Source organism: Dermacentor albipictus, chromosome 1 (genome assembly GCF_038994185.2).
Source record: "Dermacentor albipictus isolate Rhodes 1998 colony chromosome 1, USDA_Dalb.pri_finalv2, whole genome shotgun sequence".
Lineage (NCBI taxonomy): Eukaryota > Metazoa > Arthropoda > Arachnida > Ixodida > Ixodidae > Dermacentor > Dermacentor albipictus.
Window position 1 is genome coordinate 231,923,968 of NC_091821.1, and position 72,089 is coordinate 231,996,056.

Here is a 72,089-nt window from a genome sequence, read left to right on the forward strand (position 1 = left end):
AGGTACTACGCCCTCTGCTGAGTATGCTGCAGAAATTGTTATACTTGTTAATTGGACAACTGCAAGTTGCACAGGCACCGAAAGCGATACACCAGTTTCAGCGCCTTAAAGCCCATCGGGGACGGCACAGTGGAGGGCTCGAGATTATGTCCACCTCGGGTTTCGTAACGCGCGCTTGAATCCAACACGGTCGCTTGCCCACTCCTTCTCTATCGTGATTTGTTCGCCACGGCCGGGAGTCGAGCCCAGAACCTCCCGCGTCAGCAGAAGAACGCCGTTGCCGGCACTGAAGTCATCACTTGGCCGTATAGTACACGGTCTCTCCGTCCGCCAAAACGAAGCAGGCTCACGGCAGAGTATTGCCTGACGTATGGCTGAAACGGAAAGGAAGCAGAGCTAACTATATAGTACATTATATTTTGCCGATAATATATGTCGCCACTTCTTAGTATGGAAACGCGTTGGTTTATTTATTGTATGTTGGATGTATGTGTGTTTATTTCTCGGTATCTGACTCGGTGTTGGAAGCCCCAGGTTTAAACACCTCAGGTTGTTGTTGTGTTCCTATGCAGGCTTTGTTTTCCGCAGGTATTTCATAACTTGCGTTTCTTGCATTCCATCCCATGCGCTCCAGCTTCCTTCTATATTTATATCCACCACCTGCCCCCACTCCCGTTTTCTTTTTTTTTGTCCTTTTTTTTCAATTGTTGTAATTTCGTTGCTTTTGCGGCAGAATCTGCGCGCTGTTTCAGCAAGTGAATATAGCCACAGGCACCGCGCTGAGTACATATTGCTGAACGCTGAAGGTTTTGCGCGTTTCATGCCACGCAATACCCTCACGCGGCTCGAGCCCAGACGCAATTCAGCAGAATTGCTAACACGAAAAGCTCCCGCATGCACTGTGCCTTTAGAATGTAAAATTGTTTAGGCGATGGTTTCGCTGTAAACTGTGGTGCAGTAATTAAAGAGGAGAGAGAAAGAGAATATATATATATATATATATATATATATATATATATATATATATATGAGTGTGTGTGTGTGTGTGTGTGTGTGTGTGTGTGTGTGTGTGTGTGTGTGTGTGTGTGTGTGTTAGTAAAGTGAGACCACTATAAAGCAACATTAAATAAGTTTAGAGTGGCTGGTAAGCTATTCTTTCTCAACTTATATGCCTTTATTTGGCAGAAAAAGGCTTATTATCATTGTGGCAAAAATAACATCAAACGTCTATTTCTTGAATTTCGCACATCAACGCCAGCGCCGGTAGGTCAGTGTGACGTCACGGATTTAGAATGTTCTCCTATTTGAGCCGTTGCTATAGGATAAGCATTTGGTTTCGTTAGTAGGCAATGTTGGTCTTCTCTGGCGACAAATAATTTGGCGTCTTGCCAAGGCGTCTTGCCAAGTCTTGTTTTTCGCACCTCTTTGAATTAGAGTTGCGGAGTGGCAACTCCGGAGTTGCAATGATTCCGCAATCATTGCACATTTTCGAACACCTGGAATGGAATGGGAATGTCATGATGGCACCAGTTTGGCAAGTGGAATGGGAATGGAATGGGAGCCCGAGATTCCGGAATGGAGCTGGTATGAAATGGGCACATAGTCCCGGAGCGCTAAATGGTGATTTTAAGCGAGACTGCAAAACCGGTAAATTTGCCTGTTAGACTAAACTAGACTTGGCCAATTACAAGGGGGCTATTCTGTAAGTGTTCACCTAGTGTACATGTCCATTTCGTCTACTGCTGCAGTTCTGATTGGCTGGGCTGGCGTACGCGTCAGAAGGAGACAGGTGCCCCCAGCAAATCAGCACTTCAGAAAAAGACAAAATGGATATGTCCACTAGGGGCACTTTTACACAATAGCCCCCCTGTTCTCAGTCTTTACTCAGTACGGCTTTTTCAGTGTCTACATATAGGTGACTCCCTCTGCTGCGGCAATTATAAACGCGGTATTCTGCACATTCTACATTTATATTGACCTGGAAACATATCTTTGTTAAAGTGTCGAAGTGCATTTAAAGAGAGCAAATTTTAGTTGACTCCTTACTTTTAGTGAACTCCTTAGTACTTAGTTAAATAGCTAAGCTGCCAAGAATTCTTCAGTTTAACAAGAGCGTGTTTGACCTACGACGAAGGGATGCAGGCCAACGGTGATTTGGAAAGCGGCGCCATGTTTTTTACCACACTGTCGAGAATCCAGAAAGTGCAATAGCAGCCGGTCGGAGATGTATGCTGCAAAAAATAGTGCCCGCTATTATGGTGCCCACTAATAGCCACTTGAGCTTAGGAGATGTTTGCTTTCTCCGATACAGCCGAAGGCGGTCAGCAGCAACCTTGTCGAACAATCGTCAATGACCCTGAATCGAAGAAAACAGTGCAGGCGTATTAAGAACAACAGGGCCACTCACGCGTTTTGACTGGCTAGAAAATCTGCACGTACTGTACTTGCGCAGCTATAGCCGTAAGCTCCGGCTAGATTTCACTCCTCATGTGACCTTTGTAGTTAGAAGCTTGCAGCGTGTCGGGGGCAACAAAATGCGGCCACTGCAGTTGACAGCTGAAACCGGGAACTCCGGGTCAGTAACCAAATAGCACGCAGACGCCCCAGTACATTGATCACACAGACAGTCGCGGTCGTGAGCAAAAAAAAAGAAAAAAAAAAGAAACGGGAGGAGATCGAGCACGTTGCAGAGACGCGCAGAGCAAAACAAGTACAGAAGAAAGCCGAGAGCCGCGACGATGGAAGGGGGTCGGATGAGTAACTCTTGAAGACGCTGCACTGCGCCCAGTACGATAAAGATGAACGCTAATGACATCCCCTTTGAATTAGGGTTGGGACAAATGATCTGCCTAGTTAAGTTTTGCTACATCAATTTCAATCCAGCATTCTGCCTATCTCTATATCTTCCCAGTCCCCACTCATCCCCTCTTTTTTTTCTTTTTTTTTTCACCAAGATCCCAATCGTCTCCTTGCGTATCTCGACCGCTGACCAGTTAACGCTATTATCAGCTTTGAATCCCAGCGCTTCTGGAATGTGGACGTTCACTGCGCTCCTGACTGGATAGATACCTTTGCGTTCTTTTAGAACGTGCTGGGTCATCTCCCTTTTTGTTGTCGGAAAAATTTTCTTTTCTGATTTGTTGTATGCTGTGCTTAGAAAGATCTATTTACTTTACTGTTTTCATCCTTTGTATCCAATTTACCGCATCTGTTTCTTTCACGTTGTGTGTGTGTGACCGAGAGACTCCGGTTATCCTGTAATTGCAATCGTCTAAATTACACCTAAAGGACTTAGTTATCGTCTTTTCTTACTACTCTAAAAGCTAGATTGACGGCTGATACAGATGTAGCGCGCGTATACAGTAAGAAATATATATTCTGCCGATTCACAAGAAGAGCAAATTGGCTGCGAGCACATTCTCTTTATTCACAAATTCTTCCAGTTTGCTTACAGAAAACCAGGAGAGTCAGGACTAAAGGCGCTAGCATGCGCCTGACTGAGGCCCTGACCCCTGTACAATCTGCGCTCCAGCGAAACAATGAGGACAGCATACGAATGAGGAGGAAAGGAAAAAAAAAGAAGTGGGGGGAGGGGATTGTAACAAGGAATTCATGAGGCTAGTTCGAGAAAAGAATTACACACTGCAAGCTAAGAAAAAGAAGCACACGCTGTGCAACCATAAAAGCAGCATGAGCAACGCAGTTTGGGTGAATAATAAAAAACGTAATTAACCATATTTGTAGTACTGCTTTCAGTTCTTAACGTCACGATTTGCAACAGTGCGCATTCGGGAACAAACATAGGAATCAGGAAACAAAAACAGACATAGTACTTTACTATGTCTTACATATAAAAACGCTACAGTATTCATTGAGCTCAAACTGGCATGAACTGAGTAAGCATTTAGAACTCACTTCGTAAAAACACACAGCCGCTCGCACCCGATCGGGTTGCCGTATCTTGAAAGCCATCTACGACGGGTAAAGAGTCCGCGCTGCGCTGTGCTTACGCAGCTTAGTTCGCTTTGATGCGAGCAGCAGCACAAAGGTGAATTCACCCTGCTGCGTTTCCTCGCTGCAGCGTCTTGACAGCGAGTTTCCGCAGTCAACGAGTGATGCTTGCTTATGCACGTGTGTCACCAAGCTTGTTAAGTTAGTTAGTATGCCTATGCTTACGCGTTTATACGACCGATAAAACTACTATCCTTATTTCGTATAGCTGTCCACTAATTGACGATCGCAATCTATGCTTCGCCTTTCGGGCGGAACTGCGACTTATTATTATTATTATTATTATTATTATTATTATTATTATTATTATTATTATTATTATTGTCGTTGTTGTTGTTGTTGTTGTTGTTGTTGTTGTTGTTACATCACGCGCAGGGCATGAAAATATATGAACACACAGTGCTGGACATTCTATCACTACATACCAGCGTTGTCAGCGAAGTTTGCTCCATGCTTGGTTTATCAAGGTAAACGAACATTAGCAGGAACAATGTCCGCAATGCATGCGAAGGAGACGTCGCAAACCATGAGTAGATATGAGCTCGTTAACCCCCCCCCCAAAAAAAAAAAATAATAATTTGCGCAGGCACTGACCTTCCGGTCAAAGCAAACAGATCATCAAGGAAAAACCAATGATGAGCCGTACGAAGCTCGTAAACACGGCGCAGTCTTTTGCACTTCGAACGGCCGGAACACTGGCGTGTAATCTTGAGCAAATTGCACAGAAGGGTGATAAAAAGCCCGACGTCTCTTGTCTGACTATAAGGAGAGATAAGAATTTCTATATCCAGATAAGTATCCTGGTGTTAACGACGCAAAACGTAGAAGGGACACGACACGGGAAGACGACACCACACAAGCGCTGACTTTCAACAACGTTTATTTGAAAGAAACACGGCTTCTTCTACATTTGCCCATACGTGTCACAGACACGTCATTGCACATTATGTGAAACATGCACTTTTTCGCACTCAAGCTAATGATGGTACATGCAACAGTTCAAGTTCTTTTTTGTTAACAACAAGGACGGCGTGCTAACACATTGGTCACGAAGTCTGGCAATCTCGGCTGCCTCAATAATCTCCCGAACCAGCTGGTAATTGTGGGTGTGTGTGTTTCTTTTTCAGCACTTCATAGCGTCTGAATTCTGCGGCACAAGTAGGCAAAGATGAGCAAAGCGAGAACAAGGTAAACACGGGAGCCAACGTTTCGACAACTGGACTCGTCTTTGCAGTGCAGCTTGAAGCTTGCAAGTGCAGTTTAGTGTTCACGGGCATGAGCGTATAGAGGATTTGACTTTCGCTCCACGCATATGCGCCGCCATTTTCGTTTGTTATCTTACGAACAATCTTGCTGCTTTTTCGCGTGGTGCCGATGATTTGACGCCCTTGTGAAACGTCAAATGCGTTTAACTGTTCTGATGGTATACCAAATCAACGTTTTCTGATCTTGCTGGTAAATACTGTTAGAAAATGTATGCGTGCATAGCTCATGATACCTACACTCCAACGCTGAGGTTGTCTATATACACTCGCTGACCGCGTCGTTTAGCGCTTACACTCAAGAGATGCGAGAGCTGCGCACTTGGGTAGTATTACGGCATTGCTCCTGCTCGCGCAGGGAAACTGTGCGTTGAACTGTTTGTTGCATGGGGCGACGCAACCTGAACCACAGAGAACAACCATGCACTGCCGTGCTTTGACCGCTGTGCTAGCTCGCATGCATGCGTGTGCCGTGAACGATTGCGCGTGGATTTGAGCCGGGGCACCCGGGAGGGACAGGAGCCGTTTTGGAAAGGGCAGGTTGCCCTGCTGTTCGCGGAGCTGAGGATGAGGTGAAAGGGCACTGAAAGTCCCGGCCCCCACACCCGCTGGCGGCCACACCTCTGCCGGCACGTTATACTGCACAGCGTCCGACGCAGAAGAGCTATCTCTCTCTCTCTGTCTCTCTCTCCGCTCGCACTGCGCCTGAGGACTCGCTGCGTGCTCTCCAAACAAAACAAGGCCGGTCAGCGCTACAGAGGGCGGCAAAACTGGTTCAGTGTGCTCACCGTATAAGGGCGCTCTCTGAAAGCGGCTCGCTCACTTTTCCCTCATTTCAGCCAACGGCATGCATGCTATGGTACTTTGCCCTTTTCCAACTTTCTTTCATACGCCGATAGGCAAAGAGGAAAAGAGCGACGGAAGAAGAACAAAATAATAATAGGAAGGAAGCGTCTCACGATGCCTGGAGGCCTTCGTAATAAATAAAATCCAGAACGGATTTCCGTCTCCCCCCCTCCCTTCAACGTGCGCAGTAGCGGCGACAACGTGAGGCGCTAGCTACAGGTCTTGTCACTGAATAGCCAACCTGTGAGGTGCGCGACGAATGGCGCAGCCTGAGTCGGTTTTTCGACGAGCGCGCGCAGCCGGGTGCGATGGAGTGCTGGACAGCAAGAGAATAAAGCGTCACGGGATGCGAGTGCGTGACAACCAGTCAGTGCCGCGAGTCGCCCGAGGCCGCTCTCACTGGCGAATATACGACCGTTGTGCTTGTATAGGCCCAATGCCGAACTTAGGCTGGAAGTGCTATCCAATGAAAACGCCACGTCCGTACAATGCACGACTCACGTCGCTACATCATGTCCCACTTCGGAGACAAAAATGGCATTTATCAGAGCTTGTATCCTACTAAAGACATCCAGTGGATACAACACCTAAACTTCTTTCGACGCAGGTCTAAAAATAATAGCAATAACATCTCAGAAAATTGAGCTACAAGAAAGAAACATGTTTTGGAATATGTTGAAAAAACGGCCCAGCGCCATCACGTCTTCAGCCGATGTACGCACTGGGCTTTTGGTATTTTCCGACAACACTGGCTTTAAAGATATAGCTAAATTAAACATCCCGCCAGCACCAGTTGGAGGATCGGAAATATTGTTCACTGCACATTAAAGTCAAGAGCGAGCGCATGAACCTATATGTGTACGTATGTATGCACCTAGGCGAAGCGCTAAAAATTAAATTATGAGGTCTTACATGCTATAACTACGATCTGATATTGTGAGGCACGCCCTAGTGGGGAGGGGGGGGGAGGGGCTCCGGATCAATTTTGACCACCTTGGATTATTTCATTAACGTGCACCCAGAGGGCGAAGTGTGTATGTTATATTCTCAAGTGGACTTTATCAAAAAGGACTTTTTGATATTTTTGTCCGAAACAGACGCCACAGGCATGAAACATTGCATCCATCCCATAGAGTCTGGCGTGATTATTGTAATGTAACGCATCGACTGGCCTAAATACACGTTACTCACGGAGAAGAATTGTCAAAAATTCAACACTGTCTACCTGGCAACATCGAGTAGCTAATTAACGACGCTCCTCAAGAAGTCACAAGAGGTTTTAGACCTATTCCTAAATTTTCTGAATTTGAGGCAGAATTAGAGCGGCTCCAAGCAATTCCTCGTCGCGCGAAACGAAGGCACAGGCGCACCAAGTCCATCTACGACTTGGGGGAGGCGAGACGCACACAGAACAAGATCCAGCGTTGGATCAACTCACTGCAATATCTAAGGTGGAATATTTTCTGATTCCCTTGATCCACATAAGCACCTGTCACATATATGGAGAACGGTGCGCGGTCTTCGAAGATCACCCCAACAACGCCACTTCGTCAAATGCCTGGCTCCCTGCCAAGATCGCCGAGAGGTCCACATACGGATGACTTTTGTTTGAAGGTTGCTGGTCAATCGTCCTCGTTGCCCACACATGATCCCCTTGACGTTCGAATCTCCCGAGATTCTCGCATGGCCAATCTGTTTTCCATCGAGGAGTTGCAAGCGGCGTTGTCAGCGCGCATACGTTCCTCATCGCCTCGGCCTGAGGGGGGACATACGCAGCCCTTGGCAACCTCAGCCAAACAGCCCGGCATGCTCTTCTAGACGTGTACAACAATTCATGACGTGAAGGAGTGGTTCCTGCAGCGTGGCAGGCCAGCCACCTTGTGGCTCTGCTCAAACCAGGCAAATCACCTATAGACGTGGCGTCTTATCGACCCATTGCTCTGACCAGTTGTCTAGGAAAGGTGATGGAGAGGATGGTGCTGACACTTGTATAGTGGTATCTAGAACACTAGGTGATCTACCTGACGTTGTGGCAGGCTTCCGACGCGGATTCTCTTCTATAGAGAACGTTGTAGATCTTGTTTCGTCTGTTCAGCACGAGAAAAGCTCTCCGTTTATTATTATTATTATTATTATTATTATTATTATTATTATTATTATTATTATTATTATTGCCATCTTACAATCTTCGTGCATCAGAAGGCAGGCCCGTTAAAGCCAAGGAAGTGGGTTGCGTGACTTGGCCCAACACGTCGGCAAACAAAGACAAAATGGCAACATGTGCAGCGATGAAAAGCTGGTGAAGCTCATCACAACAACAATATGAAACAGAAACTCAGCTGAAATCAGTGACAACAGAAATGCAAGAAACGAGAAAAAGAGAACAGTATTTAGTTGATACATTGCTTATACTGCCTTCAACAATTTTTTTCGAGTTTCGCTTCGTAGATGCAGTAAATATATGATCAGGTAGGTCATTGAATATTCTCCAGACATAAGCATACCTACCAGCTTTACGAAATCTTGTGTTGCAGTAGGGTACTATAAAACGCGATGTTTTCCGTAGGGCACGGGGAACAATATATTCCTGTTTGAATTCGGGGTTCCAAAAATGTCTTATCTTACCACAACCGTTTGTGTGAACAAAGCTTTAAATGACGGAAGACCCAGATGTATAAGCAAGTTCACTATGTCAGCCGAGGAAGAGTTATACGCAGTGGACTTCAACATACATTTTGGGATTCTGTCAATTCGACACTGCCATCGAGAATAGCAAAACCGAACAATGTAATGCCATAACGTAAGACACGGGGGAGACAATGCAGAGACAATGTGGTCTAAACAAGAATGCGTTGTTCAGCCATTCACAACTTCTTCACGTGTGAAGGTGGTGACCATGCTTTCGAGGCCAAAGGCAAAAAGGGCAGGTAAATAAATGGACACTTGAGTTTTGCCTGGGTATAATACGTCAATATTTATATCACCGGTGAGGCCAAACACTTCCTTATAACCGAAACGCTTCAAAACAGTTTCTAATATGAAGCGACTGACACTGTTTGCAGGAGGCCGGTAGATCGCTAACAAAGTAAGAGTTATTTGGAAAAAGCTTACATTTAACCACAGGCTTTCCGCATGAGTTAAATCTACACCAATGCGTGATACAGTGTATTTTTCTTTCACAAAAGCTGGAATGCCACCCCCTCGGTGGTGCGAACGAGTCACAAATCCTGTTCTGCAACTTTTTATTACAAAGAACTGTGCGCTTGATTCGGGAATATTTATTTCGGTTAGCGCAAATACGTCTACGAAATTTGTTGCATCTTCTGCAATATTTCTAATTTCATCCCAGTATTCACGCAGACTGCGCATATTTATATTGACCAAAGTAGTCTAATTCAGAATTCGGACTCAAGCTGTGCTTAAATATTCAAAATTTCGGAAATTGAAGTAAAACAGACGGAGTCATATTCACTGGATTTTTTCAATATCCATTTCATATTTCATTGCTAATGCGAATGAGTGGAGAGTCTTCGCCCTTCTCTGTGAAGATTTTGCCTCTTCTCACCGAAACGAACTTGTACTTGTGTTGCTTGGATACGGCCCTGGCAAGCTAGAACAGATGCCGATTTGCCTTGGTTAGATTGTCGTTGAACTAGACCTTCGGAAACAGTTTCGATTCGCGGAGCTGTCGAAGTTTTCCACGAGCTTTGATCCAGTTTTATTTCGTGTTTACCGTTGAGAAACCAACTAAGACCGTAGGGATAGTGTCTATTTTGCCAGAAAGACGGTGGACAGCAACGAGATCAGCATCAACAGAAAATTCAGATAAATCAATTTTCTCAGCAAGATCATTCAGTATTTTCTTGAAATCTTCCTTATCGGCAACCGGCAAACCACGAGTTTCCAAATTTGCCTTTCTGCTGTGCCGTTCAGATTAATTGTGATCATGCTGCAATCGTTGCGATATCTCAGCCTGAACACGGACAGTCTCATTTAGCTTCTGAATTTCTTTGCAATTACAATAATTATTTATTTATTTATACACATCCAAAAGAAAAACAAAAAACACGGGCGTCTCTGGGAGCTTGTGCGACTAGGCACAGCAGAGTCGGTACAGCGATGTTTACATAATAACACATTTTTTACCAACTTTCAGACGAATAGTTGGTAGTTAACAGACAATGACATAGCAAATAAAGAGACAAAAGCGTAAATAACTAAAACGACGAATCAGAACAATAATTCAACTTCTCATCATTAATTTCTTCAACTTCTTTTTTGAAGTTGCAGAAAAGAATTCGTCAAATTCTTTTCTGTCGAATTCGTCAAAGAATTCGACATTTTTGGGGTGTATACAATTCTCGCTTCTCCATACTTAGTAACAGGATAGGGTACTGTAGAATAATAATAATAATAATAATAATAATAATAATAATAATAATAATAATAATAATAATAACAACAACAATAATAATAATAATGATAATAATAATAATTTGCCAAGAGCTCTTCGTGTGTTGGAGTCGGGTCACCATGGTATCGTTTTACAAGGGTACCAGCACTCGATTGTGGTTGCGACTATGGTGCCCTGGGTCATATCTATAAGCATAAACCCTCCTCCGCAAGACATCAACTACACTCCCTACCCCTAAAAAAATAAATAAATAAAAAACAGAAACGTAGCGGGGAGAAAAGGCAATATATACTAAGGTGTGTTCACCAAAATGAGTGCACAAGTGTACGAAATAATTAAACGCAGCCGTGAATGTTAAGATAAGAAACCCTTAAGGCAATATCTTGGCCTTGAAGCAAGCAACTCGGGATTGTTTGCACTTTCTGCTTCGACCGAGTCCACATATATACAGGTGGCTTTTCCAAACAAACCAGCTCCACTGGCGCAGTGGTTGTACCATCACGATCAATAAGCATCCGATACAAGATTTCTCACTTGACAACATCGTCCGGTTCGGAGCCTGTTGCCCTCGGAAGTGCCGTTGATTATATTAACAACCAACCGGCTAATCGGTGGGCAGTATTCTGCAATGTCTTTTGTCAGCCCTTCGTCGCGGGTATTGTGAACAACTCCTGTCGGAGATACGAGAAACGCACCATCATCGCGAAAGGACACGACGTCGTGTTTCAGTGGCTGCCGGGTCATTGCGGTGTCTCCGGCAGCGACCTCGCCGACGAAGCTGCCATAAGAAGCCACGAAGGAGCAAACCTTGCTTCTGTACCCCCTCATCCACGTGACATTTAATAAGTGGCACACATCTGAATTCACTCACCATCGACTGCATTCTCTTGGCCAAGCTATGCAACTGTGGTTGCTACCCGGGCTTCCGCAAAGTGCGCAAATAAAGCTGAGCCGCTTACTCCTGGGAGTTGCATTCACCAAAGCCTACGCATGTTTGATATATATATATATATATATATATATATATATATATATATATATATATATATATATATATATATATATATAGAGAGAGAGAGAGAGAGAGAGAGCAGAAAACTGAGAGAACTATTACTACATCGGTGAGCGTACTTTCTCATCTCTTGATCTTTCCCTCCCCTTTTCCCTTCCCCCAGTGCAGGGTAGCCAACCGGGCTCAGTCCTGGTTAGCCTCCTTGCCTTTCGTTTATCGTTTGCTGTCTCTCTCTTCAGGCAGTTTTTAACGTCTTCAGATGGCGACTGGAGGCCAGGCCCCTACCATTCTTAGCTTGGCCCTCCTAGACACGATAGGCAAGCAAGGACATAAAATTTGCAAGTATACTAGTACTGACTTATTATTATTTAAGAGCAGATAGTATATAGGCGAGTTTACAGCTCTTTCAAAGAAAGTCGGGTCGAGGGAAGCAAGTTAGAGCGAAAGGCGGTGTAATGCGGTGGTAAAATGAGCACATGGCTTATTTTGTTCTTGACAGCTTAGTTCAATAGGATACTACTTGTCTTAGCTCTTAGCTGCGTGCATTGATTCTCCTTACAAGAATGAAATCGGATATTATGAGAAATAGGTTGTCACTTTGAAATCAAACTTTGAGATAACATGTCCACGCGCATTTTATTTCTGTCGTTACCCGGAAAGTTAATTCTTTCACGATAGAGAGTGCATGCTCTTACAGCTGGGACGCCCGCTTACAAAGAACCAATTCAGTTGGGTTTCTAGGAGGTTGTAGATATAATTAAAGCTAACAACGCAGGTAGCGCACTCGCTTTGTGCTGGGGGAACCCTGCTCTAAATTTCACCAACAATCCATCCAGGACAAAAAGCTGCCCTACAGGGTCAAGTATAGGGACATGAACGTTCTGATAAAATTCGGGACAGTCCGGCCATATCTGGGACCGTAGGCAACCCCAGGGGGTAGCGGTGGAGGCAGCAGCAGCTAGCTGACAGATATCGCTTGACAGATCGAACAATTTTACAGCTCAAAGTTGGTTACCTCAGGAGGAAGACGTTATTTGCGCGAGAAACCATAGTATATACAAAGCTAATTGGAAAACGTTCATTCTATAACTTTTAACCGATCACTTTAGAACGCATCTTGGTATTGATATGGTTTAGGTAGGTGAATTTTCAAGGCACGTTCACTCGTAACAAATTTTGAACCTAGCACCAGTATTGAGATAACTGCCGCCAAATTTGCGACAAAATGTACTGTTGTTCCAATTCTTTAACAAAACGATTTCTTAAGCAGTTCAGGACAAATTCGACTGGAACACTTCGCGCAATTCGGGAAACGGAGCCCATATCCCAAAACTGGTGGCCAGCCTAAGAAAACTTTATGAGTGCACATGCCTTGCGAATTCCCACTCACGAGAGGCAGTTATGGCACTGCATTTTTCGCCTTTCCCATTAAAAGACACTCACACGGTTTTAATTTGTTAACTGCAGTATGTGTCCTAAATCAGTGAGTAAGAGAGTTAATAAACTACAATAATAATTCACTCACACGCACAAACACACATAAATTAAATTATGGGGTTTTACGTGCCAAACCACGATCTGATTATGAGGCACACCGTAGTGGGGGGACTGCGGAATAATTTAGACCACCTGGGTTTTTTTTTTTTTACGTGCACCTAAATCCAATTATACGGGCAGTTTCGCATTTCGGCACCATCGAAATGCGGTCGCCGTGGCCGGGATTCCATCCCGCGACCTTGTGCTTAGCAGCCTAACACCATAGCCACTAAGCAACCACGGCGGGTGCACACGCAAGCACGCACACACACAAGATCCAGCGTTTCCTCGTAGAATTAAACTGTTTCGACTTTTGTGACTCGCAAAATTAAGCTTTCATAGGCGCAAATCGTTCACAGGCAATGCTCAGCAAAATTTCTGCTCTTTATTGCTTTGTTCGCATTACAAGTCTGGGCAATCATTAACATGCTGTTCAAACATCGCTCGATAGGGGTTCAACGTCCCAAGGCAATGGATAACCTATGAGAAACGGTTAGCGACTTAGCGGAGGACTCCTGGTTAGTTTGACAACCTCGGTTCTTTAACATGCATTAGAAATAGGGCACACTACTGTTTTTGCACTCCGCCCTCATCGGAATACGGCTGTTCTAAGCAAACGACTCAAATTAACAAAACTTGGAGGACATCTTGAGGTTCGCCTTTAAGAGTGGAACGCGATAGCATTCAAAGATCTCTGACTGCTTCTCACGCTTCCCGAAAACTGCAGGTTATGTAACCGTAATGTTTACCGGAAACAGGCCGGCGGCGAACGCTATGCACGATGCCGAGCTTTCTGGTAAAAACGCGGCTTCTTGCGTAGGCTGATCCCGAAGGTAGTGAACAGCCACGAAAGAAAAATAATCATAATAATAACAAAAAAAACAGTCATTTTCAAGTTTCCGTTATTGTTTCGCACTTTCAATATTTAATTCTGAGACGATTTAACATAAATGGCATGCGCTGTCGGTGTTTTGTTTCATGACATTTGTTTGCGTGCTGTCATTCTCGAAGTTCCGAGGAATAACTTTGTCAAGAGTGTAAGACAAGGTATGAGCAAATTTAATGATGTAATGGTGAGGCAATAAAACCCACGTATACCACATGTCATATAGCATGGCGTGGCACATACATACGCCTGATTATATACGGAAACGTTTGCTCACGGACAGCTCCGCCGACGCCGGATTTTCTGCGACACGGGTACCTTAGCGTTACCGCGTTAAAACACCGAAACAGAGTGGTTAAAACGGAGAAGCGAACCATTATTCGATGCACGCAATACAAGTAATAAGATTAGCTTCCTAGTACAAGCGACAATAGAGGGATCGAGGCGCAATAACTTAAAGCTGCTAGCTTCGCTTATTGCAACCCTCAATCGCGAGCACCTGCGGGGAACACGCGTCGGACATCTGCCACAGGGCGCTCATCACAATGTTATCGAGCACAACAATAGCGACAGATCTGTCGAAACGTGACGACCTATACCCTCCATATGATTCCGCACTGAAGCATCCCTCGTCTACCAAAAGAAAGAAAAAGAACGATAACAGCAATAATCCCAGTAATAAAAGAGCGCAGCATACTGCGCTCTTTTATTACTGTGATTATTGTTGTTATCGTTTCTTGCGTTTCATTCGTTTCTTGCGTAGAGTAGTAAAAAATTTTCCTAAGATCAAACTACACAAACACGCTCATGTCACTTGAAAACATTTTATTTGTTCCTCCCTGATGTGGAGAAATAAAAATTGAACACACGCCCAGCGAACGGTATCACAAATATTGCTGATCGTTTTCTAGCCTTGGTTTTCACTGAGACAGACGTTGTACGGGTGACTCCTCTTGACGCTTCAGACTCACGCGCACTCTCGATATGCGCGCGTCGTGATTCACCACGCTCTTATCATTCATGTCTCTGTAGGTTGAAACTTTTCGCGCACAACCGACGTCACAGCGCGTGAGGCGGGACTCGCGAGAGCCGCCAGCGTCCCGGAAAGTCTAAGAAAATAGTTCTTAATATTGTGGTGGTTTATATTTCTTATTTGAAACAGAGAAATCATGTATTTTTTATTTACGCGCAGAAAAGTCAATTCATATTCTATACATTTGAGAAAGTAGTGCACAGAGCACCATTTAGTTGCGAGTGTTTATCGATCATTGCGCTCCATTTTCCGCTCGCTGCAGCTGCACCGCGCGGATGAACACAAACTAAACTCTTGCGTGCAGAGGCAAAGGCCATTACCGCTCCGTCCGCAGTAGGCTCCGTGTTGGGTGGCAACTTTCTTCTCCTGTTTTTTGTTCCCTCGGCGGGATAGCTTAACTGCTTCTGTTCACCATGGTGAATTCGTCAAAAATGGGATTTGTGAAGTACCTCCTCTTTGCCTTCAATGCCATATTTGTTGTAAGTACCGATTTGTGCTTATTTTCTAGGGCTGCTTCTGTGGCAGGGCGCGCCGTAGTGATAGAAAGCAGCTTGTAGCTGCTATGACAAGTAACCAAGAATGGGAGATTTGTACAATACATTTCCGAGCATTTGTGGTCTTCGCTATGAGCCTAGCTTTGTTGCACCTTCAGAGGCGTTTTGTCGTTTCAAGTTGGTACGCGCTACGGACTGCCCCTTTATTTTGGTCTATCCGCTTTCCGCAGAACTACGCGTTTAGACAAATAATGCATATTTGTGCAAGATTATGATATGTGCTTGTTTGTACTTCCGAAAGCGTTGACGCCGCACATTCTTTGTTGTGTAAACGTAGCTGCAGCTCCAGGAGCTGGATCATGACATGCCCGGAAATCTCGTTAAATGGCTTCCTCGCCTAACAGGCGTTGTGCGCAAACAGTTGTGTACCTCTGACATGTTGCTGTACTTCAAAGTTCAGCTTGTGACACTGTCGCAAAAGAGCGCTCAAAGGCGCCATTGTAGGGGCGTATTACCTGCGTTACGGTATATCCGTCGCATGCTGTGGGAAATGTCGCAATAAGTGGTAACGCTCGTCGCCGGTCTTGGCCTGGGTCGCATACGTCAGATGTGCGACCCAGGTCGATCACAGTACCGCGATCACAGTAGAAAACGAAAAGTACGTTTCGGCGCGAAGATGTTCGCTTTTGGGCATTCGTGTGACGACGTCGTACCTTGTTTTGCACGCAGCGGTCGCAGTTCTGGTTTTCGCCTTGCCTATCGTTTCGTCAGTAGGATCGCACTGAACGTTGGTATACTAGTATTGCCAAATGATGCCGGTTTGGTTTCGTTGTCTGCCTGTTACAAGATGCACTTCTGGGTTAGCTTATTTTACACTGTGCACGTCTGAATTACGTGTGTGCAGCCGTCCGGAACCAACTTTCCCGGCTCCGGAGCTTTGAAGCGGTGCGGCTTGACGTCGTAATTGTCTGACATTACGCTGAAGCCGTGCCACCGCAAAGATTGGTTGTTCTATGTAGGACCAAAAACTCATTCCTGCAAAATCTCTAGTCCACGATAAGTTATTCAATCCAAGCTTGGTATCAAACCTATGTGTAATTGACCTTGGTATTGCAGCAGCTTTCCTTGCTTAAGGTGATTAGCAGTAGTTTAGGAAGTTTAGGCCCCCGTGCAACATGTCACTGCACTTGAATAAAATTTTGCACTCCTCTATCTAGCCAATTTCTCGTGTGATCCTTTCCCATGGGTTTGTATTGCATGGACTATATTATGAAGTTTTGCTTCTGTGTAAACACATGCTTTAACGCTTTTATTATTTTATTACAAATGGCATTGCTTGTGTACGCGTATACTTCAGGAAAGCTACAAAAGAGAAAAATCGTCCTCCCCAAAGTAGCACCTCTGATAGCTCCAAGCTATAGACCAGAACAGATGTTTCAACTGTACAGCTTTCTGCCTGAGGAACCCACATGGGTTTCCTTTGTTGCTTGATGGCTTTGCAGTTGACAAATTCATTTCATTTTTTTTTTAAGGACCCCCATTTTAGGGATGTTATGTAAGTGGTGGGGGTTAACATTGGAAATTGTAACATTTACTTCGTGATGACAGGTGTAATGTAATTTTATCTAGGAATGCTGATGGGCAGGTGATTCCAGAGGCTTGCTGTTTGAAGGAAAAATGATCTGCAAAAAGTAGTCATATGGAGCACATTATCATGAGACTAAACGGATGACCAGTGCACTGAGACATGCATGATGAAATTATATTTTGAGCTCTAGTGCTGTATTTTACATGCGTGAGTTTGTATCACAACCTTCCCCCCCCCTTGTGCAATACCCTCGCATGAGGGCCCCACAAATTGATGCACAAATGGAGGCTGCAGCTTTGTGCTTACGCAGCTTTGTGCTACTTTTGGGGGTGACGTCTCCCTTTAATGAAGCTTCCTCCACCTTGAGTTCTGCACTATTTATTTGATTAGTCAGGAAAGCTATTGTGGAAGGTGCAAAAAATTATAAAACATGGCCTGTGCCATGCATTGCATTTTTTTTTGGTACTTGTAGACAAAAAAAATTGTCAGCGTTGACGAGCCCCTACTAAGATTCATGTCTTCTCATATTGCAATGTTAAGTACTTGTTCAGGGGATGCATATTGACATTGTAAATGAGTGGAGAAAAAAAAGGCTATTCTGCTTTTAGGTCACTTTCAGATATCATTTTGTGTACTGCACTACTACAGCTTTCACCCAAGTAGGTTTAATCCTAGCCTGCATTCACATTAACCTGCTGCACTGTTTGTTCAACTCTCTGCCACTCAGCAAGCACTACAGCCCCCACTTGTGTATCAATATTGTGGTTCACCATCAAGTAATGGTCTGCCACTTTCTTTTCTTTACAATACCCCTACAGGCCCTCATGCGAGGGTGGAAGAGGGGGGGAATACAAACTGCTGTATGTAAAATACAGCACCAGTGCTCGAAATGCAACTGTTAATGCATTGTTTACAGTAGAAACATGAAATAGATATGAATAGGGGCATATGTAGTAATTCTTGAAATCACAAGACATGATACACAATATGTTAATATGCATGTATCATAACAATAAGTAACTAATCTGCTAGCTCTGTTTTCCTGCAACAAGGCTTGGTAAGATTTTATTTGCTGTGCGTGATGGTATGTTGTTCCATTGTGCGAAGAATGAATGATCTTGCATAAAGAGATAAGCAGAACATTATGCGTTACACTTTGTTACTATGTTTACGGCGTGGGTAGACAACGGGGTGGCAAGGGGGTTCATCGTCCCGGCTTCAACCACATAGAAATTGTCTTTGCCATTTTGCAACAGCATGACAAGCTGGGGCATTGTCACCATAGACTACCACCAGCTCGGCATGGATCAGTTATCCTGTCCCTTAAAATGCTGAAAGTGAATCAATGCTCCTACTTGAACCAACTTTTCCTAAGGGTGCTGTTATTTTACTTTTGATGTCCTAGGGCTGTTTGGCGATACTCTATAGGACACAGTTTTTACATTGCACTAAAACGAGACGTGCTCATTTTGATGCCTATTTCTACCATTGTTACATGTTTATAGTGCAGATAATATGAACTTCATGAATTCTTCTTGTACTTGTAGACATTTAGCCGTAACCAGGGAGTTGCAGGAGCAGCAAGGCAGGGGAAGATTTCATGACAAAATTTGCAACCACGTGAAAGTTGCTGTAACTGCTTTGTAGCTCTGTGCTAGTTTGAGGTGGCTGGCAACATTTTATGAGAACATAATAGGAAGGCAGCTTTTTACTTGTTTTTGTTTATGTATTCTTAGTCTGTGTGTTTTCAATATTATGCTTCTGGCTCTGGCAGCTCTGCGGCATTGCCTTGATAGCTGTCGGTGCAGTGGTGCTCACAGCCCTAAGCCCACAGAAGCCTTTCTATGAGGGCTACCTGGGTGCTCCCGTGGCCATTGTGGTCTTGGGGGTCTTCGTCTTTGTGCTTGCCTTCCTGGGATGCTGCGGGGCCATCCGTGAGAACTACCATATGATCATGGCGGTACGTACTCAGGATTTGTCTAGCCTTTTTGGGACTGCTCTGGCCCCAGATATGGAACTGTGTGACTGCAAAAGGATGGAGGCAGTACTGTGTGATAGTGTTGCTCTGCCCAGCAGATATGAGTTTTATCATTTTCGTTTCTTATCACAAATACTGCTTCCTTAGGCTACATCATCTTGTTCCTATTTCCACAAAGTCAGTAGAGACTACCTATATGCACAAGCCATGACACTATTGACAGGGAGGAGTAGGTCCTGATAGCAAGCTATTTGCTCTCATATTTTCTGTGACAGGTGTTTGAAGATCCACCCGCTGTGGTGACTGAGTGGCTACGGCATTCTGCCACTGAGCACGAGGTCGTGGGTTCACTGCCTGGCCATGTTGGCTGCATTTAAATAGGGGCAAAAAGCAGAAATTTTTAGTACTTCGGTGTAAGCGCACGTCGAAGAACCCCAGGCAGCCAAAGTTGAAATTCCAGGGCCCTCTACCATTTTTTCTTATTTTATCTACAAATACCTTACGGGCCTTCAAGAAGGCATTGTTTAAGGGGGGAAGTACATTAGCATATTTGTAAGAAATCGGGAAGCAGAAAATGGCATCCCACATAATCCGCTGTTTAGTTTCAGGACGTTAAACCCACAATTAGTTTGCACTGCACCTGTTATTGTGTTACTGTCCTTTCACAACCTATTGCAATTTGTCCTGCACAATGTGTAAACGTAGGAAATTTTATGTGCAAATATTTGTGCGGTGAATGATGAAAATTTTGCAACTCTGGCCACTTGTTCGTGGATTCAGCATCTTTTAAAAGGTAATTTGTCTACTTTTTCCAATTTTAATGTGGCAACTTTGTTTAGGGTCATTTTAGAGCTGCAGTAGTCTGTTTGCTTACAACTGTTTTTACTAATGAGCGAGAAATCGCCACGCTTTTACATATGCAGGCAGTTAGCTGCTGTCAATAAATTGCTGTTCAAGTGATGTGGTTTAGATGCATACCTATGTTACCCGCCATGGTTGCTTAGTGGCTTTGGCATTACACTGCTAAGCACGAGGTCCCGTGATCAAATCCCAGCCATGGTGGCCGTATTTCAGTGGGGGGCGAACTGCAGAAACGTCCATGTACGGTGCATTGGGTGCACGTTAAAGAACCCCAGATGGTCAAAATTAACCCAGAGTCGCCCACTGCAGTGTGCCTCTTAAACAATTTGTGGTTTTGGCACGTAAAACCCCATAATTAAATTAAAATTAATGTATACCTATGTTTATTTCAATATCTGAATAAATGCATGCTGCTTCAGCTGGCCTTGTCTTTGTCTCTGCTGGAAGTAATCGTGTGTATGAAATAATAAAGATGTTTTAGGCAAGATACTTTTCTTTAAAATTTCCAGTGTTTTTAGTGGTACACCAAGTTTTAGGTCATTCGTGGAAAGTGGCACACAATACCTTGCTGTGGGTGTTGTCAATTTTGGCACAGTGAGTAACATTACCATGGGATGTCAAAACCTTGTGGCGTATTGGTCTGTGCACAGCATTAATACAAAACAAAAAATTGTCCTCTTTCTGAATTAATAACCTGTAATTGGGAGTCCTTGTATTGGGATTCACAATTGTAATATTAGTGATTAATGTCAAATGAAACGCAGCAAGAATGGTTTGCTGGGCATGTTGGTATTTGCCAAAAAACTTAAGATAGTGCCGTGTCTGTCTTTCTTTCCGTCACACTAAGTTTTCTTGCATTGCTTTCTCCGAGAAAAAATGCAGGAGCCAGTGAAATGTCCATGACTGTTTCAGTATCTGGTTTGTGTGTACTTGAATATTGTATAGCCGAAGAAAGCTTCCCCCCTTCTTTCTCCAGCACTTTATGTGTTGAACGTATTGAACAACCATTTTTGCTAATGCCAGTTGCATAATGGCACCATTCTTTTAACTTTCAGTTCAGTGTGCTGCTGACTATTATTTTGATCTGTGAACTGGGAGCTGCCATCGCCGCATATGCCTACCGATCAAAGGTACAGTGGTAGATTTTTTATATTTAGCAATTTTATTGTAAATTCGTGACATAATTCCAAAGGGGTATATATATATATTTTGGCTGTCATATTTCTTGAGTTAACTGGCCATTAAGCAAATAGTTAATGTAACTACCATCACTGATGACTTGGCACGCTTAGAAGAGTGATGCCTACACACACCATACAACCCTGGTTGTATATTGTTTGTTAATGCAGAAAGATGTGTGAAGCATGTTATTGGACTATTTTGAAATGAGTCTAATCTGGAACTCTACCCTAGTAGCCATTTATAGGCTATATGTATGGCTTTGGTACAATAAACCATATTATTTCAAAACAAAAATGCTGGTCAAGATTTGGAATAGAGACCTTGGGTAAAAAAATGTTTCGGGACCTTGCAGTATGGTGCGAAATTTTAGGACAAAAGGCCAGTCACGTACTTCAAGATTTTTTCATGCTGATCAGTTAAGTAACAATCACACATATTGACACTTTATTTGTAGGCATGTTAATTTTTCATCACCTTCTGTCATTGTTAGCTCTTTTATAAAGCAACCTTACACTGTTCAAGCTCTTCAAATATCAGCCAAATGATAACTGGCTTGATTAGTAATCCTTGCATTGCAGGCTCGTAAACTGTAGTATATACTGTGTACTGCAAAACTGTACTATGCTATATAAAGTACTTTTTTACATGTGTGGTGCCTAACATACATTGCACTTTTCTTTGCGCAGTCCAGAAATTTGTAAATTGGCATGTGACTGGTGTGGTTCATTGCTTCGTGGTCTTGTATAATCTATTCAGAAGAGTAAGTTCATTAGTTAGTTACTAGAGCAGTGCACCTGGAAGTGCTATGTAAAAAGGTTTTTCTTTTAGAACTACACAATTTTATGAAAAGGCACAATAGCGGTATACATGACAGTTTGCAGAGGGGTAAGCCAAGGTGGGCCTACCTTGCCACTGGAAATGTAACGGCCATAAGAATAACTAACCAAAGGTCATCAAAATTAGATTACAGCCTTGTGGGCAGTTCTACGTAATGTTAATTTGTAGGTAATTACCTTTTAAGACCACCTAATTCTTTTTATGGAATCCACAAAATTTCATTTTTGAAATATTCGTCAGTTTTGCTGCTCAGTCCAGGCAGTATTGAGAGTGCACAAGTAGTGCCAGGACAGTCTCTGGTATATTACTCTGGAAGGCCACGTGTCACGATGTGTGACCTAAACTTATGCAAGTAGTAGTGTCCTTTTTAAACTTGCTTTAAATGGAAACTAATAGAGGAACAGCTAGTTAGGCCGTATTACTAAATTAAGTTTCTAGGAAATCAAAAAGTATACTCATATTGTCAATGTAGGTGTGATAAACCAGAAAATACACAAAAATGTGACCGGTTGACACCTCTTTCAAGTTCCCTCACTAGATTTCCGGGAAGTCATGTCGTAAGTCTGTTCTGGCCCAGCTAATTATTGACAAAAATGAATTCATTTCATTCTAATTCAACCTGCAGCTTTACCTGGGAAGTTTTGACAATTTTGTGATGTAAAACTGCCCATGCATGGAAAAATACTTTGAAATTTGTGACATCACACTGGCGTAGCAGCACTACAGTTTGAGCGAGGAATATTAGAAAGCCACGTATGGCCTTCATTTTCTCCACTAGTAATAATTTTTCCTATGAAGGAAGGAAAATGAGTTTTAAAAGAATACATTACGGGGGTCTAAAGGAAAACATTGAGCTCGATCATCGGAGACATGTGACCGCGCTCCATGCGGTTATGTCTTTTGTAGACCCTTTATTCGGCTATGTATACCAAGCTACCAAGCATACTGCGTTACTGTCACTTGAGCCTCATGGCTGGAGCCGACAGGTTGGTCAATTGCCACACATTGCCGCCTGCCTCCACCGCCATTGTAAACAGAGAAAAGCAGATGCCATTGGACGTGGTGGGTCGTGGCTGCTCTCTGTGCATCAGAGGTGCTGATGCCACACGTAAGAGGCACCATAGTCGACAACAGATGGTGCCACTTCTATTTTCTATTCACATTATTTTCTTGCCGACAAAAGCTGCTTTCATTACGAAGAATTCATTATTGCAGAAGCCTAATCTTTCGGTCTAACTCGACTTGATATTTGCCTTTAGTTTACCTTTGACCAGTATAAATTGTTTAAGTGACCCTTTAACTGCAAAACTGATAAGACCCAGGCATTTTACACCAAATTTAGATGGTTAGTCTGCCCTTCAGATGGCTTGCAGTTCTGCCTGGCCAGCAAGACCCCTCACTATCTGCTGCGGCACTCCCTCATTCACTATCAAGGCACACACCTCAATATGGGGTTTTGCCCTCCGGAATTCATGCTTAATTTTGATATTGCCTGGATTGAGTGGAACATTTGAGAATCTCAGAATTCTTAAATGCAGAATGGTTCTAAATATTAACTGCTTCCATTCTTGCAATGTGCATAACTGCCCCCAAAGCTGTAATAAAAGAGTTGAAAAAAATTTGGTGTATTTCCTAGCAGTTGTTTATTGTGGCAAGGTATGTCCGCCTCCCTTTGAAAATAGTTTAAAAATAAACACCCTCTAATTTGTGAGTAAGAGCTGCCAGTGTAGCTTATGGCTGTTAGTTTTAAAACATTGTTTGTGCTTTTAAAATTGTCACGTTAGGTGCCCATGGAATACGAGAAACACGGTGCGCTCATTACAAAATATTGATGCACTGTGTTGTTTATACTTTGCTTGCTTACTATGTTAGTGTGCACAGCATTGTGTAAACTTTAGGGGTGTGTGTGCATGTGTAGACCACCAGGGGCAGCTTTATCACTTTTGCCAAACACTTAACTTTTTTCATTGTTTCAGAGTGGTGCAGGTTTGTGAAGAGTGTGTGCACTTTCATCGGTTAGAGTATGCAGTTCACCACGCATTGAGGCTAGTAGACAGTAACAAACAGCTTGCAGTGAGGGTCACTCACCTTTATTGAGCTGGCCATTATTGAAAATTGTGCGATGAGTTGGGGTATTTCATTTTCTTATATCTAAACAGCTGAGCCGCACTCAATGTTTACCTGAGAATGGTGATGCTGGTTCTAGTGACACTATATATAAAATATGTTAAAGGGCTGCTCTGGCAATTTTTTGATGTCCACGCACCTTCATAAAATTGTGAATATACTTTCTCTGTTACTCTTACCATCTGTGCCAAACAATATGACCGCAAGTCATTAATATTTATTTTCAGAAATACTAAGATTGGTTACGTGTTCCCGACCGTATTTGCGTGTTCCCGACCCATTGTGATGTCGGGAACTTCGCCGCTTTGTCCACAAACGCCGAAGCTGCCTCCTTTTTCTGTGAGGCAACAGTCGACAATCAGTTTTGACAGACGTGATAACCAGTGCCTCTCTTAGTCTTGCCACAGCACAATGCGTTGAACTTGGGCACGTCAGCTGCCTCGCTCAGTGGCGGTGGGTCAAAAGCAAACGGCGATACTTAAGTGCTCATATCTTCACTGAAATCTTCGCTGAAATCACCGCTGTCTGTTTCAAAAGAGCTGGAAAACCTCCTCGTGTTGTCAGAAGGCATCTTCAGTTTCACTTTTTTGGTGTTGCCACCATGCATACTGCGTGTTTTGCACACGATTAGCGCATTTACATTACAGTAGTGTAGGACCTGACGTCAGCGATTGATCATGACTTCACATGAAGCAGCTGCCTGTTTTGGTTTCGATACCTCGTTTATTGCTTATTTAAAATTATTAATGAGTTTCTAAGTAAATTGAACCACCCTACTGGTGATAGGACGGTCACTGCCATATGAAAATGACAGTATCCTTATGTGGATAAAAACATGCCGGAGTTGCCCTTTAAGTGTGTGAATTTGACTTGAAAATGAACATGTTACCGTTAATCTGTATGTTGATGTTAACTTGCCGAATACATTGGAATGAAGGATTACATCATGGCTAGTTCACTGAAATCCAACTGAGTAATTGAGAGGTGTTAGTTTTGAAAAGTGAGCTTATTCGGGCTAAGAAGAGCATGTTGCACTGCTGCCATGCTGGCTAAGTTGGCCATAAAGCTCTTGCTGTCCTCAAGTAGCGTCATACAGGCTCTCCAAAGTTGGAAGTGTGGAATCATTTACACAAGTTCAAGAAAGTTAGTTTCTGCACCGATTTTGGGTAAAAACAAACAAGAGTAACAGATTTCCTCACAAAATAAATGTCTGCTGATGCAGTAAACATTTTCCTTCTCCCTATTAAAATTCTCACATTAGTTCTGGCCTTGTCAAATTTGAATTGAAGAACTTTTACCATGCATTCTGTCTGTGCATCAAGAGGAACACTAAAGCCTTGAATGAGTTTAGTCTGCCACTTTTATTGCACAGAGGCCTAGTTTACCTCCGAACATTAAGTGTATTGACTCATTAAAAAGAAAAAAAAAAAGATAACCTTGGACGTAAATGAATTGCTAGTGTGTGTGGTGTGAAGTCGGCAGCTCACGTACCTGTTTGACTTGCCTAGATTCCATGCAATATGTACTAGTATACTTGGTGCATGCTGCACAGCCATTGTGGCTACTTCATGCCTCTCAGTTCGAAATGCGTTCAGTTCTTTTATAAAATCACCTTGCTGCTGTTCGAGGAAAGTCCATTGATAATGTATTTCTTTTCAGATTGAGCATGCCATCAGGACAGAAGCCACAAAGTCGATCGAGCAGTACCACAACGACACTGATGTGCAGCATCTGTGGGATGACATCCAGAGCAGTGTAAGGCCCAGTTATTTGGCAGCAGATACTTTGCCCATTTGCATAATGTTAGTTAGACAATGTTGTCGCAGGGTTGCCCCTGGCATTAAAATGCCTTTGTTTTAGATGGCATTCATTATAAATGCGCATACTAATATCGACATGACCAGATCTGCAATAGTCTATGCGAAACAAGGCCAAGCTGGCTGCTAGGCAAATGGATAGGGGACACTTTTAGTGTGCCATTGCTGGCCTGTGGTGCTAATAGACAGGTGACAAATTCTAAATAAAGGTGTGCTTTCCGCAGTTGTTTAGCAAGTAACTGTATGATACAATGCAGTGGCATAATTCGTGTGATCACATGAGGTCAGCTCGCTGAAGCGCAACTGGTATCTTTCATTGCGAGTGCCTGGCTAAAATAAGTGTGTGCACACAATGACACTTTTGCATGCCATATCAGCCAAACATACTGAAAACTACCATTGCAATTTGCTCTAGCTTAGGATCTGACGTTTTTGCTGCCAGAATTGTGCCAGAAACGTGTAGCAAAGTTAGTGGTAGATGACTGTCATTAGTGTGTAATGGCTGTTGAATTTGATATGCACCCATTATAGTACAGGAGCAGCATGGAATATAACAACTATGCTTGTGTTTCGTATTGACTTTTCTGGTCTCGCATAACGGCATTGTATTGTAGGCTTGTGTTGGTGTTTGTGTCTGAAGTGACCTGCATCCACAAACATTGGCAACTTGGGAAAATAGCAGTGCTGTACGAGGACCACAGCTTCTTTCATGCATGGGAATGCTCTCTTCACAATGCTCAAATGAGAGCACAGCAGTCATTTCAGTTATCTACACGGCCTAGGTATGCAGTTGAGTGCCTCTACAACGAGATTACCTGCATAACGAAGGAATAATTCTGTGTGACGTGCCACTTTTACAATGAAGTGACCGGTATGAAGAATAATTTTGGTCTGTCAGGTTTTCGTTGTAAAGGCATTCAACTGTAGCTTGCTAGTGTAAAACACCACTCTTGTATTCTATTGCCATTTATTGCAGGATGCAAGTCTTGGCTTCTTTAAAAGTTTATTCTGTCGCATTCGCTTCCTATTGTGTTAGCCTTTTAGGGTACTCCGATATCTCCAAAGTAATCTTAAACAGGCCTTGCACTAACTTTGATCATCAGTACATGTGCTGGCTGTTACTGCTACACGCATCCTCACATTTTGGACAAGCCTGTTCTCCTTTAAGGACATATATGATTGTACATTAGAGGAATTCTTTTAGTGCTGTGTCCTGTTCTCATCAGGATTTGTGAGGGGTGACACACCAGAGCATACAGTGGAACCTCTTTAATATGCTCTGGAAAAATGTGCGAGAAAATACTGCAACCGGAAGTATGTATACTCGAATTAGAAAAAATGGTGGTCAGTAGTAGTTGACATCTGTGTGATGCGAAGTGTATGCTGGTGTGACCTGAGCGGCCTGAGACTTGAGTTGTCATTTTTACAGCTTCTCCTCGAATTCGGCCTGGGTGAGCAGCTTCTTCGGGTCTGGGATTTCGGCAGAAAGTTTTGATGTACCCACTAGGCGAGAATCGTTGCAGCCCATCACTCTGAGGGGGGCTAAAGCTGCCGGACTTGTATTGTTGTTTTCCTATTGTGTAGTGTACAGTAAAGAGAAACCAAAACAAAATTGAGCTGGTGGGTGACACTCGTATAGATACTGCCAGAGAAAGACATGAGGTGGTGTATTTGGGTTATCGCCTATTAAAGGGGCTCTGAACCACCCCTCGGGCTTGGTGAAAAACGTCCGTGGATAGCTTACGCTACTGTGAACTGTGAGCAGTCACGTGTGGTGTGTGAATCTCTCAAGCTCATGGCAAAGTCTCCTTTCTCTCAAATGCTCTTTTCAACAGTAGTCTGCTCCTCGCTCTTCATGCTTTGTTTCGTAATATAGCACATTCCCATACGCAGCTGCTATTGGCTAACAGCTGACATCAATCAAAGGTGTTTGGATCAGTGCGCTAGTTCATACTGTTACTGTGCATATTTATTGGCACGGTTTAAAAAACAGGCTGAAGTAAACGAAAATCTACTTTCGAATTTCAATAATAATTACGCACTTCCAGATGTCTTCTCGCGCTCGGCTGCAGCAGCCCGCATAGGGATTCAACTTTGTCCACACTGCTTATCAGTGTCGTAGTCATCAGGTATCACTAACTTCAACTAGTTGAACACTTAACTAGCCTCGAACCATGCGAAACTTAAGGTCATACCACTTGCACGCTTCCCAGTGTGCACTCACTCCTGGCTGCTCCTGGTTAGACGCCTTGACAGACGTTGCTTCATACTGAGCTACTGATAGCGCTTCAAAATATGCAAGTCAGATGGGACTACTATTCGTTGGCCAAGCTGGTGCAGGACAAAGCCAGTCTGCACCACGTTGCCCAACCAGACGGGAGCATATGGGCGCCAGCGCACTCTAGCTCTGTCATGCACAAAGCAAACGCTGCAGTTGCATGTAGCTTGCGATCTGATATGTAGCATGGATACTGTGGCCGCCACGGGGTGCTACAATGAGTCTGCCGGCTTAGTGCACTGCAGCTCACTGAGTTCAACCATGTTTGGCTACGTTTGGCACGTTGTAGGTGGCAAAATTAGAAATGGCGTCTACGTGAACATCCAAAATCAAATTTGAACTGCGCGCCACGGTGACATTCACAGGGTGCGCACAGGTCCTTGAAAACCTTGAAAACCCTTGAATTTGAATATTTGGTTTTCAAGGCCCTTGAAAATCCTGGACTTTTTGCTGCTCCTTGAAAATCCTTGAATTCCTAGCATAGTACATGCAAATGACTATTAATAAAAAAAACGCAGTTAAAATATTTGTATTTGCAGTACCGTGTTTCAATATGTGCGTTTCAGGCGTAAAAAATCAGTGTGTGCTAATATAGCCAATATTGCGCGACGGTTAGCCACACTGGAGCCACTCGGCTCTGAAGCCAACTTGAGCCGATTCAATCCAATCTGATCTTGGCACTTTGTTATGGTGGTTCACGGCATTGCATTCTGCCGTCGCTTCTGCACCCGACTTGTTGCGGCTGAAACATCTTAATGCAAAGCAAATGCCTGGGAAAAGCAAATTTCAAGGCGCGTGGCTTCACAACGAGGCTTACAAAGACTGGATTGCACTAGATACGACGAGTGAGCACCGTGCAAGATGCAGGCCTTGCGGAAAGACCTTCGATATCACCAACATGGGCGAGTCGGCGTTAAAGAGCCATATGAAGAGTGCTAAGCATGCTGGCGTCATGGAGATTGCAGCCAACAGTTCGGTGCGAAGGTACTTAGTTCCAAGTACGAGGAAACAGTCAGCCGTCCCACCTCCTTCGCAATCGGGAAATCTAGACGATGCTTGCAAGGCACACGAGCTGGTGACGAACGCAGAGATTCTGTGGACTTTGAAAGTTGTCACATCGCATTTCTCCTATCGGTCGTCGTCGGAAGCAGGCCAGCTATTCCAGCGTATGTTCCCGGACAGTGGCGTGGCCAAAGCATTTTCTTGCGGAGAGAAAAAATGTGCGTATGTGACGTGCCATGGTCTGAGGCCCTTCTTTTTATCTGCTCTGCAACGGGATATAAAAGATTGCGATTACTACGTGGTACTCTTCGACGAGTCCACGAACGACTATCTCCAGCGGAAACAATTGGATGTTCACATCCGGTTTTGGAATTCGTCTCACAAGGTGGCAACGAGGTACTATACCTCGGTGTTTATGGGGCACTCGACATCCGAAGACATCCAAGGAACGCTGCTGACTGCGCTCGAGCCTTTCCCTCTTGAGAAAATTCTTCAGATTTCAATGGATGGTCCCAATGTTAACCTGAAGTTACTCAAGAATTTCCAAGAGCACCTGCATTAAGCATACCAAGTTCAATGTCTGGACATTGGGACTTGTGGCCTCCACACCATGCACAACGCCTACAGGGCGGGTGTTACAGCGAGTAAGTGGGGACTTGACTGTCTGCTCTCCAGTCTGAGCGCGCTTTTCCATGGTTCTCCTGCAAGAAGGGAGGACTTCTCAGCAGTTACCAGTCAGGAAACTTTTCCCCTGAACTTTGTTGCCCACCGGTGGTTGGAGAATGTGCCTGTGATAGAGAGAGCCTTGCTCTTGTGGTGTGACATTAAGAAGTTTATTGCAGCTGCAAGGAAGAAGGAAGTAAGCCCCCCAAAGTGTGGATCATTTCACAACTTGTGTGAGTTTGCCAGTGATGACCTACTGCTAGCAAAGCTTCAATTTGCACTGGGTGTGGCCATGACCCTCAAGCCATTCCTCACTGAGTACCAAACGGATCAGCCCATGGTGTTCTTTCTTGCAAGGGACTTGGAAACTGTGGTCAGGAAGCTACTGACGAAGTTTCTGAAGTGCTCGGTCTTGTCTTCAGCAAAAGGAGCCACTGGTCTGCTGATGGTGGACATTGAAAGCACGGAGAACCACACTCCACTTGAAAAGGTGGATGTAGGCCATGCCGCTGAGCAGACTGTCAGGAAAACTAAAGCAAGCCAAAAGGACGTGTTCCAGTTCCGCATGGAATGCAAACGCTTCTTGGTCAGTGTGACAAAGAAGGTGCTTGAGAGAAGTCCACTGAGATTCCCAATCGTGAGGAGTTTGTCCTCTCTGGACCCACGACAAATGTGTACTAAACCAGCTGAGTGCCTGGCCAGCTTCAGAAGAGTGTTGTATGCCCTCATTACAGCGGGCAGAATGTCTGAGCACCAAAGAGACACTGTACTAGGGGAGTACACCGAGTTCCTGCAGGAAGAGATGCATAACCTGCGAATGTTTGAGAAGAACGTAAACAGGTTGGACGAGTTCTTGACTGAGCTGATGCAGTTTAATTCATCATGTGGGGAACTGTGGAAGGTTGTCAAACTTTTGCTCGTGCTCAGCCACGGACAGGCCACTGTGGAGCGAGGGTTTAGCGTGAACCGCCAGGTTGCTGTAGAAAACCTGAAGGACCTGTCGTACATTTCACAACGTATTGTGTGCGATGCTGTGGACAAGGCAGGGGGCGTCCTTAATGTCCCTATTACAAAAGAGCTGAGGACTGCTGTTTCAACTGCCCGGCAGCAGTATGCTGCATATCTGGAAGCAGAAAAAAAAGAAGCAATGTGATGATGTAAGGGAATCAAAGAGGCGCTGCATTGACAAAGAGATTGACGCAATGAAAAAAAAGAAAAAGAAACTCGAGGCAACAATAGCTGACCTCCAGGCTTCAGCGGATACCTATGCCGGAAAGGCAGAAGCAGCAAATGATCTGAAGTATGTGGTCAGATCAAATAGTCTGAGGAAGGCTGCACGAAGCAAGACTGAGGAACTGTGTAGCCTCAACCAGAAGATTCAGGAAAAGCGGCAGGAGCTCCCCTGAAGTTGCCATTAGCACTTTTGCAGATTGGATTGCTGTTCGACATTGGTGCAGTGCACTGGAGTGTGTTTTTCAAGACGGAACATATATTATGTTGGTTTAGTGCAATACAATCTGTTCCTTGAAATGTTTTTCTTCGACTTTGTTCAGTAATATTATGCTGGTTTAGTGCAATACAAGCTGTTCCTTGAAATGCTCTTTTTTCGACTTTCTTCAGTAATATTATGTTGGTTTAGTGCAGTACAAGCTGTTCCTTGAAATGATTTTTTTTCGAATTTGTTCAGTAACATTATCTTGGTTTAGTGCAATATAAGCTGTTCCTTTAAGTGCTTTTTTTTTTCGACTTTGTTTAGTAAAATTTGTACCTGATATTGAAAACTGCTGCATGTAGCATTGTGTCGAGTCCTTGAAAATACTACCACTGAGCCTTGAAATTCCTTGAATATCCTTGAATTTTCCCCTTTTGAGTCTCTACGAACCCTGCATTCAGTAGGTGGAGCGTTGTGGGCACACCCCACTCCGTCATAGCCTTCACAGTGTAAATCATCGAAGCAGCGGAAGCAATGGGAACAGTATGTTTCGATTGCCAATAACTCCGCTTCTGCTGAACATATTGAACTTCTTGCGGCACAGTATTTCAGAAATAATTTAACTTCAAATGCATTACTTGACTTTCATAAAAAGTGGTTAGAGCCCCTTTACAAGCAGGCAGTGCATTTACAACGGCACTGTGCCAAACGCGCTGTTAAAGGGATGAATGAAGATGGTTGTCATGATTGGGATGGCGGCGATAGCTGTGACTGTGGCATGCGACAATGCGCAAGGTTATTTGCTGGTGTGCGAAGCCTGTCTCACGCGACGCACAGCCGTGTACTGCGAGGAATCTGCAGCAGTGAGTGGTTGTTCTCGATTGAACACGTCTTGCGCCTTTTCTTGTTCACATGGGATCTAGCAGCCAGAAAACATATCATGCGGTCACAGTTTGGTGATGGGAATATTGGTGCCGAAAGGTAGTTTTCCAGGAACATATTAACTGGATAAAAACTTGTAGCACTAAAACACGGACTTAAAAAAAGCAACACACCACACACACTTGTGAGCGCATGCGGTGTGTGTTTCTTTTTCTATGTCCTTTGTGTTTTTTAGCGCTCTAAGTTTATATTATGCGTTACCAACTAGCCCACCTATCCATCCTTTTGGGATCATATTGTTACGGAAGTATTAAAGAAGAGAGAGGAAGATCAGAGACGCTGGCTGCTGTGTGTTGTTGGTGGTCAGCCGTATTAACTACTCTATTGTAAATATAGTCTTTCTGTACTCGCAATATCCCTGTAACATATTGATGGGAGGTGCGGGGTACCACAGCTGGATACGGAGCTCCGCAGTGGACGTCGCATCACCGTCCGCACCATGAATGATGGTGAGCATGCGGGGTCAACGTCATTGCCGCCTCCAATGTCACCGTCGCCAGCTACATCGCTATCACCTTCAGTTGTGGTTGTGCAACTCGAGGATCCTCGAACTTTCTGCGGGACCAATGGCGCCGACGTCGAAGAGTAGGTGGATATGTATGAACGCGTGAGTGGAATCAACAGATGGGACCCTACGCTTATGCTAGCTAACCTGCTGTTCTACCTAAGAGGCATGGCAAAGGTGTGGTACAAAAATCACGAAGAGGAGCTAACCAGCTGGGACCAATGCAAACAGAAGTTGACAGAGTTGTTTGGCAAACTAGTCGGCTGTAAAATTGCCTTAAAGCAGGAACTGGCCTTTTGTGCCCAATCCCCCACGGAGTCCTATGTCTCGTACATCCCAGACGTGCTGGCACTTTGTCGTAAAGCTGATCACAACATGACAGAAGCTGAGAAGGTCGAGCATGTGCTTAAGGGCATTGCTGACAACGCCTTTAATCTGCTCATGTGCAAAAGCTGCTCTACAGTTGATGCTATCATTAAAGAGGGCCGACAACTCGAGCAGGCCAAAAGTCGGTGCGTCTTGCACCGATTCGCCAGACTTCCCAATACTGCTGCAACGTTGACGTGTGAAGATCAACCCGCACAGCAGCATGCATCGCCATCAGCGCACATGGTGCGAATCGTTCGACGTGAACTGGATGCAATGGCGCCCGCAGCTTTGTTTGCGTAGCCCTGATGCTACCACTTTTTCTGTTCCTCTCGTACAAGCCATCGTTCGCCAGGAACATGAAAACATTGGCTTACATTCTGTATGTGCTGTCGCCGATCCCAGAGCTGAGGAACGCCCTTCTACTATTTTCGCTCCACCCCGAAGCTTCTCTCCGCGTTACCGCAACCCGACTGAGTGGAGAACTGTGGACGACCAGCTGAACTGTTTCAGTTTGTGTATCTGTTTGTATATAGTTTTGTGTATCTATATATCTATATTGTTCGTTTTTCCTGAGCTGTTTCATGTGTGAAGCAAATTGTTTAAGTGAGATCTATGTACTACATGCCATTACTCTTTCCTTTCTCCATTTTCGTTGTTCCTCTTTTTCTTTCATTTTCTTCTTTTTTTTTTCTCGCTCCTTGCTGTCTGCTGCCTTTTGGACCTTCTGGTTATTAGGACCAGTCAAGTTGCTTCTGTAGCAACTTTTTTCCTAATGCCTTGGCACTTTGTACCACTTGTTTCTATGAATAAAGGTTATCACCTGTTGCCGCATTGGTCATGTCGCCCGATACTGTCGTAACTCGTGGCCCTCAACACCTCATACGCCGACCAACCTGAGCAGTTTTAATGCAAATGCCCGCAATGTTCCACCCACCGTCAAATCTAACAGCACCGACAACTCTGCTAGGAACACACGGTCCAGTCGCTCATCATCGCCGCGCGGGCACCAGTCTCATTCACCACAAACGCGTCGTTCATTGTCGTTCACCGCAGCCACGTCGCCTTTCGTCCCCTGTGGTGTTTGGCCTCACCCTTTCGGGAAACTAAGAAATGCAGCCCTCGGAGGTGGTGCGGCATTGTCTACTGCCGCAGCAAATCCTCTGTCTGTGCCCACAAGGAGAAGTGTAATAGACGTTAAAATACACGGTGTACCTGTCCAAGCACTCGTCGACACTGGAGCCCACATATCTGTGATGAGTGCTGGCCTACTTATACGTTTAAAGAAGGTCCTCACCCCAGCAGCTGCCGAGTGCTTCGTGTGGCCAGCGGCGGCGTGCTGGTTGTTCTTGGAATGTGTACTGCGCGCTTTATAGCCGGCCGCCCTACTTCTGTTCTCTTTGCTGTGATCCACAACTGCCCTCACGACGTTATCCTTGGATTGGACATTTTTTCCACTCGTTGTGTTCTCATCGGCTGGTGTTCTTCAGTTGGAACTGCCTCAACTCGCCGATGCTCCGAGCACTGCCCCACTGTGCTTGTGCTCGCTTCACCATGTGCGTCTGTCACCCGAGGCAGTTACTTACGTCACTTTGACCACCCAGCCACAGGTTTCTGACGGTGAATATGTGCTTCGCCCCTTTATCGATGTCCTTTTGAACTGGAACGTTGCTGTTCCGCGTACGTTGGTCACAGCTACTACATAATGACATCGTTCTACCCCTTCTGAATTTCAGCCTGTGCCCTCAAGTGATTCCGGCCGGCATGTTCTTGGCCAGCATTTATAGTGATTCTGAATTTGACATTGAGAGTCTGAACGTCGAGAGTGGCTTATTAGCGCCAATTGCAGCTCACAGCTCTGGTTCCTTAAAGTGCTCAGTGCAGTCTCATGTACGTCAGTAGACATTTTTTTTGTTGACTCTGACGTCCTTGACTTGATTTGGCGTCACTGCTTCAAGGAGCACCAAAACAGACTGTCTGTTAAGTCGCCTCAGGTTGTCGGTCTGGCACGAAATGAATCGTACTGACTGCAGTATTCAGAGTTGGTCCTACAGTCGATGTGCTTGAAGACAGGTAGGCTCTAGTGTTTCTTTGTTTCACCTTGCTGCTCCTCACAAGCTGAAAGTCATCGGAGAAGTCCTCACTGCTGAGCGAGTAGACACTGGTATCTTCATGGTCGGTGTCGCTCTGGAGGCCGGTCTGCTTCCTAGACACAGCCACCACTGAAGTTGCCATCCCCAGCACAGGTGCGGGGATGTCCACTTGTGTCCGTGCCACAACCCATGGCGACTCCCCTGAGATATACAGTACATCCCACTTATAACGATACCACATATATTGATATATCAGTTATAATGATGAGTTGACTTCAGAGTATGAATTTCTGCATTAGGGCTATGAGAAAAAACCCCATATATAACGATATGTTATTCACTGCATATCGGATATAACCATAGAAATTCTGCCTTTTGGGTGGCATTTTCCATGCAGAATAATCGTGAAATTTGCTTTGCTAAGTTCCCCTTAGCCGACACAGGGTGAAAAGTTTGCCTATGCGAGTTCGTATCTGGCACCATTACCATGCAGCATGCCCCACCAGCATGCAGATTCAGAACATTGCAAGTTGGTGCAACATGCTGCAAGATGGCGCCAGCTGCTTCGTGTCCGCGTCGCCGGTGAACATCCAGAGAGAGACAGAAAAAAGCAAGAAGCGAATCGCGCCTGCGCTCCCTTTCTACAATCTCCCTCTCTTCCTCAGGGGACGCAGAAATGTGCCGCGGTAGCAGCGGTCAGTGCGCCGACAAAGCGTAAAGCTGTGTTGCTTGCGACAAAGCTGCAAATTTTGCAAGACTCGCACAATCGATGATAGCGACGATTCTGAAAACTGCAAGCGCCACAATCATGAAGGCTAGAACCAGTGACCATGCCGATGAACGGAAACGGCAAGCTTAGTGCGCTAGAGCGAAACCCTTATGTGTGAAAACAATACGGTGGCGACCGCTCACATTGCCGAACTGTGGGAGCACGTCGCTACTGGCAATAAAATAGGTGGTGCTTCTTTATTGTAGTTCCTGAGTGCAGCTAGCACTGCCTCGTCTATGAAGAATCTCCGATGGAATGATTGTTGTCGCGACAGATGGCGGTGTTGTGTAATGGAGGCGACGAGGTTGACAGTGGCCCATCTTTGAAACCAACCCCAATGTTCACGCAAAGTGCGCCGTCGTCGATAGTAGCTCATTGATGTCATGCATGCTGAATTATAGCCGTGACTGTTCGCACAGCTGCTGGACGCGATGCACACTGCAGTTGTGAACCTGAAACTTCCGTGAAAGCAAGTGCAGATTTCTGACTATTTTAGTGTGCCTAATGCGTGACATGCTGTTTAGAGGTATAAATAAACATATTTTTCACAGCGTTTCTTTTTTTGTCATTTTTCCATTGTAAGTGGCAGATTTGGTGTCAGAGCTACAAGGGTATGTTTGGCAGCCTTTTTGTTTTTTTCTTTTTTTACAGCAGTCCAGATATAGCAATTGGTTATAACGATTGGATTTGTCGTTCTTCTTGATATCGTTATAAGTGGACTGCACTGTACACAGAAATCAGGTGAAAATCTCAAATCTAGAGAAATAGCATTCTGGCTTGCAGTCACTTCAGTGTTTCTGGAAACCAGACTATAATGCACACACAAAATAGTCAACCGGCTGTGCTTTTTGTGCAAGGAGTAACGCTACTTGCATATAAATTGAATAGCGGCTGGTTTTGCTTTCACCCGCTGTGGTTGCTCAGTGGCTATGGTGTTAGGCTGCTGAGCACGAGGTCGTGGGATCGAATCCTGGCCACAGCGGCCGCATTTCGAGGGGGGCAAAATGCGACAACACCCGTTTACTTAAGTTTAGATGCACGTTAAAGAACCCCAGCTGGTCAAAATTTCCGGAGTCCTCCATTACGGCGTCCCTCATAATCGGAAAGTGGTTTTGGCACGTAAAACCCCATAAGTTAAAGCTGGTTTGCTTTGTTCGTATGCGTCATAACAAGTGAAATACAGTCTTCTGAAGACTACAGATAGTTCACATTGACGTCATCATGGCGGCCATTTTGCAGTACTAGCAAGCCGAGAAGCTGAATAAACAAACGCGACAGCACAAGTCTTGTCTTGTGTCCAGCAACAAATCGCTAACTATAATCGGGTGGTAACCGGTCCCGGTCAGAAAAGATGTCTGGCGATTGCAATAACTCCCTAATGCAAAATTTGAGCGAACCTGTATAAATGTTTTCATTTCGCTATGTAGTGAGGCAAAGAATTTGTGACTGAAATCGCCGCACTGACTGGCAGTGGGTTGGTGCCTTCACAGAGCGAGGGGCAGTATGGGAAAGCTGGAGTGATAAGTGGCATCGGAGCCAGCTGTGAAAGAACAGACTATAACAACGGCACGAGCGTGGTTACGCCGAGGGATGGCGACACTCAACCCAGTAACGGCTCCTTAAGAGCTGCACTGTATGCGATGTATGCATGATATTGCGATACCATTGACAGATGCTCAAGAGATGAGCTGCTGCGAGAAGGACGAAGTGTCTGGGCTCTTGGCGCGAGTGTCTGCCTGGTGGTCTGGCTCCAGTGTAAATGCATAGTTTAAATAGTCCCGTTTGTCTGTCTTTCCACATGTAACAATATGGTTCACTGAAGTCATCGCTGCTGCCATCTTGGGGTACTAGTATAGTGAGATGCTGCATCCATGAAGTCTCATGAAAAAAATCCATTGATCGGTGGTGGTAAAATGTTGATATGGAATGTGCACATTAGCTCTTACAGGCTCGCACAAAAGGCCCTTTGTGCAGGTATTTTGCAGTGTTTTCTCCGTAAGGATGTCTGTTGCACGTGTTCATGTTCCTGTGGCCATTAAATATTCTTAAATTAAGTGTATTGTACTATTTCTTGCAGCTGCATTGCTGTGGTGCCAACAGCACTGCTGACTACGGAGACAAGCTGCCTCAGTCATGCTGCCCAGACAAGCCTGAAGACTGCAACGTGTCAAAGGCATACAAAAGGGTACAGTAAACTTTTTTCATGGCAGTGAACATTTAGCCAGTTGTAAATTTTCTGAGAAATGTCCTTAAAAAGGTGAGCTTTAAGCAGGTTTTGGAGGCATGTGAACTGATTTCAGTAGGGAAATTCTTGACTGGCAATTCATGTTAATACATGTGAGCACTGGAGTCTTAACTCCGCCTTTTCAGGGCAAATGCCAAGAAAGCCAGTTGTGCGAATTTGTGCTACCAGTTTCATAGAACTGGTGTAGTGCAGCCTAAGAGCCTTTCTACAGTACTGAAATGTTTGAGTGTAATGAAACATCAGCATTATGCACTTCGTCGTAGGCCAGGTGTTTGACATCGGTGCAAATTGCATTATTTTAATACTCGGGCAAATTTCTGTGTTGCACCAGAAGCAAGAAATTGTCAAAATTCTGCTAGGCTGTTTTGAAAAAGCAAAATAGTTGCTTCAAAATATGGGGATGGAAACATTAGGGGGGAGGGGGCTCGTTTATGATGTCAGAAGAGTGTGGCTCACATTTGTCTGAGCAGCGGGCTCCGCTAGCAGAGTCCTTGTGTTGCAGTTACCATACTTCCAATATCGCGACACTGGGCTACGCACGGTTAGGAACCTGTCGTTCTGTCTGCAGGCCCTGCTATCCTGGGCATTAATGCTGTGGCTTTTCCCGTATTTGCTCCCTCCTTATGTTATACTCTGGAAGGGGCTTTTATCGGATTAATAAATAATAAATGATGATACTAATGCCCCCCCCCCTCCGAACCTTATTGTGCAGCCAGTTTTTACAGGTTCAAAGTAGGGAAATTATGTATACCTACATCAAACACCGAGATGATTTTGTAACAAGATAAAGGTAGTATGTGCCCATTTTTTTTTTTTTGCAATCGGAAGTATTAAAACTTGTGAAATTTACCTTGACATAGCTTCTTGGAATGAAATCGACACTTGCTGTCCATTACTGTGAGTGACAGCTGGAACATGTGGTCCATGCTGACCACTGCATTTAATCCTTTTTTCATGGAACAACTCTTCAATCTTAATGAATGAGATGATGGCTCATGCCTTGACCAACCATTTTGTCACTTCTTATAGCAGCTTGTGCAAATCCATAGAGCATCACAGATGTGTGATGCAACTACAAGTTGCCACTAGCTTCAACATGTAAAATGGCAGCGTTAAAAGATTGCCCAAAGCCAGACATGAGGATCCATCTCCTAATTGCAGTTCAGTTCATGTTTGATGTGTGGTCAGAGATCCAGCCTTCTACTGTACAGAATTTCCTTAAGAAGGCAGGTTTTGTTTGCGATTCCATTACTGATAGAATCTGTAAACATCCTGCCCCTATGACGGTGTCGAAGCTGTGGTCCTCCATGGCTGTGGTCCTGCTGTGAATCGTGCCCCTATGCCGCTACTCACAATCTCCCGATAAGCGAGGCAGTTGTGCCACACATCGCTCTGTTCGCAACGTACCACACGAGACAGATTGTCAGTGCCAGCCAACATACCGTGAAATAAAAACCCATATATAGCTGCCCTTAAATTTCGTATTAGGGACTATCATAATCATCTATAAAAATCTTGTGCACTTGTTTCTTTATGGAGAAGATAGCTGAAGCAGCAGATTACAAGACTGAGAAAAGTGCTTTCTGCAGAGACCAAAATGGTGGTGTTCAGTTGCATCGTTCCAGAGATATTGTGGCTTGAAAAACTTTTATCTTTCGTGATTTCAGTGAAATTTTTTGCCACTTTAGCTGATAAAACTTTTTAGACTACTAGTACGTGGTTTTCAGGATCAGATAGAAAAAGGGTTATAGAAACTGAATATGTGATTTTCAAAAAAAACTATTTTCTAACCATTTTTCACTATGCGAAAGCCATGTTCCCCCTTGAATTGTCTTCGTGTAGTCTGACATTGAGGCATTGGCCAGTTTGTCCTATCTACTTAATTCTCCAAAAAAGGAGAACGTTATACACAATGTGAAAAAAAAATGTGCGCCGCTGCACCCGCCTGCATATGCTCTCACCTTTGCCACACTAAATTTTGTGCGGCGCGCCCCATACGGCACCCATTCGTCGCATCGTGCTACGCAACACTGGCTTTGCATGCCAGTCTCCCTTCCACCCATCCAATACAGAAGTCGACTGTGCCGACATTGGAGGCGTTGAAGAGAGATGGGGTAGCAATGCAACAAAGGTGTGCCGTGCGTGCTGCGAGGCACAAAGGCGGATGTGGTGAAGGTGTGCTGTATGCAGTTTTTTTTTTCAAGGATTTTGCATTTTTTCATATCGGTGCAAACACGCAGTAGGCAGATTTAATTGCTGTAACAGATAATGCATGGGAGCATTGCAGTAAGTGGCTTATTTTCACTTAGAGCGCATACAAACGTCGACAGTGCATCGACTGCTCATTGTTATACCTGATACATTAAGATCAGTATTGTTATAGGTGGTTCGACTGTGATGGCATACTTTTTATTCAACGGGCAACTGCTTCTGCAGAGGGGCACAAAACACATCCATTGTTTGTTCTTTTTTCTCGGACATCATCATTCATCGCTTACATTTGGTGCGAGCAGCTTCTTTAGTATATCTCTACATTTGCTTCATGACTGTAGAATGCAGAAATTAATTTTTGCACGAAGAGTGCGGCATTGACTGCAATAGCAAGGTATTCAAATGCTCTAGAGCCTCATTAATACAATCCCGTTTCATACAGTTTCTTGGCACCAAGCTTTGCGATCGAGAGCACAAAGGACCCAATACACTTACACTTCTTTTTTACCAGTTAGTATGTTCTTGGAAAACATGATCTTTTGGTATCGACATTCAGTACATTGCCAAACTGGGATCATGTATGTTTTTCGGCTGCTTGATTCCAAGTGAACAAAAGGCATGAGGTACGTGCAATCGAGAGCAGTAACTGCTTGCCGCGGCACCTTCCTCGCAGTACTCTCCCGCCCGTGTCAGGCGAAAATGCTGGCATGCACTATTTCCTCTTTTGGTACCAGCGAATCTCGTGGGTTGTCGTACGTTGAATTCATGACGCATTTGCGACAAGCATTTTCCCCTGTCCTGTTTCACTTTCACCTATCCTGTAGCGCCATTGGAAGCATGCTGCGGGCTGTAATAGGTGGTAATCCAAACACGGCATCGTTCCTTGCTGCAGGCCGCGTGAAGTGAGCTTCATGTTCTGCTCTGGCGATGGCGGAGCAGCATTGCCCGCCAGTATTTCTGAAGTGGTCTAATGTGACCTCAAAGGCCTTTCTCGACTTCAGTAAAAAGTTTCAGGCCCTCTTAAGCCCTACAATTTGATTTGATTTGCCATACTCTTTTAGAGTGACTCACTGCTGATCTTGCCCTATAGCAGGCTCATAATGGTTGCATTTTTTTGTGTACTGCTGCCACAACCTGTCTCTGAGTGTTTGACAGGAAACAGTGTTTTCAGTGCTACACAGTGTGTATAAGAACCTATTAAATACTGCAGCTAAAAGTAGTCTCTTATATTGTTTTACTGCTTTACTTTCAGAACTGTATTGATGTGCTTTTGGAGAAGTTTAATGAGAAGATTGTGTATGTTGGAGTGACTGGCATCATCATCTGCTTCATTGAGGTAAGGACTATCACTCTTTCTAATGCCACAGTTCAACAGAAGTGTGCAAAAAACATCAGTAACACACCTGTGTAAAATTTTACACTATCAGCCCCAAGTACTGCAGTACATAGACCGCGTAAGGGCCACACCCCCAACTTGGCAGCCCAAAATTTGGAAGAATTTCAACGGAGAAGTAATTGTGTACGGTACCCTGTTGCTGCATGCACATCTGGGTATTTTTGCTTGCTGCATACTTCCACATGCTGCTACTAGATAGTGAGCTGCGCCTTGACTTCTGGTGCAGTGCTACATCCGGGGTTTGCACAAGTCAAGACTGCGCCGGCACCATTTTGATGAAAAGGTCTGGTCCTGTATAAAGGCCATACCTTGCCAAAATTGTGAAAAACAGTGCAGCCCTTACGTGAGTCTATACGGTAACCTAGGTACAGCCAATTATGCACTACATTGAACACGCAGTACATGTTTTAGCAGTATTCATGCAGATAAATCCTCAACCCTTTCAGCTTCGTGGACGTACCGTTGTGTTCCTGCCCTGCCACGTTTCTTTCGACATTCCTTTTGTCAGATAGGAATGTGAGGACCACACTAAGAGAGCATTTGCCATTATACGTCGTTCTTACACTGAAGCTGTGTACCTCTACCCCCAATGCATTTGTTGTGCCCGTGGGCAAAAAATTTTGCCAATTATCGTACTCCCTAGTGCAAATTTTAAGTGCAGCTGTTTAGACGTTTTGAATTTGTGATATATTATGGCAAAGAATTTGATTCTGAAGGACAAGGTGCTCGCAGTGGTGGTGCTGAGTTTCTGCTCGAGCAGCTCGTTTAGCAGCAGTGGCAGACGAAGCATTTCCACCAGTTGTATCGCGCATTGTTCAGAAAGCGGGAACATGGAAACGCGTGGCCCGTGCAGTGCGAATTCTTAAGCAGTGCGGGATGTGAAGTAGCACATGCGCAATGGGTCCGAAGCCCACTCCAGTGCTTTGTTTCTGCACTGGCCATGTGCCAGGTCGTGCTGGCACTCCGCTTACCACCTCCTCGTTGCACTGCACCCTCCTCTCCGCTTCACTCCTTATCACATCGGTGGTATGAAGTGAAGCCAGCCACGCTTTCGCATTCACTTCGCTCCCATGGCTCATAGTATCGCCCACAGTGGGACAGCACTATCATGAACAGTGTTGCCATAATTTTTTAAAGCATGTCACTAAAGGGAGACAAATAAGTCGCCAAATTTCCACTGAATTTTCTGTAACGTCGCTAAATTGTCACTTGAACTTCTCAGTCAATTTTGGGTAACATACTAGGTGTTTTCGAAACACTATAGTTATGCTAGCATGACTTAAATCATTTACCAAAATGTCTCGCGTTTGCTGGGTGAGTGGGGAATGAACAGAATTCAACAGCAGTGGGGTCAGCTTTTACTTTACTGTTATGCTTGCATAACAACGGACAATGACAGCTGAAATTCTGCATTTATCTTTAGAGTGTAAAGTTTCAAATGCGGCACAATTAAAAAAAATACAAGCAATCTGATTTTTCTAGCATGCAAACGCACTTGGTGCACCTTATCCCTGAAAATGTTTGTTCTCGGTACTTTTGAAAGGATAAAAAAATTCTCCAAGACTTGCAAGGTCGCATATTTACATGTCGATGATAGTGATGCGACCTTTATGTAGGTCACATACAATGCTTCCACCCCTTGGTCTGCCTGAAGGCTCTTCATAATATTTATTTGTCAAAAACATGTGATAAGGAAGCAGTGTGTTCATGCTTGAGTGAATGGGCTCAACCGCTCCTATGTGTGCACATTTCAAGTGAATCTCTTATTATTCACCTGTTGCATTCTAAGATTCGCAGTTAAATTTGTAAATGTCTCCCAATCGAATGTATTTCGAGTAAGTACAGAACCCATAGTGATAAGACCCATTCAAATTTGTTTCATAAAAATAAAAAATGTTTCATAAAAATTGAGTCCACACCAGATGCCTGCGTTTAGATCTGTTGTGACATGCTAAAGAAAAGTGGCCAGTACAAAATTTAATATTTGTAAACCTCCTATAGTTATGGGTGAATGGTAAAAATGAAAGCACCATAAATTGGAGTATGGAATGTACTGCTTGACCAACTGTAGTAAGGGTGGGTAAATATTCAAAACTTTTACGTAACGAATCTAATATTAGGGAGTTTTAGAATAGGGGCCCCAATAGTTAGGGGCCCCAAAGAGCTTTGCGGGTGTTAGCGTTATGGCACGTAGGAGTGAAGAGTTTTAGAATAGGGTTTTACGTTTGCGGATAGCGTCTTGCGCTGACAGCGCCACTACGGCGTCAAAGAAAAGCTATTAGAAATAATAAATAAAATGTATACCATTTTATGATAGGAATAATAATTTTGGCTTTCGTGTATTCGCATTTAATTACAATTTAGAAGTTATTCTGTAAGCAGCAAACAGTTAGTTGCGCTTAGTTTTGAGCAAACCAACATTACTAGCCTTCACCAGCCAAGCTTAGCCGCGTTAGGCCTACGAGCCATAAAATCCACAAATGAATTCAAAATCAGCGGCGTCTAATGAGTCAGTATTCATAACACACGCTAGTTGAGGGAAAGCGATAACCGCAGTCACTTCTCCTAGCTTGCGAACTTCACGCGTTACCGCGAATCGAACCCAGTTTGGTGCTAGGTTAGAGCCGTCGCTTCGATGGGCGCCGCCATGTTTGCCGACGCAAAACTTTTGGGGCCGCTATTTGGGCTCCCGCTAAATCGGTGAAATAGCGTTCCCAACGCAAAACCCAAAGGCAGTTTGCGTCTTGCGCATGCGCAGTGGCTTCGACGCTATTTCTTTGGGGCCCCAAAACGTTTGGGGCCCCTATTCTAAAACTCTCTATTGACCTATTTGGTTTGCTCCATGAATCTAATAGCCAATATTCAACTCTGAAATTGAAAGTCACCATTTGAAAATTAGAATATTTTTAAAGAGTGATCATTTCTCACGTTGTAAACTGTGCACAATAAAACATGAAATTGGAGCAAAAATAACAAAAAATAATAGTATCCTGTGGACATGAGATTAGAGCACACTGCGCCACTCAGAAAGCCAGACATTTATGGCTAAACGTGATTAGTAAAAATAAAATGTTCTCTTGACATGACATTTGGCAGTCAGTATTGCATTAGTTATGTTGGCGTGGCCTCCATGAACATGTTGGGCACGCCGGGACGACGGCTTGTAGAAAGGACACGCAGACGCAGGCAGCTACTGAGGCAAAGAATCGATTTTATTCAGAAAGAAGCCATTAAAATAGGCCCTGCAGTACTACCATAGCACCCCCTGATGGCAAATTAGGTCGGTTCCAAAACCGAAACCTCGATATAACATCCCCCCCCTCCTTTTTTTAGAAGTCGGGGGAAGAAACCCTTATACATTTTTAATTTTTTATTACTACATAGTTACATAATACTACTCATAGTTACATTCCAAGGCCATTATATAATTCCAAAACTAATTCATAACTCTCTCCCAGCTTACTGAAAAACAGTAAACAAATGTGATGCAAAGTAGAGCACTCGGTAATTTTTTTTTTAAACGCAAACAATGCAAATACACATCCAAACACATCAAGAATGAACATGTAACAGTTACACTGCACCACAGACAATAAAAATCTGAACCCATGTTCAGTCACACATGGAGATGCAATGTAATAATGTAGTAATGAAGGATGTAAACACAACCATGAACTGTGCAACAGACAAAAAATTATCCGAACGCGTGTCCTGAGTCACTTAAACATGGAAATGCAATGCATAAATGAGGAATATAAACACGTGAATTTGTGTATATCAAGGAAGAAAATCTTTGAGGTGGCGTGGTTTCTGCCACGGCTTTTTTGACTGCCGAGGCAATTGCATTAAAAGTTCAGGCCGAGTGCTCTTTGTAGGTGCCACTACTGGCTCCGAAGCTACCTTTGAGCGTTCCGGCTCAGTTAAACACCCACCAGGCAAAACTGGGGGCTAGAATAAAGACTTGACATTTCGGCTTCCACGTTCACTGATGAAGCGCCCGCCAGACGACTCCGAGGGTGAAGAACAAGATTCGAAAGAATTGGAAGATTCATTGACACGCTCCTCGGGAACAGCTGGAAGCGAGGACTTGTGTAGAACTGCATGGAAGCACGAAGGCTGAGACATGAGCCTTATGTAGTAAAACACGTTGTGGGGCTAGTTGTTGCATAGCTTTCAAAAAATGAAGTGCCAACAGTAACAGCACACTAAGAAGTCCTGTCTTTGTACCTTCTTAGTTTGCTGTCACTGTTGGCGCTTCATCTTTTGAAATGAGCCTTATGTGTTTTAGAGAAAGCATTGGGACTGGGCACACCAGTCATTCGTTGTGAAGGTGCCTGCATTGAGCCACTAGGTTCAGTTACATGCTTATCAGGCGAAATAAAGACCATTTTGGCTGGGCACCACAGCTGGACGTACAACAGGTGCCTGAACAGAATCTTCAGGTTCCTTGAAACGCTCAGCAGTCGACGATGCTCGCTGAGAGCAGTATGACTGGGCACATCAGTCAGCACAAATAATTGTGCCTAACTCTCTTGCCTTACGGCCGAACATTGAACACTCATTCCAGCTACTTTACGAGTTATTTAAAAGCACTTGCGAATGAGAACTGCACTGAAATGCAGAATTCACTGAAGGAATATCTGAAGTAACTGCATCTCACTGTTTTACAAAAGAATTTGCAAGAGGGGTATATGTCTCGGCATGCATGCAACTATAGAAAAGCCTGGTAGGAATGTGCTCAACACGCTAATTTAGACGTGTTGTATAGTTCACCTGGGTTTCCCGTGGAGCTTGCCATTGACGCTTGAACTTCACTGACGCTCGCTGGCATTGAAGTTGGATGGAACTTCAGACGTGGTACAGTTCCAAAGTCCGATGTAGTGTGCAAGTCCACTAAGGTAGAATGTTCCAACACTCTACGCTGGTTCACTCTCACTGGTGAAGTCAAACAGGCGTTGGCCTGCGGAGCACTGTCAAAGTCCGTTGCACCATACAAGGTCACTAAAGTCTGTTGATATTCCGTGCAGTGGAAACCAATGTCATTGTCCAGTGTAGATGTGGCTTGCACATGAGACAGTCGCTCTATCGATTACTACCTTCCATGCCTTGATAGCATCACGTCTAAGAAATTAGAGTTCAGTCACGTGAAAGTTCACCGATGCTAACTTGTCTTGAAATTTCAGTTGTGTTGAAAAATCCTAAGTTCTTCACAACTTGTTACAAATAGTTCTGAATGACCAGATGAGACTGAAGGAGGTGGATGTGCGAGAAGTATCTCTTGTAATCCTGAACATTCATTGGACACAATCGCTCCGGTGTCATTCATCAGCTGTAGTCATGTTCACTTGAACGGAAACGCATTGGGGGCTTGTTCGCTGGCCACTATCTTGGAACAGGGACAGGCAGGACGGAGAAGACGGCCGCCATCTTGGACTGGAGTGGGACGGGGAATGTGACCGCCATTTTGGACTGGTGCCGGGTGGGGAAGGTGACCGCCACTTGACGATCTCCTAGAGTACGACGGTGGTCAAGTCAACTGGCTGCCAATGCTGTGATATGCCGTCTACTTGCAGAACGCAGAGTTGCTGCATCACTTTTTCTGTTCGCTCGTCTTCCTTGGCCACTTCCATCGCTTTTCTCACCGTAAAATTAGTGCCCATTTGTACGAAGTGGCAACGAAGTTGTGACAAAGCACAAAGAATTTGGTCTTGTAGCATTAGATCTGTTGCTGCGCCAAACTTGCATAGTTTGGCCAGCCGTTGCACGTCTTGTATGAATTCCACCGTAGATTCAGTGGCACTCTGCATCCTTCGCTTGAAGTGGAGACGACTGCAGAATTAGTCTTCTACAAAGCTTTTGTCCTCGGTATCTCCAGTTTCCTCTTCAGCACCTGCCTGCGTCCATTCTTCAAACTCTGAAGCAAATGCTGACTCCCTCCACCCCCAAAGCGTTGAGCAGTAATGCTTTCTTGTGTTCCGGCATGGTATCCCTGGCGGCATCATCGACCTAGACCTGTAAAACGTGTGGCCATTTAGGCCAGGGAATCGCCGAGATGCCGGGACATGACAGAAATTTTGATTGGGGAATTGCAGCATTCATGGCGAAGGAGACGGGAGACGAAATGAGGCGGAAGGTGATGCCACAGTAACGTTAAAGCAAGTCATTATGAATGAGTTTTTGAGGAGCATGGCTGAATTAAAGGTAGTAGGCAGCAGTTATGAGGGCGTAATGACCGTTGAAAGTAACGTTGCGAGTCCTCGCTTACATTCGGCCTCGATGGAAATCGATTATCCTCGTCGCCAAACTGTTATGTCAGAATGGCAACGGAATGCGTTTCGCAGGTGCAACGCTGATAGCGTAAGATATGGCATCCACAGCAGCAGAATGGCTCATCGATAATTCTTGTAGGCATCATGGCAGCAATCGTGATGTGCAGCCCGCATGGAAGGATAATCCTTGTTGCCAAACTGTTATGTTGGCGTGGCCTCCATGAACGCCACACCGGGCACGTTGGGCACGCCAGGACAGTGGCCTGTAGAAAGGACACGTAGACGCAGGCAGGTACTTAGGCGAAGAATCTTATTATTCAGCGAGCAGCGACTTAAATAGGCTCTGCAGAACTACCTGATCCCTGAGGGTGAGTTAGGTCAGTTCCAAAACCGGACCTCGGTATATTAGTACTATTTGTTATGTCCTTTCATTGGGTTAAACATGAATACGTTTCATTGCAACATACTTCACACAGTAGTGGCCTCATTCAAGCTTTTTTTTTTTCCTCTGCCATTGCGATGAGATGATGCTCATGTGATCTAATTGCGTAGGTGCAATCTTTTTGGTCACGATTACCTTCATAAACTTTATATAATAATGCATGACCACGTATGCTTCAAAGAGCCCAGTGCTTGCAAAAAAAACATTGTTTCTAATGCTTCATTTGTGCTTCTAATAAAGCATGCTTTATAATGTGTAATGTATTGACACTTAATGTGAATGCCACGATGATAAGAATAATGTGATTGGTAAGAAAGCTGTACATTAGCAAACTGCCTATTAGAAAAATGTTTGGTATTCCATTTGATTTGCTTCTGGCACTATTTCATTCATATTCGATTCACTTACATAACTATTTGCTTTGGTCTCTACCTACTGTTTGCACTTTCCTAATCTGTAATGCTGGTATGGAAATCATGCTGGATGCACTCCATTTATGCTTGGGGATATGCTTCCAAATGCGTCGGCGATTAGTTGGAATAGGAAAACATTCATTGTGAGTTCACAAGTGCTTTTGTGAGAGCGAAAGGGATGCACTTTGGCTTCATATCGTCATGCCATTTTCTCATCCCAAACAATTTTACCCCGATTGTAGCCCATAGTAAACAGTAGCAGCCTAGTTGGATGGCTGTGTTGATAGCCGAACCTCGTTATAAGTCTCAGTCCATGAAAATACCTTTGTTACATATGATATTCATTATAACCATACATGCAGATAATGGCGGAAAGAATTGTGATAAGTTCTATGCAAAAAGAAAAGCAAGCAGTGCTTCCGACGGGCCAGCAGAACGGTCTCCTGCGTAATTTGATGGCACGTCGGCATCTTGCTATGCTGCTATGAGGCACTTAAGCAACAAAACTATTTTTCATGTGTAACCAGTGCCTCTGATTACAAGGGGGAAAAAAATTGCATACAACTGACACACCACTGCATGCAACAGTGCTCTAATAGTTATAATACAGTCTTGCAGATTCACAACTCTCCATATTGTATCTTCAGCCAGCAACTTTGTTCCCACCTTTTTAGTGACACTCATAATCTTCTGTGCTGTAAAGAGCTGCTATTGAGCACAGCTATCGTGATCAGTCCTGGTTTGCTGGCACCGTCAGCACTATTTGTGAACTGTAAACACAGCAAAAAGGCAAAATGGCAATCCGAAAAGAGAATAGGTGACCATCAAAGAGAGAAGAGCAAGCTTCAATGCATTGATGTTGGGTTCCCCAGGAGATGATGAAACCTAAGATGGTAGAGATCTTGGCCTTGAGGTGTGGCTTCACATAAGTGCCATGTGCACTGCTGTGAAGCCACACCTCTAGGTTCAAATATTTGGTGTGGGGTAGATGTGCAAAAATACGATACAGTGAAACCTCGTTAAACCGTAGTTGGCAGAAGCTCGGAAAAAGTACGTACTAAATGGTAGTACTGTTTAACCGAAATAGCATGATATCGCCCACTTACCTGTCAAAAATGGAACTCGGAGAGAGTGCGATGACACGGGAAAAAACATGCAGTATTTATTCACTTCGCGCGACAAGTGTCATTTTTGTTTGATGCCGCGGCAGCCTAGCATGACGACCGTGGCCTCAAACTTGCTGAAGCTGCGTGCCAGCTTTTCAGCCAGCCCCCTCTTCTTGGCAAACACTCGCATGGCAGATCCCTTGTTGGCGTTGCATGTTCTCCATGCACGCACGCGTTAGTGCTGCAATAGTCCCGGGGCGCCTTTTTCATTGTTAGGTGCTGTTCTCGTGGCGACGATTGCATTCATGAGGCTGGCGTAACACGCAGCTTCTGCCACTGTCGGGCTTGAATCACCCGTGTTGTTGCCTTCCGTGTCGTCCTCATCACTGTCGCTAGTCGACACTTCGGCAACAACAGAGGTAACGATGGCGAAAAGTCGAACCTCATAGCCGGCATCTCTTCGCGGTCGCTGTAGTGCTGCCGAGCAACTTTTTCGCATTCTAAATGTCACACACAGTAGTCAACAGCAGATCCCTGTCACGTGCCAGCGCTGACTTCGTGTCACATTTGACAGCACGGACAATGTCTAATTTTTCTTCTATGCTGAGCACTTGGTGTCTTTTTTATCCGAGCTTCGGCATGACGCGAGTCCTCTCTTGCACGACGCTCGATGCTCTCTGGCAAGGCACTGAAATGATGTTGATGTGGCTTCATGCGCAAACACACAGGGCGCTTGGAGGCTGTTGTTCTGATCTTTGAGGCTTGCGTGACGAAAAGTGGAAATGCTACGTTTTCACCGATGCGTACGCAATAAGCTGGTACGGTTTATGCTGATGCAAAACACATTATGTTCAATGGCTACTGAGTCGGGGATTTGACTTCACTACTTTTAAAACGAATCTACTGTTTAAGCAGGTACGGTTTAATGAGGTTTTACTGTACATGAACACGCTCTGCATCCCCACAAATGCACAACCGTGCCATCGATGTTCTCGTGCGGGATTGGCACATTGGCTTGCCAAATGTGGTCCAACCAGCCAAGCTGCTGGCTTAAACGCATGTGCGTCCGGTATGTATCATTTCAAGTTGCTATTGCCAAGTTTCATTGCTGGCAAACATTTTGGATGCAGAGTGGACCACACGTGGATGCACATTCCATTACTAAGGCTGTCGGTCTAGCCTGTGCATTTGGTTTATGCTCGATCACTGATAAGATCTGAGAGTGCAACAAATTGACAGTGAGCTTCCTGCGATAGCTTGCCACCAGTGACTGCTGGCCATGCTGCTTAGGCCACTAGGCGTAGCCAGTGCCATTCCATTGGCAACCAAAGTTGCAGTTTTGTACTACTTAACATGACTGGACTATAGCTTTGTTCGTGACCACCATGCTTGTCGCATTGCGCATGCAGTTGATGCCCGAAACACCACGTAGCATCTGAAAATTTGGTTATTTTCAGACGGTACATGGCATTGCCACAGGGAAGTCCAAATAGTCTCATTCCAATACATTGGCCCCCTGAAAAATCAATCAGCAATGTTAATGGACATTTTCATTGCCAGAATATATAGGGGGTGATCATTCTTAAGCTTCCCAGAATTTAAAAAAATTGTCTGTTGCGGATAACATTAGTTTTTGAGCTAGATTGTTCAGAGATGCAGACATTACTTGCACGACAAATCGAAACACTTCTGTTTGATGGTGGCTGCTAGCACTAGGTGCAGTCTGTGCCTAAGCGTTGTTCTTGACACATTTGCTACTTTACTAGTCAATGCTTTTGAACTTGTAATTACAGTAGCCAACCAAATATATGGGCTTTATCACGGCATTGCCGCAGGATCCTTAAGGCCGCTATTTTGGAAACTTAACGTTCGGACGTTGTGCTATGGCTTGTTAAGGTTTTCTGTTCAGTTTTGATACAGCATATAGCTAAAATTGCCGTTATAAACAACTCAACTAATTGCATTGCTTGAGGGAAGGCAATTCGTTGGCTTTGTGAATGCTGTTTGTCTGCTAAGTCTAATGGCAAAGTGAATTCTGATTGTCAGAACCAAACATTAATTCATGTGCAGTGTCAATCTCTTCGAATTGTAAGTAAAACTTGCATAACACATGATTAATCACCTAAAGCTGTTTGCCAAGGAGGTGAAATATTTATCTTCATTGTCTGACCAATGATAGAACTGTGTGCTCCAGCTATCATTCCACTTTACGATGCATTTTACTATCTCAGATTTTGGAATTTGACTGTTTACACATCTTCATGTAGTATACATATTTCTTTGAAAATAATTGTTGATAGTCTGTGCTCATATTATCTAATCTTGTCTCATCTTTATGTGCTGTCCCCTAATTGTTCTCGTTGATATGTACCAACAAGCTAATTTCTGATCCATTCAGTAATTTACTAGTACAGCTCAAGTTATTTATCTTTAGTATCCCTTTAACGAGGCTTCCAGTGGAGGAACAGCTGCACCAATTTGTGCCCAGAACTGTCCTTTGCACTGTCCTGCTCCAAAACGGCACTTTAGTGGAAAATTGTGCCAAGCCTGTACCAAATAAATTGTTAGAACAAAAGCCTCCTTCACTTGATGGTGCCTTAGTAGTAAAGCTGAAACTAAAATTCAGTTCTCGTCATAATTCTGCAAATCAATGGAGGGGCCACTGTTGTAGATATAGCAGACGCTGTCAATTCTCCAGTCGGTGTTTTCGTGCTTTTGTTGCGCTTCCCTCTGGCTGATGCTTCAGTGTAGTGCATTAGTACGGTCTTTCTGTTTGAGCCGTTTGTGCTCCAGTTCAGCATTCCTCATATATGCGTGGCACAGAGTTCTCTCAAGGACGTTGATCAAAAAGAAGCCTCGGACGAATTCCTTGTCACACATGGTTTAGCATAGTTGTTGATGGCGAATCACTTTAAAAATATTGTCACAGTTTCTACCACAGTATCCTGTAAGATTTTTAATCAACTTCTGACGTATAATTTGGTTCCAAGTGGGAGACCTTCTTTGCCAACTTGCAGAATCGGTAGAGTGGATTCCGTGGTTATGTTCTTCCTCGTCCTGCTGCCATTTTGTAAACAAGCCCCGTGCCACATCAAGCTGCTTCAAAGCAGCTGTTTGTCCTGGGCATTTTTCTCTTGGAGAAATGAATCTTGACTTTATTTAGCTTTCACATGTTCCTCGGCACACTTATCCAGAAGAGATTGGGCACATTAGAACAAAGCCATGAAAGTCTGTGCTGTAACCTTGATTTAGTCGCACATGTGTTATGATGGGGTCTTCATGATATGCCCTATATTTCTGAAAACTTTTCTTGCTCATTTTATAGTCGCAAAACACTCAGTGCTCCTTGCAAGTCAAAGTGGTAGAAGCAGCTTTATAGCGTGATATAGGCTCAAGGAAAGCCATTATTTCAAAAATTTAGCTACTGTGGTAATTTTAGTCCGAATGCCTCATTGATGCACGTAATCGGCTCCACTATATTTATGGACTGTTCCAATGGAGCTTGAGACCATATCAGGTCTACGCATGCATGTTTGACACTGCACCAAAAAGTTATGACTGTTTGGTGCAGGTCTGCTGGCAGAGTAAATGCATTAAAACAAGTCTTATTTATATATGTTTTTGGAGGGGGGGAGAGGGGGCTGCACGATTTTTGTCACTTTCCCAGTTCAGGACTGAACTTGGTTTGCTCCTGTATGCTCGAGCTTCTTGTAGGATTTTCTTCATAAGTTGCTTCTGAAGGGACATTCTATTCACCAGGACGGTTCTAGAATTGCGAAGTAATTTTCAACACAGCTTTAGAAGCTGTGTTATGGTAGCTTGACTGGCCTTGCCAACCCAGCACACAAAGGCAGCAAAGAGAGTTGCAGAAATTTCAGATAAAATCCAAGTACACATATTTCAAAATTACAAAGAAAAAGGTAGCTCATTCAACACTTTTTAATATAGCATTTTTTTGACAACACATAAAGTTCAGCTAGTTTACACCTATTTAGTACATATGGAAAGACAATGTTGCAGCAGTTGAGAACCTGTAATTTGTATGTGGTTGTGGAATACACCAATGGTCTGTCTTGTTAAAGCAGGATTGGGGAGAAAGCTAGCTAAACAGCCTGCCATCTTGAATTCAGATCTGATGGCTGTTCAGTGATGACCATTAAGGTTCATTATCTCGGAAATTAATATAAAGGTGTGTTTGTTCTACCTAGACCCCCAATAGAATGCAAGGCTTTTCTTGTAACATCACTAAATTAGATTAAATGACTGTAATGTTTGTATAGCACGAGCTTTTTCGTACAGGAAATATTTGCTCATACTTCTGTAGCACACCCTAGACTTTGCTAGTGCATTCAGCATGACGTGCTAATGAAGCAAACTGCCCAGTGTTTTCACAAATTGAAAAATTTACTGTTCAGGCTTCGTGAGTGGGGCACACTAACCTTGATTTGTTGCAAAAAAGAACAGGATTTATTTTCTTAAATTTCATATATAAGGAAATAATTTACTGACGAATTATATAGTATATTTTGTTTTGTGTGTTTTTGGCTAATATGTCTTCAGCATTTGTGTCTGCAGAGCCAAACTTGTCATTCACATAAATTACGTATTTGGCAATACCGTTGACTCAAAAATGTCATTTGTCCATTTCCTGATTGAACAGCAGTGCTTAATGAGACACACAAGCTTCAAAACAGAAGCACGTCCTTAGTGGTGAAAAATTGAGGGACTGACAGACTCCTTGGTGTTGGAGTCTGCACCCACACACTTGTAGATGCTTTGCAACCAGCCCTACATAGCCTTTTAGGCTTAGCATTGTCATGAGTAATTGAATATGGATTTCAACTGTAGTGCAGCATTTTTGTAGTGCAACTGTAGTGCAGCATTTGTATTAAGACATAAATTTTATGCCTATGTGCCACTTTGTTTTTTGCACACACATTTTTGGTGATTAGAAATGTAGCTGCAGTGTCACCACAGGTTTCGCATGTTTGTGGAATTGTCTCATGCTGCTGCACTGTGTCCAGTATTGTGGCGATTTGCACCTTCTTAGGCAGATTTCTAGATGAAAGGTATGTTGCAGTGCTGTGAAGAATGAAAATTTCAGGCTCACTGCAGTGATGGCTTATTGGTTACATTTCCAAGTTCTTCCGGCTATATAGTCTAGGCATTAAAGCCAAGTAGGGAACGTTTAACTGATTTCTGTTGAGAAGTGTTGAAATTCCCGTGTTACTCGACAGCACTATCCTGTGTGCATATTGCTCTCTCCACTGCTGTCTTGATGGTATTAATGAGATGTAAAAGCATGGCAATATTGTGGTGTCTAATTCCAGTACTGCATATTTATGAGGATCATAGTGAGGCATAACAATTGCAAAGCATGAGAAGGATGTGTACTTACGGTACTCTGGAAGTTTGTCAATGTCACTTAGCTATTCATGTTCTCAATATCTGTTAATTAGAAAAGCATTCTCCACAGGAGGGTCTGAAAGTAAGCATTGAAAATCTTTTTTCAAGAGACCCTAGATATTTTATTGCACTGTGCTGTGCTTGAATATATTGAACAGGAAATCTGAAAAATATCATACTGATGCCAGTATTACCTATTAATACACTTTGCTGTACATGGCTCATAAAAACATCAAGCTTCATACCAATCTTAACATGGCTGGCTAAACAGTCATGTTGGTCTTTTTATTTTCTAGATGTCAAAATCATTCATCCATAGCTGCCATAACTCGGGAGAATCTACCTGTATACTCAGAGAAATGCAGAATAACATTTTGTGCAACTGTGCCTTTTACGGTCCTCTGTATATTTTACTTGTCTTTTTTTTAGTTGCGACGTTTTGCTCCAGAGGCTTATTGCAGACTAGCCCTGCATGCTACAGGTAAACTGCTGGGCACTTATGGATGTTTTTATTTTACAGGTTGTCGGCATTGTTTTTGGCTGCTGCTTGGCCAAAGCTATCAGAAAATACGAGGTGGTGTAGGATGACATTCTACGACCGTTCTGTTCTGGTGATGTCTTATTCTGCCAGTCTGTCATCAGGTTCAGTGCTTTCCTCGTTAAGCTGATCTGTACACTTCAAGGTGTAAAATATGCTCTGTGTAGCTGGTGCCAAAACGAAACGGAGTTGTCCACTAGTGCTGCGAAGATTAATTTCCCCCAATTCTTAAAAAAAAAAAAAAGATAGCTTGGATACATTCCGTGCCTTACGATCACAGGACAAATGTTAAAAACCACCATGTGCAGAGTGTACATAAAATCACTGTTGGCATATGGCCTGAATATAACCACCAGTGGTAAAGGTTGGCCTCATGGGCACCTGTTAACCATGATCAATGTTCATTGCCCAAACTTTAGGCAGCCACACTTATTTGGCAGGTATGATCTTAGCATTACCTTACTAGGCTAAATGTAGACTTTTGGTGTCTTCTCTTGAAATAGTTGCAGTGTGATGCTTCTCTATGGACATTTATGCTTTATACCTGGGATTTCAAATGCCGCACCAGTGTTGTGTTCCACCATTACTTGTGGCTGGATAGTTAGGCGGCATTGTAGTTCCATTTACTGTTGTCTGGCAAATGCTGTGTACTTACGACATATAATCCAATCTGTACAGAAAATGTTCACTTTAGTAAGCTACTTCACATTTTGGTAAGAATGTGTTCTCTTCATGTAGTTACTGGTATGATTAGTTTTTTCTTTCTTAATATTGTGCTGGCTTTGGCAGTTTGTCTGTGCAGTTGCCTTTCATTTTACCTGAACCCAGCAGTAGTTGAAAGCAGTATGTATTGTTGCTATACTATACGTTATTTAACTGTGTCTAATAAAACAATGTAATGACTGATGTTTGCGCTTTCAAGTGAAGTAAAGCCATTGAATGTTTGTGATCCTTTTGTGACTGTGTTCTTGCCAGATAATGGCAGAAATTGTGGAAACTGCGGTTTGCACTTTGTTCCTGGTGTAGTGCGTTATCACTTCAACTAGATGCCGCGCATTCTGCTCGTCCCCCGTCGTTCGCAATGTGCCCTACGACATTGTGCATCGTCGCAGATTTCCATAAATCATTTCGGCTCCGCACACACACGTGGACCGCTGGCAGCGAGTGACGTACGTACACCCTCCTTCAGCTCTCTCTGAGCAACAATAGTGGATTGTGGTCTTACCCCGACGCGTCGCCGCTCGACAACTGCGCTGTCACAGGATGGGGGAGCAAAACAAAGGGTCGCCGTCGCGATTCTCGGCGGCCGCTGCGCGTCGCAGGTGCGCGCCGCAGCGCCAAGGGCACGCTGGTCACCCGGGCGGCGGCCGTTGCATGCGCGCCGCCGGCTGACGGCTTGATGGATGATGCCGAGCGCGGGAATCCCACCCGTGGCCAGCTGTGCCCAGCCGGCGCGGCGCGCGAGGTGACCATGGCGGCCACCGTCTCGCTGCACCAGACCGCCGCTTAGCGATGTCGCGGAGCTTTTCAGAGCGCGGCCATGGTACCCGTGTTCAGCTGACGAACTTCTGGCGACGTCGCGGACTAGCGCTGGCTGCAACCTTGCAAAGGGGAGCGCAGAAGTGGTTCGGAAAAAGACGGGAAAGGCGCTACGTCATTCGCGTCTTGTCTCCTTTGTGCATGTTCTAATAAGTGGGAACGTGTTCCTTCATACCTGTATGATTACGCTGTATCTAAAGAAAAATTACGCGAGCTGTTCTGCTTTGGGCTGAACTTAGTGGGCGCTACGATTACCCAACTTGTTAAGGGACGTTGTTGTCTAAATCAAAAGTGGAGAGGCCGAACGAGTGTTCAGTATGTGTATTATTAAGGCCAGTTCCTTCAAACACGCGTGCTTCAACATTACATGAGTGTTTCCTTCAAACGTAGGCGCATCACAAACTTGAGGGAAGTTTCACACAAGATCTAGGGCAACATACGTTCATCACGTGGTCCTCTTCCGTTGACACATTACGATGAGAAAATAACGGCAATAACTTACTAACTTCTGGCGAGAAACATCATCTTGCATGCAACATTTTGTCATCTCTGAAACAGGGAAATAGAGCAACTGATAAATGTTGAAGTTCAACTACATATCTGCGTAAACAAAACTATTTTGTACATCACTGCAATATGCTCCGACACGGACCAGTTAACATAAAAATTCGGCAACTCAAACAGTCGCTCACAAAACAGCTGTGGCTTAGTTTCCACACGTCACTGATTAAGGGCCTGGAAAGTACTCGAGGCCCCTTGTTTTACTTGAAGTCATATTTCTTGTCAGATCGAACCGCCTCTAAAATGGCTCGGTCTGATCGCACGAACTCGTAAAACTCCTGGCAGATTGGCTCAGTTTGCTTTTACCAGTAATGCGACCTTGATAAAGTCTACGTTGTATCAACTTAGTTCACTGCTCCAAGCTTCCGCAATGAGGGAAAAAGTTGCCCTGCGAAATCATTAGCCACTGGAATGCTCAGCGCAATTGACAGCGCTAGTCAGATTTGGAAGAACATCACTTTTGAGCAGGCTGCGCCGCTTGTCCCCTAAACATTTTTTTTTTTCGCTTCGAATAGCTGCCCGATTGCTGGCTGCAGCCACCAAATTCAACCTACAGTTCGTCCATGTTGATTGATGGCAGATGTCAACTGAACGCTGCAACAACTTTCGCAAGGTCACTTAACGTTAGTTCGCACGCTGCAAGTCCCAGCCGCTTCGTAAAGACGCGACAGTGCGCGCGTGTTCAACCGGGTGCCCATATCGTGGGGAACGGCTGGACGGCGCGCGCAGCTGGCGCCAGAAGCATTCGTCGCCGCCGTAAACGCGCGGCTGGCTTACTTTTTCGGAAGCTTGGAGTGCTCGCAGCTAACACATCCTCAAATAGGGTGGTCAGATGCAGCTGAACTCAAGGCGCTGCCGAAAAATAAGTGTGAAATGTGGGATATTTTTGAAGATTTTCGTATCCCTTGCGGGACAACAGCCCTCAGTGCGGGACAGTCTCGGTACGGGTGGTCACAATACGTCCGAGAATACGGCCCCTGGACACATTCGACGCCGTCGAGCATCAGCGCGTCGACAGCGATGCGGTTTTCTTTTCCAACTGCCTTAAGCCACAGTTTTTTGTAGACGGAGGAGCGCTAATGGCCCGGCCACGCTCGTGCGTCGGCTGATCGCGTCAGTGCGGGCGAGTCGTGACTTGGGCCACGCGGTTTTCGCCGGCTTGGTTTTGTGGGGGCGCATCATCTGAGCCCATGAAAATGAGTTCGATCCCTCCGACGTGGGTAGCAGAGCCGGCGCGCTGTGGAATGTTAGATTCCTGCTTGAGACGTGCTTGACGGATGATGCGAGCCTTGATCGATTCCCGTTGCGTCAAGCTCTTCGCTCAGCGCTAAAAGGTCACCACGCGCGCCGCTGTTCGGCACCGACGATTCTCGAACCGAGCGGCGGATGCAAACCTGCGCACCCTGAAAACGGCTTGGAGGCGGCAGGCGCTGCTGCTGGAATGGGCACGTCTGCGCGAAAAGGTCACTGAGGGAGAATCCGCCCGACGATGGCAGCCTCGCGAGTGGCGGCAGTTGCTTCGGTAAACACGACACTAGCCTGCGGAGCGTCCACGGGAGAGCGACAACAGCTTTGTTATTAGAATCTCGCTTCGATTCTGCCCGCGGCTGCGCTTAGGTTTTGCTGTCGCGCAAATGGATGCCTATTATGGCGGTTCTATATTATAGCGAATTCTTTTTTTTTTAACGAAAATGGCGCATTACACATGGAACAAGGGCCATTATAAAGTTGGATCTACGTTTGACAGTTCAAACCTTCCGTTTCATCCGGCATTGTTCAGGAGTGGCAAGTGGCGCGCAAGCAAATATTTAGATTCAAAGTTTGTATAATTTGGAAATTGTAGGGTTTTATGTGCCAAAACCACAATGATTGACGCGCGTCCTAGTGGGGAAACTCCGGGTTAATTTTGACCACATGGGATTCTTTAACGTGCACTCCATGCACGGTACCACGGGTGTTCTTGCATTTCGCCCCCATCGAAATGCGGCCGCCGCGGCCGGTATTCGGTCCCGCAACCTCCTACTTAGCAGCGCAACACCAAAGCCAATGCGCCACCACGGTAGGTGTATAATTTGGAATCTGACCCTGAGGAGTCGAACCAGCGTAATTCCGCAGCATTTCCGTAGCAATTACGCTGCCTCACTCGCAGCCGAACATATACGCAGAAGCTGTCTTGCAAAAAATGCAGAACACGATGCTCTCTCCATTGTCGAGTGAAACGGATGACGTGCTTGCAATTTTGGCTACGACACTTTTGCAGAGGGCTTACACTGACAGTTTGTCAATTAGAAAAAAAAAAGACCGTGCCGAGATGTTAGACGCCCGCGGATGTGTGGTGTTGCGAAAGCAGAAAATAACGCCTTTTTCCCTTTCTTTTAGTCGCGCCCACGCCGATAGCCACTCATCTCACTTTTAGCGCTTGTTCATGAGAGCTTGCACCCCCGGCGTTGTAACGTAAAAAGGTCGAATTCTAGTGACTGTTCGAAATAGATCTGCGATCTGAGCTTGACATATTTTCAGAAAATCGATGAACGTGGCACAATAAAAAAGAGAATCGAGTTTAGAATTGAACTCCGCAGCACAAACGTATCAAAATGCTGTAAAGCGCTAAAGGGGCCCTGAACCACTTTTTATCAAAGTCGATAAATGCATTTGAAGTTAAATGAGACTGTTTCAGAAGTTCTTCAATCCGTTCAACAGAAGCGGAGTTATTATTGGAGAGTTTTAGATTAGGGGGCCCCAACGCTTGCGTCCCTCTAATCTAAAACTACCTATCGGCATTCAAACATCGCGTTCGCGGTGCTGTCGCCCCTTCTTCAATGACTTGCACTGAGAAGGCTGCGGCGGAGTGGGATGTACCCGCAACTCTCCGCCTATACTGAACGTCACCGTGGCGCGCAGTTCAAATTTCATTCTGGATTTCGGCGCTACATGCAACTGTAGTACATTTGTGCTTTCCGTGTGGCCGGTGACCGAGGTTGTTTATTCTTCCCCCCCTCCCCCCTTTGTTAGCTGTTTCACAGTTCTATTGAATGTTGTGCATAGCCGTAAACAAGGCTGAGAGCGAATGAACCCGCAGTTCCTCTGAAAGCACCCGGCCAGTCCCGGCGACTGCTCAACCGAGCTGTCTACGCTCTCGCATTATTGATATCGTGCCAGAGTATACGTACAAGAACTACAAAGCCGAATTTAGTGGATTAACTCACGCAAATGTGACGTCAGCGACTGCGTCCCTGCTTCGGGAGACTTGCGGAAAAGGTTAACTGTGGAAGAAAGCTGTTGCATACATACGCTTCCTCTCCATGACGGACGAAAATTAGGCAAGCAATTTAGCTGCCCTTTCTAAAGCAATAACTGCATGCGACAATTTTCTGTTGGTTTCATCACTCGCTTCGAGGCATTCATGCGCCAGGCACTCGTAGCTGCGCTGCGTATGGCAGCACTGGGCGGGGTCTTTAAAGGAACATGTGACCAATACGTAGGTGTATGCTCGCATCTTCTCAATCCCGCTTCGCTACTACTTTCCACACGAGTGCGCTTGGCTGCAAGAGTGAAGTACGCGGCTTCACCGCGCCAACGCAATTTACCGAGCCTGGTTCGATAGCGATAGCTCACTTACTTGACAGCTGCGTTCGCGGCGTCGCTGTAGCCGTAAATGTAGTGTGCGGAAAAGCCCATGGAATCACTATAGTTTATTGGAATATTAGTTATGTGGACACTCGTGGCCAGATTTCGCTGTGGGCGTTGGTGTTACGGTCCATGTGGATTCTTCAATATATTAGATGCTGCTAGATTATTAAGGCACCAAAGTTGCTCTGACCAAGTTTTATGGTCTTGAGTGATTTGTTCGTCAGAAGTTTGGCCATTGCAGAGCTCAAAGGACAGTCATAAAACATTTAATTCGCAGTGTGTGCCTTTCGTTCTGGAACATTAAAATATGCGAAACAATACTTGGGCTCAGTCTCAAGGTGATGCAATTTCACTGGTGCCAGCGCCGGTGCTCTTAACGGATATATTTCGCTGGACGCTGACTAATTCTGACTGTTTCCCGTCGGTCTCAGCAGCGTCGAGGTGCGACGCCTGCAACGCCACTGGCGACGCTCATGCCGCTGGCGTTCTGAGACGCCTGGTAGCCGCCAGGGCGCTGTTCCTTCTGCCCAGCAGAAGTTGCCTTTCGTGCTGCTGCGAGCGTTCGAGTTCACGCGCAGCAGCGCTAAACCTTGCTCTTGCTGTCGATGCGTCGCCCTTCGCACGAAACTGTAAACTTTTTTTTAATGCGACGCACTCTTTGCCTCATACCTTGTGCTAGGTCGATAGGTAAGTCCATGTCTCGCCTTGTAATTGGGACTAGGGTTGCCAACCGTCCCGAATTTAGCGGGACAGTCCCTACTTTCGAGTTAAAGTCGAGAGTCTCCATTTGACCCAATTCGGGGTGGTCAAATGTCCAGACTTCTCTTTTTTCTCTGCTGAATAGCCATGAATAAACGAAATTTCGTTTTTATAAAGGCGAACGGCTCGAATGAATATTAATATCTTTTGTCTTCTGTTGCGTTGCCATAAACACAAAGGCGTTTCAGTTTTTGTAGATTTAGTTCAGCAGTAAGCCCCGACTATTCAGTCACTCGCTCTCCCCATCCGCCCGTCCCCACTTCGGCCACACGAGAGTTGGCAACACTAATTGGGCCTCTTCAAAAAACAGTGTCCGATGCTTGATAGAACTTCGGTCTCCCACAGCCCCAGCAGCTCGATACTCTAAACAAATCAGTTTTTTTTATTTCAGGGTATTCATTTTAGGGCACAAATAACTCCTGGGTAACAGACAAACTAGCTAATGAATTTATTTCGATTGCACGGCTACGTTGACTCATACAAAGAGCCGCATAAATTTCCTATTCATCCTTGAGGCGTGCTGCTCAGGATAAATTCTGAATACGTTCAAGAGACATTTTCGTGTCATCCATTAATTGTCGCCTTTGCGATGTACTCGAAACCATTGAACATTGTTTTATACGCTGCAAAGATTCTATTTTATTTTCAAGTGTACTTCAAGGAACTCTTCAAAAAGGCTGATCTAAATTCTCACTCGGCGCGATATCTCGCCTAGATGTGCCACTTGATATTTTATTTTATTTCTTCATACTGTCAACCCTCTGCTGAGGGTTCTTACAGGGAGGGTTTAAATACAGGCAGACCATATATACAGGTGCATCAAGCGGCAGCGGAATCACAGAAATACATGTTTAACAATTTTTCAAATTCACAAACATCACTGGCTTCTGCCACAAAGCTTGGTATTGCGTTCCAGAGTTCAATCACGGCAGGGAAAAAAGAAAAGCGGAACACATCACTGTGAGCAAAGTATGGACGTAAAACATATTGATGGTTAATACGACTGCTTCGTTTTCCTGGAAGCTGCACATACTCATCTTTGTTGATTTTTAAATGTCCATGTAGTATTCTGTAAAACACTTTCAGACGATTTTTTAGCCTTCGTACTTCTAGTGTTTCCAGTTCACAAGACTGCAACATCAGTGAAACGGAATCTAAACGGCGGTACTTTGAGCATATGAAGCGCGCGGCACAACGTTGAACTTTTTCTAACTTTGTAGTCATTTCTTTCTGATGAGGGCTCCAGATGACTGAGGCGTATTCAAGTAAAGGTCTAACAAAAGTTTTATAAGCCATCAGCTTTACATCTCGCGAAGCTTGACCTAGTTTTTGCCTTAAGTAACCTAATCTCTGATTCGCCTTCGAGCACACATTTTCTATGTGCGTATGCCATGTCAGATTATGCGTAACTGTAACACCTAGATACTTAAACTGGTTAGCACGAACTAACAAATTACCATCGATGTAATAGTTAAAAGGCTGAACATTTACTTTCTTAGTCATGTGTGTGTATGTTGATTTATGTTATTAATTATAGGAATAATATAGCTTGTGTATATACCCTGTGGAAGTTCGCTTGTTGGAACGAAACGCCGAGGCTATAATTTCTTCAGCAACCTCATTTTATTCAAATGATTCTCGATTTGATGGATCTGTATGATCAAACTGAATTTCGTCCGGAGGGATATTCTATATGGTTGAGTTGTTTATACTTACCACCGTTTTAGTGCTTCTTGTTAAGCTTGACAGTTGGCATTATGTGGCGTTAGGCTGAAATCGCGCGCATACATACTTCTGGCGTCGCAAACTGGCTCTTTGGGACGATTGATTGGTGCGTGCGTCATGACGCATAGCAAGCGCTAGAGAGCACGTGTGCGCGCGCCAGTTTTCCTTAGCCACATACGCAGGAATGAAGTGCGCGCATTAACCACTGTCTGTCGCGTGCGTCACGTCGCTTAGAAATAAAAGCAAGAGCGCGCCAGTGCTCCCCCCCTCCCCTCATTATTCCCTAGTGTCGGCTAGCGCTTTGAAACGCTTGTTACACTGTACTGCCTTCGGAATTGGCCCACATTCCCCAGCCTTTTCCTCGTAGCACCCAGTGCCGTTTAGACGCAGTGCAATGTTGTGTATCGCTTTCGGGATCGGCAGATGGCGTAGTGGAAGAGGTTTTGACCACCAGGGGATCTCTAACGTGGCACCAGTGCGCTGGACCCCGGCGTTTTGCCCCCATCGAAATGAGGCCGCCGCGGTGGGGACTTGTTCCCGCGGCCTCGTGCTTATATAGCAGTGCGACACCATGGCCGCTAAACCACCGCGGCAAGTCTACGCATAACATCGATATCCAGAATGCGCGGGACCTGCATTTCTTTCTTTTATTGCAAGAATCTGATCTTAACGATTCTTGCCAGATAGTACACCTATGCTAAAGAGGACAGACATGGTTGTTGCTTAACATCCCGGGTGTTTTTCACATGTGAAAGAATACATTGACAAAAATCGCCGAGCAGCTTGAGCAATAATTATGGCTGGTCACCCGTTGCGGTCGCTGCGGAACTTTGCAGCCGAGCACGATGGTGTGGGATCGAACACCGTTCGCGGATGCTACATTCTTTGCAAAAGTGCTCGTGAGCTTAAAGGAAAGTACACAATAAAGCAGGCCCCCGCAGAACTTTGGGACGTTCAAACGCGAGTAAATATTAGCAACGTTGCGAAATATAGCATGTAGCGCTAGATAAACTGTCGTTCGAACGATAGTTCTGTGGTCATGGTGGCTGACGGGAAAGCCTGTACCCATCCCGCCAAGCGGACCGAGCTGGAGACTGGACCTCTTAGGCCGGGTCCTGACTTCACTAACTCTGTACCGAACTGAATGGCTAACTGCGAGGCCCGTTTTAGCCATGTAGGATGTGCGTATTGCTCATGCGCCACTCCGAATGGTTTGTGCAAGTACTGCCGACAAAACTGCAAATATTGCTGGGGTGAATTTTATTTCTTTCGCCTGATAGGAATAATTGGGAGTCAGGCGTCCAGCCAACTTAAATGGATTGTGCACTGAAAAGAGCTGCAAGAAAGACTGACGTCTTCGGCGATAGGTTTCAAAGAACGACTGTGCCTTTGCCTTCTTTTTTTTTTTCGAACGTCACGGGTGCGCGTAATGCAATTCCAGCTCGGACAGGCCAGTGGGGTCATTGTCACCGGAGAAAGGGCGAAATACGATTGTACGAAAGGTTCGCGCTTGCGCGGAGCAAAAAAGAAATTTCGAATTCGAATCAGCATTTCTTTTTTGTTTCGAGCTTCACTTTCGCTTTTTTTCTTATGACCTTAAGATTTGCAGGAATCACACTTACGTCAATGTGTTTTTTTTTTATAATAGCAGTGTGATTTGCATCTCAGGTGGCCAGTTTTACTGAGCACTTTGCACGAAGTCGCAGGAAGGAGGCAAATGACGTGCATCCGTGGTAAAACCATGCTGTCTTTAACGACTCAACGCGAACTCTGTTCTATCAGCGACAGTTTTCTGCGCATATGATGCCACTAACATGCTAGCGAGATATACACGGCGTGAAAAAAATAAAAATAAAAAGAGGCACTTTATCTGTTACGAAACCCATGCTTTCAAAGGGATGCGCGAGGGCTGATTCTCCCATCGACTGCCTCTGGGGTTTCCTCTGCATCTTGTTTCGGCAGTACCGCCTTGTCTGTATGGTTGAACGTGACTGCGCTATAGCGCCGGAGAAGCGATAGCGAACACATTGTACAGTGAACGGCAGTTATGACCTAATAAAGTGCACTGATTTGGTGAGCTTGGTTGTTCTTTCGTCCGTTCGCGACGATGAGGCCTGTGCGGCCGCGCCAGGGCTCGTGACAGCAGAGGCTTGTGGCTTGATGCTGGGGGGATTCCCCGAGTTGGACCGCACAATGCCGAAGAGGGGAAAGGACCCCGGCACGGCGGGTGCAAGGTAGTGAAAACAGCCCTGGAGCGCTGTGCTGAATTCGCTAACTGGGCGAGTTGGTTCATTTTCACAGAAAACTGAGCAACACAAACCACAAGGAACACTGAAAAAGAAAAAATGCAGATCCCACGCACTGTGGGAATCGATGTAAGCGAAGCTTTCTGTGCTGTTTGCTTTGACTAACGATAATTAGCAGTGGTGCTGACCGCGAACGCTTAATTTCTTCAACGTTTTGTCCAACACGACTGCGGTGAGCTGATGTTAAAAGTTACCTTGCTTGCACCACTGCTGTTTGTCTGCGTAGTGCACAAAACACAAAGGGAGAGGCGTTTGCTTGAGGCGTTGCTGTGCGCCATATTTCATAACCTCTGAGAGGGTTGAGCATTGCCTCACATGCCACATCGCATCGTGGCAGAAGCATTTAACGTGAATTGGGTTATGGGGCTGTACGTGCCAAAACCACAATCGGATTATCAGACAGGCCGTAGTGGCGCACTCCAGATTAATTTTGGCACCGTGGTGTTCTTTAACGTGTCCCTAAATCAAAGTACTACGCTAGCGTTTTTTTATTTCGCCCCCTTCGAAATGCGGCTGTCTCGGTCAAATCCGCGACCTCGAGCAATACCATAGCCGCAAAGCGATCGCGGCGGACACAGAAGTGTTGATTTGACGTGAGACCTATTCCTTTGTGTCGCCTAGACCCTGCGGTGCGCTTTAATTAATTCGGCTATGCTTCGGCACGCCCTGCATAAGTTGTCCGCTAGACATGTTTGCATGGTTTTATTTTTAGCAGAAACGCACCGTACCTTGAACTTAAGTTTATCCAGCGTTTCCTTGCCTTCTAACGTCACATCTTCTCTATCCCCCCCCCCCCTTGTATTTGTGTGGGAACTGCGAGTGAAGAGTGGCAAGGCTGGTATTCACTCAGAACGACAGAAAGCTGAGCTAGTTGGTAAGGATTCATAATGCAAAGAAGGGGGAAGGCGTGCAGACACGGACACATGATAAGTGGACAACACGAATGCCGACTGTCAACTGAAGGAAGCACTGAGGCGAAAAAAGAAGATACAAAAGATGTCCTGCGCAGATGAGTTTTGTGTCTTCATTCATTTTTCGCCTCATGCTTCCTTCAGTTCATAGTCGGCGTTCCTGTTGTCCACTTGTATCCGTGTCTGCGCGCTTTACCCCTTCTTTGCATTATGTTATTCACTCGTTTCGCGACTGCGTCGGTCCTACCCATTCTCTGCTTCCTCTCCCCCTCCTCTCTTCCATTCTATCTAGCTTTCCTCTGGACTTGCACGTGGGTAGAAAGGTAAGCGCTTGCGGGGAGTCACGGATAATTACAGCTGTCAAGAGCCTAATGTGGCGAAGACCCGGGAGCTCGAGAGGGCATTGTGCACATTGTGCACCCGGTGCAGTCCAAACGAGTTCCTCGTGTCTCTTTTATTCTCTGCCACGCTCCTTCATGTACATACACGCTCTGAACCACCCTCCGACGCGGTGTGCCGGACAGCAACAGCCACAGCACCAGCAGCAGTGGGAAAGTCGAAGAAAAAGGCAAAAAAAAAGCTTCGCTTTAAAAGGCGCAACAAGCACTTACTCCACAACAAATTTTATTTCGAACGGCGAGTAAATATAAACTCGCGAAATAACACACGTGCACAGGGACATGAATGCAAACTGCTGTAGCGTGTTCTGTCACTGTTCGATTGCTATTTGCACTGTTAGCTTTCAGTGAAGTCCGGGAGCGGATATGCTTGAAAAAGCCAATCAGACGATGGTGCAGTCGACGCTCGAAAGCGAGAGGCAGTTGGAAGCTGAGATGGGCTGAAGAAGACCGTCCGGAGTACTCCTTAAAGGCTGCACGAATTTATTGCTGTTTCGGTATAGTTTAAGGTGTTTTACAATGATCACAAAGTCCTCATGTGTTTGTGTGTGTGGTGCGCTTATCTTGGTGGGCGCGGTATTTACACTTCTGTACTTGGGATGAGAATGCAGGCGCTGAGTTAGTTTTAAAGTTCCGCATTTCTGATTCGTTTATTTGATGAAAGCACATCGAGCTTCGCGATTCCCTTCCATTTCAAACAGCGAAATGATATACAGGATCTGCTAGTTATTACCCATAGCCTCCACGATTGGCATTAAATGACATGGAAGGGAGGGAAAACTGGCGTCTACCTGAGAGTGTCCGCAGGCCTCACGACGAAGAGCGACGATGTTTATTGCAAGGCATTCTTTGGCTCGTATATACCAGGCACACTGCGGCAGTTCCTGTCTCGTACCGTACCGGGCCTCACAAACATAGAAATAAAAATAATGAACCATTCCACTCTTTGAAGATGGATGACCAGCGAAGCTGTGCAGCACACGACAAAGCGGTGACACGGACCTTTGAACAAAGGTAAGAACCCATTTATTGTCTTGATCGGTGATGATCGTGATGACAGGTACGCACATACATTAATTTTTATACATTCGCGTTCATTCGTGTTATACATCCGCTGTACATATTGGTTATATACACTCGTGTTTTACAACGAACCTGCTAAGGGCAACTTTTTTTTTTTATTGCGACAGGGTGCCTTATGGCATAAACATTATTTACAAGTGTAGATACACGCTTGATTCTCGGAGGAAGTCCAGCTGTGTCCGGTGGTGGGGCCCCAAGATCCAACTGTCTACATCTGGTGGCCGACCTGGGGGTGGTCCACATCGAAGCAGGTGTTTCTGGCGGAAGGCGTGTAGAGAGTGGCAGGTCCAGAGTAAAGCCCCTCCATCCACGCGCCACCGCCGCTGGTCGGCGGAAACATCTATGGAGGGCCTTTAGTCCAGAGGTGTCTAGTGTCCACTTTGCAGACAGGAGAGGGGCAGAAGGGGCATGAATAGCTGACGGAGGCACGGTACTGTGCCCACCACAACCAGGTTGCCGCAGGGGTAAGGGCGACACGGAGGCGTAACCTTCGTAACAAGACCTCTTGCCAGCGCGCTAAGCCGCCAGGGAGGTCGGTGCCACACGGTGGGAGAAGTGCTCGCGTGGCGCGCCGAAGGTATTCTTTTTCTGTGAGAAGCCTTGTCTCCGGAGAGGTGGGGCCCGATTGAAGGGGTCGAGAAGTTTTGTTATGACTTGCTGCATCCACCAAGGCTTGTGTGGGAGGTTCATTGCGACGTACCTATTCTTTACGTACTGTAACGGGTAATTGCTCAAGTGTGTCCTGAATATCCTGTGCCAGAACGTCGGAATTCAGAACACGCCGCAGTCAACGGAGGGCAGCTGAAGAATCGGTGAAGATGTCAGTATGCCTACTACACGGCAAAAGGAGCGGACAGAGGATGGATGTTGCGTCTCGAAGAGCCAAGAGCTCCGCCTGTGTCGACGGCCAGGCAGGGGAGCAATCATACGAGCAGGTTGCTATTTCTGTCAATATTTCCGGACAAGCGATAGCCGTGGTGACGTGATCATCATTCGCACTAGCGTCGACATACGCTACATGTCTCCGGGAGGAGTTCTGACGAGTAGTTGATGAGCTCTTTGCCGTCACACTGGACTCACCGAGGTGGCCAACGGACCGTGTGTGTACGCGAGTCATAGGCCGATTGTCCATAACTTGCTGATAAAGCCACGGTGGTCGTGGCGTGCAGGAATCGCGGAGCAACACTGAACCATGTGCTATACACGTCTCAAGAGCTGCGGCTTCAGGGATATTATGCTACTTTACGGTACGAGCTTGGCGGCGTTGGCGAACCGGTTCGTCAAGCGTATTGCGCTTCAGCCTGGAGCGCATGAATAGGAGTAATTTGCGGAAGGCCCGCAATAACACGCATTGCTGCTCGATTGATAGATTCCAATCGGTCCCACTCTGCGCGTGTCATGTAGGGAAACTGGGCTTGGTATATCAATCTTGGCTGTAACACAGTACGTATAAGGAGGCGAGCGGTAGTGGTTGTGGCACTACCTGACTTTTGAGAAATCCTGCGTATGAGGGGCAGCATTTGGGATGCCTTCGGATGTTCTGTGCGAATCCAGGAGCCGCCGGAGCCGGAATCATACAGGTCCAGGCCAAGGACTCGGAGTGATCTGACGACTGGAATTCTGCTTCCGTGAAAAAAAAAAAAGAAGGGCGATAGGGGTGCTGTTAAACGCACGGCGACCGCGCGCGCGTTCGCGACAGGAAGTACAGCCGTCGTTTGGTCGACAACGCGAGTCCTACAAAAGAACACCATTGGTCTGTAATTGTAAGAACGAGCTGTAACCTTGTGGCTTGGATTTGGAGAGACGGGTGGACGGACCAGACTGTGATGTCATTCGCATAAATGAGTGCGTGCAGGTAAGCAATGTTGCCCAATCGCCATGCCAAGGGTAGGAGGCTAATGTTTAAAAGTATGGGGGCTAGCACTGTCCCTTGCGGCACACTGCGATGTGGCCGAAAGGGTCCCACATTGTCTTTGTTGATGCGGATGGCAAAGTCACGAGATGTAAGCAAGGTGTGAATAAACTTGCATATGTGGGCGGCTAAGCGAATCCAGCGTAGCACTTCAACGAGGGCAGCGTGGCTGACGTGGTCACATGCCTTGTGCACATCCATGCCGAGGACGGACCTGACTCGGGTCGATCGGCCACCAATCAAAGCCATAGAGGATAAGTGACCTAGGCCGTTCTCTGCACCAAGGTGGGGGCGAAAGCCAACTTGCGATGGATGATACCAGTGATGTACAGGCGCCCAAATCTTTAACTGGCGTGCGCGAGCGGGGACTTATCCGGGCGTCAGCGCCGTATGACGGGGCGAGGCTGGAAACAGCCTAGCAGATGATTGGCCCAGCTGAGCGGGCTTTGTCCGCATGCGGTTAGCTTCAGACTGTTTCCAGCCTCGCCCCGTCACACGGCGCTGACACACCGAAAAGTCGCCGCTCGCGCACGCCAGTTAAAGATTTGGGCGCCTGTACGTCTAGCCACCACTGGAGACGGTTAATCACCATGCGTTCCAACTATTTCCACAAAGTAGACATCAGAGAAATTGGTCGAATATTTGATATGTTGTCATGAGGTTTGACGGGTTTCGGATGGCGATTATAGTTACTTGCCGCCAGTGCTCCGGTACTTCTCCTGACAGCCATGCAGCGTTTAATGACCTGAGAACAGCTTCCAAGGTGGCTCCTCCTAGGTTCTTAAACGGCTCATAGATCACGCCGTCAGGACCCGGGATAGTCTTTAATTTGGCTTGGTCTATTGCAGCGAGAGATTCGCCCATCGTGAACGGATCCAGACTGCCTCCCACAGATAACATGGCTTGATGCGAGTGCACCCGCATTCGGCGGAAACGTAAATGGGACGAAGACCACAGGTGGTTGCGTGTCATAAGCGGAAAATAATGCCTGCCCCATGTCAAATGCAAAGACATCTGGGGTTTTTCCGGACGCATAGCACGCGCTGGAACCCGGGTCAGAAGATCGTCCACCTTCCATTGCTGGGAATGTTCTCCAGATTTAGGCGGTGCTGGTGGTTGGACCTATCGAAGAACACCACGCCAACCAGCGTTGACGCGAGACGGGCGTACCGTGAGTGTGTCTGGATTGAGCAGACACGGACTCTTTTTGAGAGGAGCAACTGACGATGCAAGCGCGGGAGACGCGCCCGGCGATGCAGCGTTGTATGGAGACGCCGGTGTTCGCGGGTCGTCTATCTGGTCTTC

The 72,089-nt window shown here is 45.2% G+C and overlaps 1 protein-coding gene and 1 pseudogene across 1 annotated transcript; both read left to right on the top strand.

The window, feature by feature from the left end:
- The first annotated feature begins 15,273 nt into the window (after positions 1-15,273).
- On the top strand, positions 15,274-56,909 carry LOC139054296 (23 kDa integral membrane protein-like). Its single transcript, XM_070531068.1, has 7 exons — positions 15,274-15,479; positions 18,857-19,042; positions 20,977-21,051; positions 25,727-25,822; positions 38,012-38,119; positions 41,643-41,726; positions 55,943-56,909. The coding sequence occupies exons 1-7, from the start codon at positions 15,414-15,416 to the stop codon at positions 56,003-56,005; spliced, it is 678 nt and encodes a 225-aa protein (XP_070387169.1). The 5' UTR covers positions 15,274-15,413; the 3' UTR covers positions 56,006-56,909.
- LOC139054295 (uncharacterized) lies at positions 28,740-31,361 on the top strand (annotated as a pseudogene).
- Positions 56,910-72,089: the final 15,180 nt, after the last annotated feature.

Excerpts from the sequence above, each read along its gene's own strand:
- LOC139054296 (XM_070531068.1), top strand. The coding sequence starts at position 15,414 with ATGGTGAATTCGTCAAAAATGGGATTTGTGAAGTACCTCCTCTTTGCC. Across the intron at positions 19,043-20,976 it reads ACTACCATATGATCATGGCG|TTCAGTGTGCTGCTGACTAT; the intron begins GTACGTACTCAG and ends TTTAACTTTCAG. Across the intron at positions 41,727-55,942 it reads TCATCATCTGCTTCATTGAG|GTTGTCGGCATTGTTTTTGG; the intron begins GTAAGGACTATC and ends TTTATTTTACAG.